Genomic DNA, 69,327 nt, shown 5'->3' with positions numbered 1-69,327 from the left:
AGCACATCACTGCACTCAGAAATATTTCTGAGGTTAGAAATCAGATGAACAGCTCTGTCTAGTGGCGCTTGCAATAACTACATGAGAAGGTAGTTATTTCTAACAGAATTCAGTCCATGTGCTGAATCAAGTGAGTCTAAAAATAGCTGACTGCCTTGCTTTTCCACACGGCAAATGCTCAGAGTACTTCTGGAGACATGGGATAAACATGTGAGGCCACACTCTGCCACCAGCTTTCAATTCTTTTAAGAGCTTTACTGCCTTTATTCCGTTTGCACCAAAAGCAAGACAAATCCCGGCTTTGCCTTTCCTAAAGCTGTGGTTGTGATTTGAGGAGCCTGTGCTTCCCTGCCCCTGAGGTGTTTGGTGCTGGTGTCCCAAATCTCAGCTCAGCAGCCTGTTGCATGGCACAGGCACTTTGGTTTGGGTTTTGGGCAAGTTCCATGGTAGTGCTCTGTATAGTTCTTAACAAAACCGTGCAAGTGGGGAAATGGTTCTGGGGGATCCCTCACTTGACCAGTTTATTGGTTATTCCTTACAACAGCCCTGTGGGCAGCTTGCTGCAGTCTGAAGTGTTCTAAAATACTATAAAAATTCTAAATTGCTTCAAATTTTCTGAAAAAACACCCAAAAAGTCACAAAAGGATAGGAATTTTTTCCCCTGAACTATCATAATTATAGAAATGTTCTTAAAAAAATTCCTTTATTCTCATGATTTTGGTACAGCAAATGCATTTTGTGGTGTATGAAAGGGGAGGAGCAGCACACAGCAGCTGCTGGCTATTCTGTAGCAGCTTTGTGGTTCCTGTCCCCACGGATGCCCTGGGCGTGCACCTCTGGGTGTGCTCAGCCCGGTGAGCTGGTGTTCCCCTGGGGACAGCAAGTGCTTGCTGTGCTTGCAGGTGTCCTGGTAGCCAGGGCCGTGGATGCCAGCACTGCCAGCCTGCGCCCTGAGGTTCAGGCAAATGTGGCACTGATGCCCGCGTGTGGCAGAGCTCTTTGTCCTCAGCACTCCTGGGCGTCAGGGCCTTGTCTCTGACAGGTCTGAGCAGCCTGGCACCCACCCACCGCGCCTGCCTCTTCTTCCCTGCCACATGGAGCTGTGTGACAGCAAGCTTTGGGAGCCCAGAGCGCCCACCTGCCTCCTCCACACCCACCCGCTCCTCCCTGCCCCTGCTGCTGCTCAGAGAGCGATGGAAGTGCACTTGTGGGTAAGATGTTGATGGGAAAACAACACCTTTGCACCAAATGGGAAAATGGGGAGGGAGAAGGTGGCGAAGCTGCTGGGGTTAGAAGTGAGTGGCTGCTGTTGGATGTGTGAGTGCGCCTCCGTGTGCAGGCGCTGCTGGGTCTGACTACAGCCCCCTGTGTTACCCGTGCACTCAAAATTACTGAGCACCAATAAGAGATTGCACTACTTATTTCAGGGTAGGGATTCAGCATGTATCCTTGTCCAGTGACTTCAGGTTCTGGGGCACCAGAGGTCAGAGCCTAAAGAGGGAAGGTGAGGTCACTGGAACTTGCTCGGGATTTCGGGTGAGCCAAAGCACAGAGCGCCCATGTGATGCCCCTGTGTCCAGGTCACAGCTGAAGACAGATACTGCAGAGATTGCAAAGCAAGTGGCACATTCTTTTAATTTAAATCTGTCTTGAAACGAGGACTCTGCCATTTCTTAGCAGGCAAGGCTCTGTTCCTTAACCCTGGCAAGCAGGTAGAGACAGAAATAAAGCTGTGACTGGCTGGGAGCCGTGTCCAGCACAACTTTCATAAGGAGTCTAAACCTGCAGGTTTTTCTGAAATCTCCAATGAAGCCAACAGAACTTCCAAATGAATGCATTCCTGTTAAATCTGCTCCTCCCTCCCTCCTGCAGCATCCTGCAGCCTGGCCTCCCTTTGCATAGCAGAGCTGGAGATAAGGAGAGGTGGTCACAGACTGAGCCTCCCCTGCCCACGAGGGATCCGGGTCCCACCCCGGCCCACGAGGGATCCGGGTCCCACCCCTACCCACGAGGGATCCGGGTCCCACCCCGGCCCACGAGGGATCTGGGTCTCACCCCGGCCAACGAGGGATCCGGGTCCCACGAGGGATCCCGGTCCCACCCCTGCCCACGAGGGATCCCGGTCCCACCCCTGCCCACAAGAGATCCGGGTCCCACGAGGGATCCGGCTCCCAGCCCGGTCCTTCTCGGGGCTCTGCTGTATCCCGGCGCCTGCAGCTGCTGCTCTCCGTGTGCCCCATCAGGCCGGGCTGCTTCTCTGCCACAGCCCTGCATCTGGGGCTCTTCAGTTCTCTCTGTCCAAAATGTGAAGCTGCGAGTCCTGGATCGTGTTTCCTTTCCCTCCTTCTCCCTTGTGCTGAGTTTTCTTCTCACATCTCCTTCTCTAGGCTCTGATTCATTTCACTCTTTGTCAGCTCTCGTTTGGCATCTCCCATGCTGTCTGCCTGCCAATTCCTTGCAATCCCCACTGTCTCTCCACTGTGTTACTTGGATGTCTGCCAGTTCTCAGCCTTTAAACTTCAGTATTTCTAGGATCTGCTCTCCTGAGATTTTTTTATCTTTTTTTTTTTTTTTATTTCCTCTCCCTTTTTAATATGTCTAACCATTTCTCCTTTGGCCCTGTGCTGAACTCTCTCTAGGCACAAGGAAAATAGGAAGGTTCTTTTGTGACCTGACTTGGAACAGATTGAATTCTGAAGGGTGGTGTAGAGATTTGTTGCAATGTGCTCCTGGAGGTTTTATTCAAAATGCAGGGGCTCTCAGCTCTTCTTTAAAGGGATAGTGTGTAGATAAACCAAAATTCACAGTTTTAATATGCTCCAGTGATCTATATATGCTAAACACTTTCATTTTTGACAGCCTTGGGAAAGGCAAGAGTTGACAGTGTTATTCTGGTAATTTTATGCACTGTTCTTCCTATTTGCTATAAAGGGCATTTCCCACAAACAATCAAGTACTACTGAATGAGGGAAGCTACAGGGGAGAAAAAATTCTGGGATGTTTTTCCACGCCAACCCTTTGATCAGCACTGCAAATTTGGGAAAAGTCTATCAGTTCCAGTGTGTGCGTCCATGCCTCCCTAGGGAAGGCAGCTCCTCTGTTCTCCTTACAAACACATCTCGGAGCCTTGCTTCAGGCTCACAGCTGCTCTGAGATTCTGCTGCTGCTGAGCTGTGGGCCCAGCTCCTCCCACAGGGCTGGACTGGTGCTTGGTGATGGGACAGTGCTGTGCCAGCTGTGGGTGGTGTCCTTCACCCGCTGAGCCTGACCAGGAGCTCAGCTCCTGCTGGGCCCCAGCACCAGCCCACGGCTCCCCAGCAGCTCTCCAGACAAACCCCCAGCCACCAGCCAGGAGCTTTATTTATCTTTGCCTGTGGCTTCATACAAACTCCAAGTGCAGTAATAAAGTGTGCAGCTTTCTCTGTCACAGGCTCCTGAATTCTCTCCTTATGATTTAGTGTTTCTACAAATAACTGTTTTTATTTACTCTCCTGAGCTGCACTGACAGCAGCGGGACTCTTGTTACAGTCTGTTGTGTTTCTTATTAGTGCCACATGTGTTCATCGAGCTGAAATACTGCAGCGAATGCCAGAGGAATATGCCCTAAGTGGAGGCTGAAATGTAGATCTCAGCATACTGCTCTCCAGTGGTTCATCCACGCTGCCTTTCACTGCTTGGCTTCTCAGCTCTTGTACGAGGACAGGCTGGTCTGTGAGAGCTGTCCCTGACCCGTCCCTGAGCATTGCCCCTGTGCCAGCCCCTGCCGAGGCTCTGCAGCAGCCCGGAGCACGGGGCAGGAGGCTCCCGGGGCAGCCCCGGGGCTCTGCCGAGGAGGAATCCGGGGCACGGCTGGGCACGGCTTTCCTGGGGCACGGCTGGGCACGGCTTTCCTGGGGCACGGCTGGGCACGGCTTTCCTGGGGCACAGCTGAGCACGGCTTTCCTGGGTCACAGCTTTCCTGGGGCACAGCTGGGCACGGCTTTCCTGGGGCACGGCTTTCCTGGGGCACATCTGGGCACGGCTTTCCTGGCACCAGAGCCACCGGGGATGGGGGCTGACTGCCGGGGAGCAGAGGGGAGCTCAGGAAAAGCCCGTCCTGCCCTGCCTGTGCAGCGCACCGGCCTAGGGACAGCAGGAATGCGGCGTGGAAGGCTGGAGCAGGTGAGGATGCTGTGCTGAGGATGCTGTGTGGGAACGTGGCCTGGAAGGCTGGAGCAGGTGAGGATGCTGTGAAGGAACGTGGCCTGGAAGGCTGGAGCAGGTGAGGATGCTGTGTGGGAACGTGGCCTGGAAGGCTGGAGCAGGTGAGGATGCTGTGCTGAGGATGCTGTGCAGGAACGCGGCTGGAGCAGCTGAGGATGCTGCACACGAGGCATCTCAGGAGCCAAAACCAACGTGAGAAAAACTGTTCTGAGCTCAGGGCCTGTGACATCTTTGCCAATCATGCACGTGGTGCTCGGAGGATCTGTTTAAATCCATTTATCTCTTACAAACTGGGGGTTTGCAAGTGATTTAATTGCTGGTTGGGTGAACGCTTGTCCCTGCAAAGCACTGCAAAATGAAAACAGCTAATAATTAATACCCAATAGCAATTATCACACTGGGTGTCTTTGCTGCAGCTCTACTTCACATGGGCAGAACTGAAATGGGACTGGGTCAACAATAATTTACCCTGCTTAGGAATGTGGGGTTTGGGCTCTGATGGACTTTTATTTATCATCTGTCTCCAGGTGAGATCAGTCAGATGTGGACAACCCTCAGTGAGTTCAGCTTAGGTCATTTTTGAAGGCAGATGAACAAAGCTGTCAGGAATGAGTCTTAAGTTTCCAGGGAGGCTGGGAGAAAGCTTATCCATTTATTATCCAGTGCTTTAAGCAGGGTCACTTTGGCTTTGCTGGATTCTATCTCCTCAAGGACAGGGAAATCAAACTTTCTCCATTTGCATTTTCACATTTCTCCTGCTGCAAGGCTCTTATTGTAAAATAAGGTGAAAAAATATTGAATGCAATTCTTCAGTTTCTACCAGGGGAAGAAATGACCAAGGTCAAATACTTTCACACTTTTTCCACCTTGAAGTTTTAGTCACGCTTCATCTGGAGACTTGTAAAGGTTGGTTTAAAACAAGCTTATCAGTCTAGGAATGTAAGTCATGAACAACTTCAGCTCTTTATCTTCCACAGAATTGAACTGCAGAGGAAACCAAGGATTAATAGGCCTTGGATTCTGATGTCTCAGATACCACAGTGCTGAGGGGGGGATGGACAGTGCTGGGGGGGATGGACAGAGCTCAGGAGGGATGGACAGAGCTCAGGAGGGGATGGACAGGGCTCAGAAGGGATGGACAGAGCTCAGGAGGGATGGACAGAGCTCAGGAGGGATGGACAGTGCCCAGGGGGGGATGGACAGTGCTGGGAGGGATGGACAGAGCTCAGGAGGGGATGGACAGGGCTCAGAAGGGATGGACAGTGTCAGGAGGGGATGGACAGTGCCCAGGGGGGGATGGACAGAGCTCAGGAGGGATGGACAGTGTCAGGAGGGGATGGACAGTGCCCAGGGGGGGATGGACAGGGCTGGTGCCCTGCAGCTGCTGCTGCAGCTCTTCCTGCTGCCCTGCAGAGCCCAGTACTGCAGCACCCAGGGCAGAGGGTAGGGCAAGGAGCCTGACAGGAACATGCTCTCAAACTGGGGACATCCAAACAGAGCCTTATTTACTAAAATGATTAAGTCATCTGTTCATTTTCACTGACTGGGGCTTGGCCTGTGAATACAGAAGTTGGAACTGCCTGTTCTTCACTTGTTTTTCCATGTCTTGGATAATTCTCTCTCCAGTCATGTTTTGTTCTATCTCATCCGTTGCCCTGTAAGACACAGTGTCTGTTTAGCAGCGACCGAGGAAATAAATGAATCTCCAAGGCAGGACACTTCTGCTCTCTGTCTTACCCTTAATAGGTATTGAAACGGATGAAATAATTCCTAAGTTGTTTAAGAATCATAGTAATTATTCCTACTTTACATGTGATTAATTTTTTTAAATGACTGGTTTTTATAGTTTGCTCTTTTTTTAAGTGAACAGTCTTTACCATTGTTTATCACAAAGGCACATTTAAATCTATTCTGTTCCATTTTGGTTTCTCAGAACAGTCTTTTCACTTCTCCATGGAAAATGGGAATGGACAAAATGTGAAGTATGTGTGAGTGAAATGATGGTGCGTGGCCTGGTGGAGAAATGGATCTTTTAAAAATAGTATCTTGCAACCTTTCTCCTAATGGATTCGGGACTGGCCTGTTCTGAGCTCGTTAATGTGGGGCTGGTGTGGCTGCCAGCTCAGCTGCCTGTGTTTAGCTTTGTGAAGAGCTTTCCCTACTGTATTTTTTAAATACAGAACTAAAACCATGCTGAGCTTTTCTTTTGCCCTGACAGGAGCTCTTATGTGTGAGCAGTGGCTGCTTTCCATGTGCTGTCCTGTGCAGAGCCTGGTGCTTTGGGAGCAGCCAGCCTGGCATCGCCTCTGGGAGCTCTGTAGGAACAGCCCATTTTGGGATTCATTCTTTGCCTGGCCTCCCTTGCAGAAGTGAGGGAAATAAATATCTGTCCCCTTTGGGAGGGAGCAGGACCATGGAGAACAGGCCCGGGGTAACGTCCTGGCTGTGCTGGCACAATTAGGATGGGGAATTGTCCTGTCCTGGCTCTGCTGGCACAGTCAGGATGGGAATTGTCCTCTCCTGGCTCTGCTGGGGGAATTGTCCTGTCCTGGCTCTGCTGGCACAGTCAGGATGGGAATTGTCCTGTCCTGACTCTGCTGGCACAGTCAGGATGGGAATTGTCCTCTCCTGGCTCTGCTGGGGGAATTGTCCTGTCCTGGCTCTGCTGGCACAGTCAGGATGGGAATTGTCCTGTCCTGGCTCTGCTGGCACAGTCAGGATGGGAATTGTCCTCTCCTGGCTCTGCTGGGGGAATTGTCCTGTCCTGGCTCTGCTGGCACAGTCAGGATGGGAATTGTCCTCTCCTGGCTCTGCTGGCATAGTCAGCATGGGGAATTGTCCTGTCCTGGCTCTGCTGGCACAGTCAGGATGGGAATTGTCCTGTCCTGGCTCTGCTGGCACAGTCAGGATGGGAATTGTCCTGTCCTGGCTCTGCTGGCACAGTCAGGATGGGGAATTGTCCTTTCCTGGCTCTGCTGGCACAGTCAGCATGGGGAATTGTCCTGTCCTGGCTCTGCTGGCACAGTCAGGATGGGAATTGTCCTCTCCTGGCTCTGCTGGCATAGTCAGCATGGGGAATTGTCCTGTCCTGGCTCTGCTGGCACAGTCAGGATGGGGAATTGTCCTGTCCTGGCTCTGCTGGCACAGTCAGGATGGGGAATTGTCCTGTCCTGGCTCTGCTGGCACAGTCAGGATGGGAATTGTCCTTTCCTGGCTCTGCTGGCACAGTCAGCATGGGGAATTGTCCTGTCCTGGCTCTGCTGGCACAGTCAGGATGGGGAATTGTCCTGTCCTGGCTCTGCTGGCACAATCAGGATGGGAATTGTCCTGTCCTGGCTCTGCTGGCACAGTCAGGATGGGAATTGTCCTGTCCTTGGCTCCACTGGCCTGTCCTGAGCAGGATGAGGGCTGCCACCAAGGCCTGTGCTGGCACATCACAGAGATTGCCATGGCAGGGATGGAGCCAAGGACTCACCAGCTCCAAATGTGATTTAATGTTTTTAATGGATTAAGGCCATGCTTCTATTGAGCTTTCTGCCAAGGAAGGAAAGAACTACAACTGTGCTTTATGAAAACAAGGTGAGTGAGCAGATGTGGGACAGTCCAGGCTGATCTTATTAAACAGACACGACCTGTGCAAGAGCAGAGGGGCTGCCAGCTGATACTCTAATTTATTCAAAACTATGCAATTAATTGAAGCATGGTGGGAAGAAATTATTTGTATGGGGTTTATAAAGGTAAGGTCCTGCAGGACTGAGATGTGTGAGACTAGAGAAAAGGGTTTTTCTTATCATTACCTTCTTCCTTTCCATATCAGTTTCCTTGGGTATAGAACTCCACGTAAAATCTGCAGATATTTAAACTGAAGACTTATTTCCTTGCTGTGTTTGACCTGTGTATGCGGTGACATAACAGACAGGAGAACTGAGAAACACTTCTTTTTCTTTGGTTTCTTTTCCTCCACAAACCTGTTTGGTTCCAAATAGAAGCAGTGTAAATAATGCCAAATATATTGGTACCTAAATCCCTCCAGGTGCAATAATGCAAGGAATTTATGAAACCAGGTATGGACTGTTGTTAAAACACACTTTTCTTTCTGAAAACAGAACCGTGTATTAAATCAATTTGGAAATTAAGAATTGGAATTTGACTGTGCAAAGGACAAAGAAAGGTTTCTAATTATATTATATTAATGTCATGTATTCTCTGTGAGAAAGACTACTTTGGACTGAAATTTTAGAGCAGACCTCTTTGCTATCATACTTCTAGTAAACCTCCTGTGTTTCAAAGATCAGCTTTCCAATCTTTGTGTCCCAGGAGCTTGTTCTTTATGGGTATATTCCCCCTACTGGAAGTGTCTCAGTTTTTGCAGCTTTAGTTTTGGATAGACAGTTACAGTGAGGGAGTTTAGTCCAAGAATATCAGTGTGGTTTTTATCATTGTGATTAGGCTGCTCTGTTAATGGTTTACTTAAAACAAAGAGATCTTTGCTGTGGTGTTTGCTGCCCAGCCATAATATCTGGAGTATTTCAAGTATTCCTAGCTTTCCACGCACAGGGATAAGAGCATCTGCAGCTGGCTGTCCTTTTGTATGTATCTTGCTTCTGCCTGAAATATTTCCCTTGGAATTCTCAGGAGCTTTGGGAATGGTTTTTTAAACACCCAGTCTCTGGCTAGCTGCAGTTGGACACCCAGCAGGCTGTTGTATCCTGTGCTACAGGCAAAACATTTAAAATAACTGAGAAGCCTCCCTCAGAGCAGCTGGATTCTGTTCCTGGACAGGCTGGGCTCTGTCCTTAGGCTGGGCTCTGTCCTTAGGCTGGGCTCTCCTTGGGCTGGGCTCTGTCCTTAGGCTGGGCTCTGTCCTTGGGCTGGGCTCTGTCCTTGGGCTGGGCTCTGCCCTTGGGCTGGGCTCTGTCCTTAGGCTGGGCTCTGTCCTTAGGCTGGGCTCTGTCCCTGGACAGGCTGGGCTCTGTCCTTAGGCTGGGCTCTGTCCTTAGGCTGGGCTCTCCTTGGGCTGGGCTCTGTCCTTAGGCTGGGCTCTCCTTGGGCTGGGCTCTGCCCTTGGGCTGGGCTCTGTCCTTGGGCTGGGCTCTGCCCTTGGGCTGGGCTCTGTCCTTGGGCTGGGCTCTGTCCTTTGGCTGGGTTCTCCTTAGGCTGGGCTCTGTCCTTAGGCTGGGCTCTGTCCTTAGGCTGGGCTCTCCTTAGGCTGGGCTCTGTCCTTGGCTGGGTTCTGTCCCTGGACAGGCTGGGCTCTCCTTAGGCTGGGCTCTGTCCTTAGGCTGGGCTCTGCCCTTGGAGGGAGCTGGGTGCTGTGCTGGGCCCTGCAGCACTGGGGACACTGGGCAGTGGTTAGAATGCCCAGCAGGGACTGGTTTTGTCACTGGTCAGTGTTTTTGCCTTGTCTTCTGAGCGAAGCTGAGCATTTCCAGCTCTTGTGGTGTCCGGGGCTCAGGGCTTTCAGCAGTGCAGAGACATGGCTGCTCCAGCCTCAGTTTCCTCCTGCCCTGCGGTGCTGCAGTGAACGTTACTGTGGATAGAAATCGAGTTAAACATCAACGGCAAAGTAAAGAGTCAGGGTACAAGTTGAACTGTGGTCTGCTCGTTTCACTGAGGCATATGCATGGTTTTACGGTCTGAAGGCACCCCGTTTAATTAGTGTTTTGTTCTTCAGACTGTTAGCTCCTCTAAGAAATTATTTCTTTTTATCCCACTAAGAAAATGAAGCCATGAAGAAAAGCTGTTTCACGGTTTCTAGTGGGTGACAGTTTGCATTTGCCGTTTCCCTCCATGGCCCAAGGTCAGCGCTGAAGCTGCTGAAGGACTCCCCTCACATCCCAGCTGCCCACAAGGAACTTCACTTTCATTGTATACTGATTTAAACCCGTAGCTGGCATTGGGGTAGAAACTGATTCTAAGTCGGCAAGCTCGCTGAGGAGCGTTCCCAGAGGAGCTGGGACACCGGAATCCTTCGTGGCACGGCTGGAGAGGCGTGGGCTGTGCCGGCCGGCTGCACTTCAGACCAAATTCCTTTCCCTGGAGCTTTCTTGTGCAGTCCCTGCCACGTCACGGGAGTCCACAAGGTACAGGCAAAACTGCACCCAGGGAAATCCACGGAAATACAGCTGGAAAAAATCGCGTTTGATAAAAATGAGCATTCTATCCCCTCAGTGCACAACAGTTCACCTCATCTTGTTCACCTTCTATCTTGTTTTTAACACATCTGAGCTTAAAAATGGGTCTGCTCAACGAGCCCATCTAACTCCCAGTGAGATGACTAAATCATGGACTTTGGTTATTTTGCTACTTGAAGAATTGATTAATTATGACACAGAGCAAGTAGGTATTGAGCAGACCAAACTGGCTGGTAACTCATGTTCTCTTCTGTCTTAGAGGGAAAAACGTGTTCTCTATTTCCTTCTAGTGTCTGGCTTTTATCCCTGAAAATCACGGGATATAAAGTGCATCCCAGCATTCCCAGGGAATGTTACCCGTGGCTGCACTGACCCTGCGTGGGGAGGTGCTGAGCAGGGCTGGGCAGTGCCAGCCGAATTCAGCACCCCGGGGCACAGCGTGCCAGGGCCGAGTGCCCCTCTTCTTATTCCTCTGAATTCTTGAGAGAGAAAGAACATGCAGAAACAAGAACAGGAAGCTCTGAGTCTCACAGCAAACTGCTCCTTGCAGTTCTCTTTTCAGGGTTTCCAAGCAATGAAACAAAAGGTTTCTCTTGCTTTCAGATTGCATTTGAAAACATTTTCAGTCACTTTATTTCCCTTTCATCTCCTGAGAAACTGAGTAAAACTGTAAACGAAACGAAAGCACTTTGACACCACAGATGAATCCAGAGGTATTGAACAGCACAGAACTTGCTAGGAAGAAGCCAGGCAACATTTTCTGGGAAATGTTCTTGCTGTATGCTTGGTATCTTAATCCACTCCTACCTTTTGTATTGTATACCCCATAGGAGCATAATTCAACATTAAAAAACCCTCCTTACAAAATATACAATAGCAGCCTGTAAAAATGAAATGCAAAGCACAGAAAGGCCATGTACAAATACGAGCAGTGCTGAAACAGGGATCCCAATCCACAGGCTCCTTCTCATCACTCAGAAAGCCACAGAGCACTGTCCTTGTGCTGCGGGGGCACTGGGGGGGTTCAGTCCCTGCAGATGCTTTTCTCAGCTCCCCAGAGAGCACAGCCAGCACTGCTGGGGACTGCACAAACAGAGGTGCTGTCCCCAGGGAGCACTGCCCAGCTGGACCCTGGGCACAGGGAGCACTGCCCAGCTGGACCCTGGGCACAGGGAGCAGTGCCCAGCTGGACCCTGGGCACAGGGAGGTATTGGTGTTACCAATATTGAGAATGGGATGTGCCCTGGCTTGTTTGGCCCTGCTGCTGAACCAAATGGTGGCCACGGTGGTGTTGCACCCCAGAGCCACCTTTGGCCAGCTGGATGGTGCAGCTGGGCACTGCAGACAAGCTCAGGTATGCCAAAGCTCAGGTGGCAATGGATGGAGCTTCCCTGGCAGGGGTCACTCCTCAGGTTTCCCACTGCCAGAGGGGCTTTTAGGGCTATGGTGAAGGAAAGGAGTCGGTTCTGATGGAGGGTTTTAATCCAGAGCTCTTATTCTGGCCCACAGGCCTCCCAGTCTAGCAACACTTCCCAGCAGAACTGTGAATCCTGTCACTGCCCCTCAGAACTCTGAATCCTGTCACTGCCCCAGCAGAACTCTGAATCCTGTCACTGCTCCAGCAGAACTCTGAATCCTGTCACTGCCCCTCAGAACTCTGAATCCTGTCACTGCCCCTCAGAACTATGAATCCTGTCACTGCCCCTCAGAACTCTGAATCCTGTCACTGCCCCATCAGGACTGTGAATCCTGTCACTGCCCCATCAGGACTGTGAATCCTGTCACTGCCCCATCAGAACTCTGAATCCTGTCACTGCCCCAGCAGGACTCCAGGACCGCGTGGTTCCCCTCTCTTTTACCTGGAGGAGGGACAGGAGAAGGGACTATGGCAGAGGAGGTCTCAGGGGACAAAGGACACCTGGATGGCTCAGTGCCCCTGGGGATGGAGGACATCCTTTGAACGTGCCCAATCGCTTCTGGAAGGCCAGGAGTGACAGCCAGTGCTGGCAGGGGTCAGGCTGGGGAAAGGAGGAGCGATGGACACACCGGGGAGGGAATCTTCAGGGCAGGAGCCGGGGTTCTGGGGGAAGCCGTGGAATCGCACCAACAGGGAGGTGCTGCCCGGTCCCGCTTTGCCACGGCCACGGCGGGATGCCGGGGCCCTCCGGGGCCGGTACCTGCGCGGTGCTCGCGGAGCCGCCGGGGCCCGGAGCGGTGTCCTCGTGCCCCGAGAGCCTCCTGCCTGCTCCAGCCCTTCCCAACTAGGAAAAGTATGTGGAGGGATCCTGCCCAGCCTCCGCTCCCTGCCGAGCCACGCTGACCTGCTGGAAGAAATCACTGTGCGTGGCTCTCGTGCCAAGTTTTGTCAGAGTAACGTGAAAAGCATTTAAACTCTTTGCTAACATTTATAAACCAGTTTATTCTCCGTGGCAGTGATGTTGGGCAAGGCTTCTGCTTATTTTGGGTCCAACCCTGCCTCTCTGGAAGAAAGCCTTTTGCAAGGTCTTGATCACCTTCAGTTTGATTTAAGGAATGAAATCAGTCTGTGACTGATTTTGAAACCAACCAAAAAGCAATGAAATTGTTTTGTCTGTGGGGACTTGTTTCACTGATAAACGAGCGGTCTCAGCCAGATTTGCTGCACAGGCAGAGTGCACTGGCCCTGCTGCTGCATCGGAGGCCTTGGCAAAGCAGGACCTGCTCTATCCACTCCTTTTTCCCTTCCTTTTAACACCAGAGCTCCTTTCTTTTGGGAATCTGTTTTTGGCTCAGGGAGTGTCTCTAGCCCCTCGTCTCTCTCTTGTTAGAAGTGCTGTATGAATTCCCAGATTCTCACTGCTCCTGAGCTGCTGCTGCTCCAGCTGAAGGGCTTTTCTCTCCTGCAATATCCTCATTTACACACCCACTCTCCTTGTGTCCTCCTCAGGACTGCACCTATCAAGTCTAGAATTTCAACTCTGTTCTGTGTGGTCACAGGCCAGGAAATAAGTCACAGTAAGGGGAATGATGAAAAATGGACTTAGATAATATGACAGAAATTATTTCCAAATGAGAAGAACACTGAAGTGACTGCTAGAAAATTAGAACTTGGATCTGACTGCAAAAGAGATACTCAAGAAACTGAGCTCAGAGAAACCTTAGAATTGAATTTTGGCACGTCCAACAGCAGAATAAATCCCACTAATTAAAATGTATTTGAGCTAATTAGTAGGATCAGAGTTGAATTAGGAACATTTTTAATAGCTTGGAGAGGAAAGATAATAAGAGAAGTGCCAATTTTTCAAAATGTTTAGGAAAGGCGCAGGGGGATGGGAGGGTGGGAGAGGCCTCTGTCAGCAATCAGGAATTGGGTCAGGCTGGGGTTATCTGGGTGCAATGAGGCCTGAGCAGCCCGAGGCTGGCCTTGCTGACGGGGGATGCAGGTCCTGAGGCTGCAGCCCAGCCAGCACCCATGGGAACGGGGATGCAAGGGGGAGAGGCACGCTTCAGAGCTTCAGAGCTCATTAGAGAAAACAGACACAGCCGCCCTGCCTCCCCTCCACATTTCCTCACTTGCTGATGCTGTTGCTATGGCATTCACAAAATTCCAGCATTTCAATGCAGCAAAGGGGAAATCTGGCACATAACTGCAGCTTAATCAGTTGTTTGAAACGAAATCAGGTTCAGCATTTCTCAAATCACCCCAATTACAGAATCACAAGACCAGCTAGGTTGGAAAAGACCCTGAGATGATGGGAGTCCAACATTTGGGCGGCCTGAACTGAGGTGAGCCTGCAGCCAGGGTGAGGCGTTCCTGGGGCTCAGCTTCTCACCTGAGAGTCAGGCCTGGAAATGCCAGCCCATGGGCACAGCAGCTGCCCTGGCTGCAGAGCCAGAGGGGCTGTGGAGCCCCAGCTCAGCTGTGCAACCTCCTGGAGGGCAGGCTGGCCAAGCCCAGGGCTGCACAGGGCTGGGATCACAGCCCCAGAGATGCTGAGAGCAGCTGCCTCCTGCTCCCACTGCACAGGGATGCATCACACCCAGAAACTGCCAGCCATCAACAAGGAAACAAAGAAAAAAAACATTTTGTTTGTTTGTTTTGTTTTATTTTTAATTTCTGTATGGGCAGAATGTTCATTCCTTAAAAATAAATAAAAACCACACCAAAAAATCCAGCGGCAACCAAACTTAGGGAACAAGCAGCAGCTCTTTGGAGACCTGCCCCGATGCCCCTGCCACATTTGTGTGCAGGGCTGACAAAGGGAGAGCAAAGCAGAGCCAGCAATCCAGCCCTGAGCTGCACAGGCTGCCCCTGCAGGCTCCCAGCCTGCCTGAGTCTCTAATGGCAACCACAAAACTCTCCAGCTATGGCAAGCAGTGCCTCCATCCCTTTGTTAGGTCATGTTTGAGATCCTGCAAACTCTTTAAATAGCAACATCTTCTGAAATACAGTCATCGGATTAAACAGCTTCTATCTACATTTTCTAGGACTTTCTCTTAACTATTCTCCTATGGAAAGAATGGTCTTTGAATTACTGAGGGGAAATTCACTGTCAGAATTTTAAAATGGAATTGTAAAACTGGAAAAAAGAATGTATATAACTAAACTGGAGGTGAAGGGACACACTTCCCAGTTTCGCAATTCTCCTTTAATACTCAGATTAATTTCATAATCACTGAATAAAAATTAGAAATAAGTGTAACTTTTGGGACGTTTGGTAATCTCTGACAGAAATTACCTACTTTAATATTAGACTGACCTAGTCTTACTGGGCATGATTATCTACCTGGAAGCCTGTGGGAGTTTTACTAGTGAAAGTATTGAGAGGTATAAACTGTGTTGGGAAATTAAAAGCAAAACCAAAGAAGAACATATAATTCAAGCAAGGTGGGAAATGTTTTGCACATCAAAACATGAAATATGCACACACAAAATATGAAATACATTGAAATATATTGAAATCTCAAATACTTCCAGTTGGAAAATTCCCAGGCAGCTCTATAAATGATGGAGCTGCCAGGTGCCCTCCTCTCACAGAGGAGACAATCTCTGCACCCACCTCTGAGGCAGCAAAGGAAGAGACGTGACCAGGAACTAGTGCTGGTAAACTGGCTGGGAAACAAGGAATATCAGTCTAGATATTAGCAAAGGCAAAGTTCATTTCCCAGTCATAGAGAAGAATTTGTAACCTCCATGACAAGAGTAGCAGAGGCAGCAGCACCTCAGTCCTCAGTGTGTTTCTTGGGTACACATTCTCTCTTACGCTTTTTCTTTTCATCCCAGTTGAGCAGCAAAGCAGCATCTTGTTTCAACTTTGATGCTCCATGGGTATTACCAGGTCCTTTATTCCTGCAGTACAATGAGATGTGATTTTCCCCTAAAGCTTTTAATGAATGCTGCAAAGCTTTCTATTATTGCTGAAAAAAAATCAATTAAGAGGAAAATAGGAATAATGAAATGTGTTCTGCCATCTTGGATTGATTTACAGTTAAAATTTGGCTGAGCAGTGTTCAGGGTAAAGTCTCTCACAGCCTATGTGCAGTTGTAGAGAAAAGAAGGAGGGGCAGGAGGTCAGAAGGCTGGACCCTCCTGAGTTCTGGCAGTGCTGTGGGATTGCCTGCGTTGCTGCAGTAACCGTGTCCTCCTCGGGAAAATCCTGCTCCTGGCATTGGGAAGGGGCTGCACTCCCTGTTTGTGTCCCTGGAGAAGCAGTGAAAGCAGTGACAGAGGTGTCCCAGTGCCCAGCTGCCACACCAACACCTCCTCTCAGCTCATGGTGCCCCTTCACCCTGGGCTTGGCAAGGGCTTGTGTGGCACAGAGGGAGCCTCACCCCCTGCGTGCCAGTTCTGGGACAGAGAGCTGCTGTGAGCAGAGCACGGCTGGCCCTTCTTCAGCTGCCTGTCAGCAGCCCCAGGAAACAGAGAGTCTCAGAGAGTGCCATTTATACTGCAGCTCCCAGCTGGCAGCTCCCACAGATGGCACATGCAGCCGATTCCTCTGGGGCTTCACAGCAGCTGGGCACTGCTGGGTGCTGGTCCTGCAGCCACTCCAGGACCCCCTCTCTGGGGCACAGAGGGGACAGTGTGCTGGGAATGGCCCTGGGGAGGCCAGAGGCAGCAGGGACTGGGCTCCAGCGCCCAGCCAGGCTCACCTGCACAGCTCTGAAGCTGCAGGGCATGGCCAGGACCATCCTACGGGCCAGCAGCAGCGAGCACTGCTTGAGACATGAAGCACTGGGGCCATAAACAGAGCCAGGCCTCACTGCTGGCTTTGCTCTTTGCACAGAGAGGCAAAGTGGTTTAGATGGGGATGTAGGGAGCAGAAGAATAATCCTCCATTTTCCTTGGTAGGTTTTCAGGCAATAAAAATGTTCCCCGCTGAACATATCTGTGCACACCTGCCTCATGCTGGTTATGATAAATGTGGGCTTCTGGATATCCCAGAGTGTGTGCTGCGGGCAGGGATGGAACTGCTGCTGGTTTGTGCAACTCCTGACACCAGCCTGGAGGTCTTGTGCCTGGGAGATGGGAGGCTCACTTCAAACTGTCCCTGTCCTGACACCAGACTTGAGGTCTTGGGGCAGGGAAATGGGAGGCTCACTTCAAAGTGTCCCTGGAAGTGCTCAAGGTCCGTATGGGTGACCCGGAGTGCTGTGGAGATGGAGGAAAGCTGCCCTGCAGGTTCTGCCCCCGTGCCCAGGGTGCTGCGGGCTCTGTGCCGGGCAGGACTCGCTGGGCACTGCCCTGAGCAGCTCACACTGGGCACTGCTACACAACAGCCTCGGGATTATTTTAATAACCATGCTTACATTTCTTTCTTCTCTTAGATTACAGAGTTGGTTTTACTTTCCTGATGATGGCAATTTTATTGTAAGGTTTTATTTCTCTTTTACTGTGCATGAAATGGAACACTGAGGTGGCTGCTCAGGAATCAAAATTACTCCTGTAATTGTAGCACAGTGAATAAGTATGTGCAAGAGAATAATCTTGTAAAAGCTGATTACCTCGGTCATTAATAATTAGGATTTATGAGTTAAGTAATATGCTGCAACTATATCCAATAGCTTGGCAATTTCATGTGGAAAGTTAAAAGAGATAATTTTAGAAATAATCCTTTGGGAAATCCCAAGCGACAACTAAACCAGCATCTTAGGTTCTGCCTGTGGCTTTTCCCTTCGGCTCTGGCTGTTTGAAACTGGAGTGGCAATTTGCAGTCTTGTCTTATTTGTGGACATACGCATTTGTTCATTTTAATTTCTTTGTGCATTGCTTAATGTGATTCTTAGCAAGATTTTTTGTTTTACTGGGTTCTCCTGGCAGAAGAATTAATAGTACATCTGAAGTTTAAGTGCATGTACACAGAGTTGTCTGGTCCTTACAGGATCCCCGGCAGGACACGATCCCCGGCGGGACAGGAGCCCTGTTCAGACAGGAGCCCCGTTGGGACAGGATCCCCACTGGAAGGATCCCCGTTGGGACAGGAGCCCTGTTCAGACAGGATCCCCGCTGGGACAGGATCCCCGGCGGGACAGGAGCCCCGTTGGGACAGGAGCCCTGTTCAGACAGGATCCCCGGCGGGACAGGAGCCCCGTTGGGACAGGATCCCTGTTAGGACGGGATCCCCGGCGGGACAGGAGCCCTGTTCAGACAGGATCCCCGCTGGGACAGGAGCTCTGTTCAGACAGGATCCCCGGCGGGACAGGAGCCCCGTTGGGACAGGAGCCCCGCTGGGACAGGATCCCCGGCACACCCCGCCGGGCGCTGGCGCCGCAGCGAACGGCGGGGCCGGGCAGCTGGTCCTGCCCGCGGCTCTCCTCACCCGCCCGCGGTAACGCGGCCCGGCTCCTGCCGGAGCTCACCGCGCGGCCCCGGGCGCCGCTACCTGCGCGGACAGGGGCCCGGGGCAGCCCGGCCGGGCGGGGCAGGGGCCGTGCCCCGGCGGAGGCGCCGCTCCGCCCGCCCCCAGCCGGGCCGCAGGTGGGGCGGGCGCGGCACCGGCGGCGGGCGCGGCTCCGCCCGGCCCGGCCCCGCTGGCCCCGCGCCCGGCGGGGCTGTGGCGGCGCTCGGGCCGCGCTCCGCGCCCGCCTCCCTCGCGGGCGGCGCCGGGCGGGCGGCGATGGACGGGCGGCCCCCGGCGGGCCCCGCCGCGCCGCGCTGCGGGCGGCCGGCGACCCCCCGCCCGCAGCCCCTCGCCTGGAGCAAGCCGCGGCCGCGGTCGTACCAGAGCCCCAGCGGACTGCTCGTCACCGACTTCCCCGTGGAGGACAGGTGCGCCCTCTCCGCGACTCGGCCCGCCGGCACCCGCGCCCCCTCGCCCGGCAGCCCCGCCATGGGATCGGTGTCCAACGGGACCGTGCGGCCGCCGCGCTCGCCCGCGCTGTCCCCGGGGCGTTCCCGGCTGCTCGCCCTGGCTCCGGACAGCCCCGTCGGTTCGACCGCCAACGGCACCATCTCCCCGCCGGGCAGCGGGCCGGGCCGCCGGCCGCGGCCGCCCCGGACCGCGGGGCTGGCCCCGCAGCAGCAGCGGATCGTGTTCGGAGCCAGCGCCCAGCTCGCACCGTGCCCCCGGGCTGCCGGGGCTCCGGAGGAGCCGGGAGGGTTCCCCAGGAGCGGCCGGGCTGCGGAGGAGCCGGGAGGGTTCCCCAGGAGCGGCCGGGGTGCGGAGGAGCCGGGATCACCCCCCAGGAGCGGCCGGGGTGCCGGGGTCCCGGAGGGACCGGGACCATCCCCCAGGAGCGGCCGGGGTGCCGAGCTCCCGGAGGGACTGGGACCATCCCCCAGGAGCGGCCGGGGTGCGGAGGAGCCGGAACCATCCCCCAGGAGCGGCCGGGGTGCCGAGCCCCCGGAGGGACCGGGACCATCCCCCAGGAGCGGCCGGGGTGCCGGGGTCCCGGAGGAGCCGTGGCCGTGCCCCGGGCGCGTCCCGGCGGGGCCGGGCGCGGAGCCCCCCGCGCTGCCCGGCTCCCGGAGCCCCGCGGCGCGCAGGGCGGGCTCGCAGCAGCTGATCCCCCGCAGCCTGGCCGAGAGCCGGCCCGCGGGCCCCGAGCGCGGCCCCAGGGTGCGCAGCCTGCTGGAGACCCCCCGGCCGGCCCCGGGCAGCGACCCCGAGGACGAGCCCGAGGGCGGCCCGGGCGCGCTGCGGCGCGGGCTGCGCTCCACGTCCTACCGCCGGGCCGTGGTCAGCGGCGTGGACCTGGACGGCTCCGCAGACTGCAAGAAGAAAAACAGAATGTCCCAGCCCATCCTGAAAGCGGTGGTTGAAGATAAGGAGAAGTTCTCGAGCCTGGGGAGGATAAAGGTGAGTGCGCTGATAGGTGAAGGGGCTGGCTCCGTGGGAGCGTGGCCTGCTGATCCTGCCTTTGCCATAAACGCTGGGAACTTTCAGTTTGGTTTTGTCCCAGTGCAAAACTTTTCATAGTAACTGTGAGCTTTGAAAGTGCTGTTTTCCAAGTGAGGTGTTGGAGATGGCGGGCTCTGTTGAAATCCAGGCGGCTCAGAGCCTTTGCTGGCTGCCTCCTGCTCGCTGTTCCTGCTGGATTCTCCAGCTTTCACAACCGAACCAGGGGCTTAAAACCTGTGTCCCAGAAAGCAGTAAACAGGAAAAACATAAGGGACATTGTCTTGATAAAGTCTGCGTGCTAGAATAGAGACAGAAAAATGAACTTCCTCTCTCACTTCTCTGAGACAGTATTTTTAAAAATCACTGAGTACTTTTTAAATTGATAGAAATTACTTCAGGTATTTAAATGCCTGAAAGCAATTTTAATTTTTAATGCTTGAAAGTAAAAGCAGCATGCCTATTTATAAATCTTGGTTGTAATCCCTTAGAATCCTATAGTAGAGTTACATTGAATGTTAATGTATTCAATTATAGAGATATACTGATAGTGTTCTTTTACTTATCATACTGTAGTATTGGATTTCCTTATTTTAGATATAACTTGTTACTGTATGAAATGTGTTTGTAGATTTATGTGTAATAAAGTACATCAGGCCAAGAGTTGATGCTGTAGCTTTTAAAATAATTATCAGCTTTATGGCAGTTTTCAGCCAGTTTGAAATTATGGTAGTGGGTACTTCTGTGAAAACACTGCAAGGGTGAAATAGAAATTGATGAAATTGTGAACAGCTGCAGAGTGTGGTTTGGTTTGGTAGTAGACTTAAAGCAGTGTGTTGTGTTTAAGGTAGGAGGACATGAAACTGTGCTGTCCTTACGGAGTTCTCTGCAAGTAGTGTTTTATTAAATAGACTCTTGGGCCCTGGGACGTGTCGCACCAGAACAGCTGTTTGATCTCAGAGGTCTGTTGTGCTCTCAGAAGGCTCCTTGGCAAAGTGCTCGCAGTGGTTTTGTTTGCAGAGTGGAAGGGCAGCCTCCCAGAGCTGTGCCTCCACAGACAGCCCTGGCACAGAGGGATGAGCTGTAGGTTCCCTGAACCCCTCTCAAGCCAGTGTAATGTGTTTTTGAAACACGTGGAAATACATCTAAACAAGGTATGAGAGAAATTAAACTAGGGTAGCTTTTCATTTTCTCTGATGACACAGTTGTTTTTAATGAACTCGTGTCCAACATACGAAGTTTACAGATTAGGGCCTGTTGGTTTGGTGCCCAAGTCTTGAGTAAAACAGACATTCTTGTTACTGTGATTATTGTTCATTCTCCTCCTTCTAACATAGCTCTCTTTTCTGTTAAAATTATCTGCAGAAGATGCTGAAAGGACAAGGGACGTTCGATGGAGAAGGTGAGCCCTGTTCTGTCCAGAGCTGTTAATAACTCCCAAGGGAAATGAACTTCAGGATCGTTTGGCACACTTCCTTTGTATGGACTCTCAGACTCAGTACCTTGTTTTTCAGTAATGCATCTGAGATGTGGGGCTATAATTTTGGCACTAGGCCTATTTTAGGGCTATTTTAAAGACTATGCAGTGGCAGGCTAAAAAGTGTGTCAAGGGCTTCTTTTCCACTTCAGCTGCTGTCCCTCCCAGCACGTGGGCTGTTGGCTGTGTTTGCCTCAGCCCTGACAGTTCCAAGGAGGTTTGCCTGCCTTCCTGCCTGTGTCTGGGGCTCTGCCCAGTGCAGGACATTTGCCCTCAGGGGTTTGTGCCATCCCTGCAGCACACACCAAATGGTTACCCTAGGCTGGGGTTCACAGAGCTGTTTCTGCCTTCTCATCAGCTCAGGGTGCTGGGCTGAACCCTTGGGCTCTGCAAGCATTTTCTTTTCTTGCTACCTAGGCTTCAAATATAAGTGTCAGAAAAACACTGTCTGTGGAGTTGTATTTTTTGTATGTGGAGTTTTTATTTTTGTGTTACTCGTTAATTCTGGGTTTTGCCAAGTTTGCTGCTTTTCCTGATACTTCAACAAGAAAACAGAACTTCTGTAGACCCATCATAGATGTTATAATAACTGCTACTCTTGGCTTTTCTCTGCTTAATGCCTGTTTGAGGTCATCTCAGCTGCTGTTATCTTCCTCTGTGTTTTCAGAGCTTCCCACTGTGTTCTCTTTGCATCATCCCTTGCCCTACTCTTTATTTTTATCTCTTCTCACACTATCTCCTCATGATGTTTTCTGGATTCCCTTCCAATGGTCCTGTCTGTCTTGGATGATCCCAGCTAATAACCTTCTCTGGAATGCCTCCCACAGTTCAGTTGCTGTGACAGTTTGCTCTGTTAAAAGTGTGGAACTTGACAGCCCTTCCCCAGGAGCTGCCCCAAAGGCACCCCAGGTCTGGGCAGGTGGGACAGACCCACCCAGCCAGGCGAGCTGGGGCCCTGCCTGGAGCAGCCAAACCTCCACCTCAGTTCCCCTTTCTCTTGTAGGGCAAGATTGGATCTTATCCAAAGCCTGGCCCATCTAAAAGTGCCCTTCAGAGCCTGCCTGCTTAGTGGCTTCGTTGCTCTGTGGGTTTTGTGGTGCTGAATTTCTGCCCTTGCTCACTGCTGGTGCCAGGGCTGTGTGGCCAGGGAGGTGGGGAGAGCAGGAGTGCTCCACGCCCGTGTTCCTTTGCCACTGACAGTGCCAGCAGTGTGTTTGGTCTTGGTTCACAGGGCTCGTGCTTCCTCAGGCTTTGAACTTTCTCTGTGCAATAGTTCTGATCTCAGGTCTCTGGAACTGGAAACAGTGGCATGTGAAGACAGCGTTCAGAGTTGACAGGAGAAGGGTTGCTGTGGGCAGCATGCTTTTCCTGGACATGAAAATAGTGAGACGTGCAGATCAGTGACTGCTCCACTGACACACAGCCCTGTTTTCTAATTGCTGGTTAATTACGGAACTGGGTACAGCAAACCAAGGAAGAAAAAATTGTTTGCTATTTTTTTTCTTGACAAAGGCCACATCTGTTCTTTAATTCGGTCTGGGAGGATCTTTGGGTACAGTGATCCATTGTCACTGTGCTGCACCATTGTCCAGCCCAAATCAGTTGCTATCTTTGTCTCGTGGAGCGTGAGCAGCACAGTGACACTTTGGTTTCTTTCATTGTTTAAATGTTACTTTAAATTTTTATGAGAGCGATGAGACTAACTTTCTAGCAATGACTGACATACCGTTGTTATTTGACAGAAAATGCTGTATTATATCAGAACTATAAGGAAAAAGCTCTGGACATAGATTCTGATGAAGAGTCAGAGCCCCAAGAGCAGAAGCTGGATGACAAGGTTGTTTTTCACTATAAGCCCCTGAGGTCGACGTGGAGCCAGCTCTCCGTGGTGAGTTGTGATCCTTGTATGGCCAGAGACAGCATCTCAGGGGGGTGAAGCACAGCTTCCCTTACTCGCTGCTGGAGTTTTTGGCTGAAGTTTGTCATCATCTTTTTCATCTCATAAGAATGACATGGGGGTCCCAGTCAGTTACTGGTCTTTGTTTCACATAAAAAACAATGAAACCAAGTTCATTTTAGTGTCCTGTATTTGGCAACAACACAACTTTACTGATTCATTATAAAGGGTTGTGTGAGTTCACTAAAAGGGTGAATTACACTAAAGAAAGGCTTCAGTTAGTTACAAACAAGTTGCTGCTCAATTGTTCTGAATCACTGCACACCAGCTCTTAGGCTGACTCGAGTGCAGATGTTTAATGGAAAGCATTTTGAGAAGTGCAGAGCAGAGCTGGTGGTGCTGTGCTGTCCCTTGCAGAGGCTGGGGGGTGTCTGCAGGGCTTTTCAGAGCAGCATCCTTAAAGTAAATTCAGCTGTTCTGGCCAGGGCTGCAGCCTCACTGCCTCCCCTGCTCATAACCTGACAAAATACTGATAACAGCTGCTACTGCCACAGCTCTTTCTCCTATGTGTGATTTTGGGACTGAAGGAACCATTGAAATTCTGTGTTTACATGGTTATTCCTGTGGCTTCTGGAGGGATATCCCTGTCATGAAGGGTTTGGGGTTGTTTTTTGTTAATGTAACTTGTAGAATGTTGTAGATGCTCATCTTGGGCATTAGAGAGATTCTGCCTGACAAGATCACCTGGAGTATTTGACCATCAGCTCTGTATATCCCAATAAATGAGGGATTGAGCCTCAGGGAGATCCCCAAAATATCCCAGTAAATGAGGGATTGAGCCCCAGGGAGATCCCCAAAGGCTGGTTGGATTGGTCTGATTAGCAGGGCTGTCTTACAGATGCTGATGACCCTTTGCAGTTTAAAGTATTGAAAGATGAATCTCTCTGATTCAGCAAGTATAAAGATGGCAAGAAAATGTGATTTTGTAAAGATGTGCTTTAATTTTCTTTTTCCAACAATCAAATACTTAAAATGCAGTTCATTGGCTTCATGTTGCAAAAAAAAAAAAAAAAAAAAAAGTGTTTATAATGGAGTCAAATTGTTTTTTCTGCCTTCTGGGCAAACTAGCAGTTAAGTGTTCAACAGCTGAGGTATTTTGGAAGGAATGCTATTTAGTAATAATAATGATAATTTCAAAACACTAATTTGCTTTGAGACAAAAATAGCATGAAGACCATCTCGGGAGGAGAACTGTTCTGTGCTGTGCCTTGCTTGCAGAAACCAACTTGTTCTGTACTGCTCCTCACACAGAAACTTTTGCACTGTCTGTATTTGATTTGCAAAATTGGAAGTGGGGAGTATATGGGAGAAGGTGCATGGAGAAACCAAAATCTGGGAATGTGAGACTCACAGTGACTGTGTTTATAACTCTGGAAGAATTACATGCTGTCAATGTGTATTAAGAAGTTAAAAAGCGAGTCTGGAGTTGTTGCAGGAAGTCGGCTGGAAAATGTCGGTGCTGGGTTTCACAGATGCTGGGGAAGGAGGAGGATGTGTGTGGTGTTCCTGCAGAGCCTGTGCTGGGGAAGGGGCAGAGGGTCCCTGGCCCTGCAGGACCTTCCCCAGCAGCTGCTGCAGCTCTGAGCTCTGGCCATGCTGTGCTGTGCTGCCCCTGGCTCTGGAGTGCCAAAGTCTTCGTGAGAGCAGTGATGAAAAGGCTGTTTCTGCCTTCCTGAAGGGGACTCACATGTTGGTTGTGACTGGTTTCTCATTCGTGGAAAAGTCAGCTGCTGTGAGTGGCTTTTGGGGCCACTCACGAGGTCCCTGTCCAGGGTCACTCGGGGTCCCTGTCCGGGGTCACTCGGGGTCCCTGTCCAGGGCTGCCTCCCCTCCAGACCAGCCCAGGTCCCTGGTGTCTGTCTGGGCCCTCCAGGGCTGATGTCTGCACTGGCTCCCCTTTCTCTCTCTGTATCAGTGGGCTTGTGGTCACTTGGGTTTGTGGTCACTTTGGCTGTGGTGCAGCCACTTAGGAGGTTCCTGGGGAGTTCCCCCCTTCAGCACCTCCTTGTTTTGGAGGAACTTTTTGTCCCTGGTCACCTGTCCTCCTTTCATCCTTGCTTCTCACTCCGTGGTTGAATTGGTCATTGCTGGGGAGAAGCCAGTCTAGTGTGAGTAGCAGTGATGTTGGGCCTCTTCCATTCCTTTGGGCACATTCTTAGCTTAAATGAAGTTTTTGTTTGCTTAGTATCACACATGTGACATTTTCTTATATTATTTCAGCTTAAACATTTTGGACGTGTCAAAACTAGGTATTGCATTTTCTTTGGCAGAAATGGCCAGAGCAGTCTCCATAGCTGGGCCTGTGTCTTTTGGGAGTGTTGCTGGTGCTGGGGAGTGCAAGGCTGGGCCCTTGGCCTTGGGTTCACGTGCCATGAACTCATGTGTGCTCTGTGGGACACCCCCGTGTGTGACAGCTCAGGCTGGAGCATGGATTAGCAGCTGCCCCTGGACCTGGCTGCACTCCAGCAGGGTCTGTGCTAGCAGGGAGCACTGAAATCTGGGGGTCTGTTTGTACCTATTTCCTGCATTGGCTTATTTTTAGAAAACACTTCTGCTGCATCCAGAAAAAAGTTACATTGCACCTTTCAGGCCATTGCACTTCCTCAGGAATGCTCTGAAGCTTTCAGGCTCCTGATTAAAGTGTACTTTGTTTAATAAAATGACATCTAATTAGATCTTGCTCAGCATCCAGAAGTGTCAGCTTGGGGTGCTGTGGGAATCTGGGCGTTGTGTTCCAAAGGTTAGTGGCTCCCACACTGGAATGCTGAAGTGACTTCCACAGGCATTTACCTGGGAGTCTGTCCTTTGGTGTGGCACCTCTTCATTCCTGCTGTCCAGCACTGTGGGGCCTGCTGTGCAGGAATAAAATGAGGAATAATACAGCCTTTAAAATTCCAGGGAGCAGGTGGAGCAAAAGAGAGAGCTGTTGGTGATAACAAGTCAGGAGCTTTTGGAGGAGGCTGGCAGAAATGGGTGGGAGCTCTTGTGTGTCTGATGTGCCTCTGCTGCACGTGTGTGGTGCTGTGGCCCTTTCCCTTCCCTTGCCCGGCGTCCCTCCTCACCTGGGTTCTGTGTTTAGAACAACACTGGCTCTCCTTGGTGCTTTGCTTTCCAGGTGTTCTAGTCCTGTCTCTCTTTTAATCACATTTCCCCACAAAAGGTATTAAAAATATCTCTGCTTTGTCTTTGCAGGTGAAGAAGAATGGCCTGTCAGAAGGCATCAGCCAGGAGGAAAGGAAGAGACAGGAGGTACTCCGTGCCCTGACTGCTCAGGGCTGCAGCCTGGCTCTGTGCTCTGCTTTTGATAAGGAGATGCTGATAAGAGTTCAGTGCCTGGTTTCCTGCCCTCCATGAAGTGTCCTCTCTGCCCATGGAGAGAGAACGACTCCAGTTGGTGCTGAGGTGCCTGTGTCCATGCCAGGGGCTCCAGCCTGGCAGCAGCAGGGTCGTGCTGTGCCAGGGAAGAGGTGCCATGAGCTCCAGCTCACGGAGGGGGACTGGCACAGGGTTTTTATAGCAGGGAGGAGCCAGGAGCAGCTGTCACGGCTCCCTGGGCTGTCCCAGGTGCTGGTGCTGTGCCTGCTGGAGCCCAGCTGGCCCCGGGGCAGGGCAGGGCAGAGCCTCCCTGCTGCCAGCAGCTCCCTCAAGGGCTGCCTGGCTGCTCTGTGCCTTTGCCTCTGCTCCTCGCGTCCTGTTCCTCCTCTCTCCTCCTCCCCGTCCATCTGCTGTGCCCTCCTGGCTGCGGGGCAGTGCCAGGGGCTGGGAGCTGGCCAGGGCAGCTGGGTCCTGCAGCTCCTCCCGGCTGTGCCCTTCCCTCCACAGCAGGCAGGACCTGCCCAGGAGCCCTGCAGCCTTACTGCCGTGCCACTCTGCCCAGTGTCTTCCTTCCTCCTCGGGGCTCCCTCAGCTCCTCCTGCTGGGAAGCAGGATTTGAGTCCAGGCATAGATTTCAGTGATGTCCTGTAGGAGCCATTAGTCTGTGTTTCCTGGAGCCATACTTGCATCCTTTCAAAAGGAACAAGTTCTTTGGATTCATTTTAAATGTAAAGTCTTCAATGTTACCAAAAATTTTTTCATGCCTGAGGGTTTTTAATTTGAGTTTTAGAGGCCAATTCTTTCAGTGGGAACCTAAATAAATGTTTTTAGGCTGCAGTTACATTACTAATTCATGCTTTTGCAGTATTTCCTTTAAACTACTTTTTATTGTTTATTCTTTATATGTTCTTTAAATTGCTTTTTAGAGCCTATTAGATTATTTTATAGTTACATACATTGTCATTGCAGAAAATTATGTTTGTTTGTCTTCTGCCTTTATTAATGCCCATGTCCTATCTTCATACACATCCCATCTTTCAGAATCTGTTAGTGAAATGGATCTCTGTGCATATTTTGGCTAAAGAGAACGGGTCACAGGCTGGTTTGAGCTAAAATTATTTTCAGAAGGTCTTTCTTTGCAAGCCTGAGCTGCCTGTGTGTGTGTGTGTGTGCCCTGGGAGTGAGCTGTCCCTGGGCTCACAGCCCTGGCCCTGCTCCTGTGCAGGTGAACCCAACCCAGCCCAGGAGTGCCCAGCAGGCACCAGGGAGCTGCCCCAGCCCCGGGTGTGCCAGGAGCCTCCTGTGCTTTGTGTTCCCCAGAGTTTGGGTCATGGGGGGGTGATTCTCCCTGCCTTGCACATCAGAAGCAAAGTGCCTGCCCCTTCCTGCCTGTGCTGAGGATTTGTTCCCAATTTTCCCTGCCTTGCACATCAGAAGCAAAGTGCCTGCCCCTTCCTGCCTGTGCTGAGGATTTGTTCCCAGGCTGGGCAGAGCTGCAGCAGGGCTCAGCCTGCTCCCTCCAGCCTCACTCTGTGCTCTTGGGCTCACACCTGCTGCTGAATTCTCTTCAGTCTCCTGCCTTGCAATTGCATTGAAAACTCTGAATATGGACTTCTCAAAAAAGACTTTTTTTCTAGTATTAGATCACTTATTTCTAATTAATGATGCAACTATTATAGAGATGAATATTTAAGTCATAATCTCTAGCTTACATCCAAAACTTTGCTTTGCACCCGGCTCAACATTTTCTTTTTTTTAAGGAAAAAAGCCCAATCACTAGTAAGTCTCTTCTTTTTCCCCTTCAATTTGCAGGCAATATTTGAGGTGATATCTTCTGAGCACTCCTATTTGCTGAGCTTGGAGATTCTGATCCGGATGTTTAAAAATTCCAGGGAGCTGAGCCTCACAATGACCAAAACAGAGAGCCACCACCTCTTCTCCAACATCACGGATGTTTATGAAGCAAGCAAAAAGTGAGTGTGGCATTTCTGCATTGAACAAACCTGTGCATCCTTAAACACAGCAGCAGGTTTCTTTTTGGAACTGAGCTCACCATTTTAGTGATGAGCATTTCTTCCAAAACTCTGCTGCTGTGGAGGTGGGAGGTGCGAGTGGCAGAGATGTGCACAGGAGGGAGGGGGGCTGGCCTGGCACTTGTGTCTCTGAGAATGGAGAGGGAAGGAAAGCACAGAGTGAGTCGCAGTGGAAATCAGCATCCCCCAAATCAAAACAGTTCTGGGCTAAACGCAGACCAGGCAGGCAGACCTGGTCCTTGCAGGGCGTCAGGTGAAGTTCAGCCTGCCCTGCTGAGCTCTGAGATTGGAGCTGGAGCTCCACACTTGCCCTGGAGAGCTCCCTGGTGCCAGCTGCTGCAGAGGTGCTGTCCTGGGGCTGCCACCCCTGTGTGAGCACAGGGCCTGGCTCTGCTGCCACGGGGATCAGCTCTGCCCTGCTGCTGCCTTTGGGCACATTCCTCCAGTCTGCAGCGGGAGCAAATGAAACCAGACACGTACAGAGAGTGCCTGAAGAGGAGGAAATGGCAGATCTTGCATGATACAAGTGCAGAACAGTCTGGTTCCTGGCAGTAATTACTGCCAGTGTTATTTAATCCAGGGCATGCATATGTATGTGTTCTCTGAGTACTTCACACTCCTCAAAAAGTTCCAGGATGTGGCTTTGCTTCCTTGCAGTTTTGTTCTGCAGCAGGTGGATTATGTGTTCCACATTACTGAAGCACCGAAGTGTCTGGGTTGCTTTTCTTGTCCCTGATCTGCTCTCTGCAGTGAGCACAGGGCTGCAGGGGGCTGTGCTGGTGAAGGTGCTGGGTGGCCACAGCTGCAGCTCTGTACAGCTTTACATGGATCTCTTTACCTGTGGAACAGAGAAATTTCAGAAGGAGAGCTGGAGGTTTAACAAGGATTCTGAATGTTTTTTTTATTTTGTTCCCCCTTTTGTCCCCTTTGTAGAAATTGCAAACTTGTGAATTCTTTAGCATGAAACCCTCATTTACCTTTGGTGGAACTTGTGAAGGTCCATGTTCCAAGTCACAGTAAAGTCATTTATTTTTTTTTTTCTCTGAGACACCACAAAGTCTGTGGAATTTGACATCTGTTGTGGAGCAGTTTGACTTTTGTCTTCTGAAGTTCATGCAGCAGCAAGATCTTGGTTTTTGGAGGCTGATGTGCTGTGTTGAGTGCAAACCCAGCTGAGGAGCTGCAGAGCAGGAGAAGGTTTGGGTTTGGCTGGGTCCCTTCCTTTCTCCCTCTTTGTCCTGTGCTTCTGCCAGGGTTGGGAGTTGTGTGGCCCAGGACCCCCCAGTCTGGTGGCACTGGTGTCAGGGAGTAAGCAGCTCATCAAAGGCTTTATTTTCAAAGAAAAGTTCCTTTTTCAGGTGCTCCTTATACAAAGTGTGAGGAGTAAAGGTAAAGGACAATGGGGATGGGAAGAGCAGTGCTCTTAGGGGAACTCTAACTTCTCTTTTGATTAATAGTCTTCAAAGGAAGTGGGAGGGAGAGGAAAAAAGAAGAATGGAAAAATACCACACTAGCCTAGAATTAGTCTTATTCTTTCTTATCTGTGAAGTCTCATGGTTTAAGAACTTGGTTTTTTATGACTTGGGGTAAAATCAGAAGTCATAACTCCTTTTTAATCTTAAATGAAAACAATTTATTTCCCAAGTTTTGCAATACTGTCAAACTAAACCAAAGCTTTGTGCTGGCTTTGAGCAATGTCATTTGTGTGAACAATGGAAACAATTTTAAACCAGATACCAGCTTGGTATCTCCAAGCTGTTGCTTTCTGTTTTCAAGGTGTTTCAAAGCAGCAAAATCCACCCTTTTGTTATAAAGGGGAGCATCTGTCCCATTCTGCTGGTTTTTAAGCAGCCTTTGCTTAGTGCAAAACCTGAGTGTGAGTGTAGTTGCCAGTGGTTTTGGTTGCTTGGACAAAGGTTTGGTGAGCTGAAGAACCAGAGCTGACAAAAATATTTCATACAAACCTTCAGTCAAAACTGCTTTAGCCTCTGTCTAGGAACTTGGACTTGGCACGTGTTTAATGGAAAGTCTCCAGTAACACCAGGATGGGCCTGCAGTGGCTGACAGGGCCGTGCCTGGGGGAACAAAGCTGCCTTTGTTGCAGGCAGAATGCAGAGAGCAGAGACTGTCTCTGCTTCTGGGAGCTCCTGGAATGTCTGGCACAGGGCAGGGGAGAGGAATGACCTGTGCAGCACATGCTGCCTTGACCTGGGAACCTCCTGGCAGTGCCTGCAGGGAGCTGCAGCTCCCTGGCCCCTGTGTGCTGTGCAGGGCACAGGTGCTGGGACCAAGCCCTCCCTGCGACACCAGAGCAGCATTATCAGGAAAAGATCCTGACAGAACCACTTTGACAGATTCTGTCTGGTTTAAACACTGTGTTAGTCACAGAATCACAGGGTATGAGCACTCTGCTTGTGGTGGGTTCATGACTTGTCAAAACCATTCCCATGTCCCTGTCCCAGTGATTCCCGTGTCCCTGTCCCAGTGATTCCCGTGTCCCTGTCCCGGTGATTCCCGTGTCCCTGTCCCAGTGATTCCCGTGTCCCTGTCCCGGTGGTTCCCGTGTCCCTGTCCCAGTGATTCCCGTGTCCCTGTCCCAGTGATTCCCGTGTCTCTGTCCCGGTGGTTCCCGTGTCCCTGTCCCGGTGATTCCCGTGTCTCTGTCCCGGTGGTTCCCGTGTCCCTGTCCCAGTGATTCCCGTGTCTCTGTCCCGGTGGTTCCCGTGTCCCTGTCCCGGTGGTTCCCGTGTCCCTGTCCCGGTGATTCCCGTGTTCCCGTGTCCCTGTCCCGGTGGTTCCCGTGTCCCTGTCCCGGTGATTCCCGTGTCCCTGTCCCGGTGGTTTCCCTGTCCCGGTGATTCCCGTGTCCCTGTCCCGGTGGTTTCCCTGTCCCGGTGGTTCCCGTGTCCCTGTCCCGGTGATTCCCGTGTCCCTGTCCCGGTGGTTCCCGTGTCCCTGTCCCATGTCCCTGCTCCCCCTCCCTCCTATGGGCTGGGAGCCTGCAGGGTTGGGTGGTACATTTGTGTGTGGAGCTGTGTGTTGGTTTCCATTATTGAGATGGGAATTCACCAAACAAACTGATTTCAGTTCTGCACTTTAATCACCCTCTCTCAGCCTTTTAAAATTTTTTTTGTAAAAACTAATTTTGATTCAGCATAAAAGTGCTGTGGAAATAAGACTATTTTTCCTATTTTTGCTGTTTTAAATCCCCCTCCCCTTCCCTAAATAACAATAATGTTGCAGATATTCAACTTCTGTTGCTGATGAGAAGGTTCAGATTTGGAAAGGTTAATCAGAAATCTTTGTTACTTCTGGCTGAAGTTATCTCAGGGTGGCAGATGTTCCTTCAGTGCCCCTGTGTCCAGGGGCAAGAGGCTGAATTCTGCTTGCTGCCCCTCCAGCGCTTTCTGTCCCTGGTGCTGCCAGCAGCACCCTGAGCTAAACCTGCATTTCTGAGTTTGGCCCTCAGGAGTGTTGCAGAGTGGATGGTTCTTTCAAACAGTGTAAGGGCAAGATGAGAGAAGTCAAATTCTGTCCTACAATGCTGTTTGACTTTCTCTGAATTGGATCAAACTTTAACCGGAAAAGTCCTGAATTTAACAAAGAGATGTTTGAAGTAAATCCTTCTGACATTCAGCAAAAATAGCTGCACACATCACAGCAAATTCCTTGTTGGTTAAATTGAATGGAATCGTTCCATCCCTCAGTCCTGAGCTTTATGGCAGAATCTGTCCTAAAATTGCAAGGGTTTATGATGTGTCTGGTTCACTGATTTATCTAATAATTAGCAGATTAGATATGGAAAACTACAGCTTTTGATTCAAACTTTGATGCAGGATTTTTTTATGGGACATATTGGGAGATGGGACTTTGACATACTACTCCTCTTTGTCCCTCTTTTCCCTTTTTTCTTTTCTTTTTTTCTGTCTTCTGCTCTCTGAGATTTTACCAGTCTTACAGTGAGTGTCTCTGGTGATGTCACTGATGAAGCACCAGATAAATTGTAAAGGTGGAAGTTGTGGCCCAGCAGGGTCCAACACCTTGTCAGTGTGCCATAGCACAGCAGGAAACGTTGGATTTCCTCATTTCCTGAGCAGAGGGAATTGGCAGCAGTGGGAGGTTCTCCCAGCCATAAACTGGTCTGAGCAGAGAGAAACAAGCCCCAGTGTGGGATGGGGCTCTGCTGTGCCTCCTGGGACACTGCAGAGCCCACACTTGCAGGCTCTTTTCTCTGTGATTGTATTGTTTGTGTGTGCCTTGGGGCTGGCACCAGACCCGAATGAGAGCACAGGGGCAGTGCTGGCAGCTCAGGGTGTGCTGTGCCCTGGAGGAGGCTCGTGGGGACAGGAGCTGCTGGGCTCTGCCTGCAGCACTGGCAGGGCTCTAACAAATCCTGCTCAGCACTTGCAGGCAGAGCTGCTCACCAGCCAGGGCCTCTGCAGTTACTGGGTCAGAGCTTCACAAAAAGCCCAAATCCAGACCAGAATCCCCCTGACTGAGCCAGTGAGAGCCTGGCAGCCACTCGGAGCAGCAGCTGCTGCAAGCACACCTGGAGAGTGCCCGAGTTGAGTTCAGCCCTGCTGCTGCACCATCAGCTGCTGCTCGTCCTCTTCTGCTCCTCTCACGTGCTTGAGGTGTGTTCCTAAAGCAAACTTGAGAGCGTCACTTGGAAAAGGTGGCAGATTTGAAGAGCCACTGTTAGTGATATAAAAATTGAATAAAGGGCTGAGATTAAATAAAGCAGATTTCAAAATATTAGAGCTTTATGTGAGCTCATGTGTTCTAAGTGTTTCCTTAATGTTTTCTGTGCTGTATGAGAATTTTTTATGAACTTGTTGACTCCAGGGAGTTGAGGATTCTTGCAGTAAAGGCTGATATACAAAGGCTTCAGCCAGGACAGCTTTTCCTGTGTGGGGGGTGAGCTGCAGAACTGATCTGTGAGCTGTTCCACCCCAGGCCGTGGGGGATTTCCAGTGAGCACCATGGAAATCAAGGCTTGTGCAGAAAGCAGTGGGAGGCTCCCAGTGCCAGGGACTCACACGTGGGGCAGGGACAGACAGCGGGGAAGTTGTCAGGATGGTCAGGGGGAGAGCCAGCTCAGGGGTTTGGGTTCTGTGCCCGTTTGCAGTGTTTCCAGAGGGCTGCAGGATGTGGAGTGCCCTGTCCTGCTCCACCGGCACGAGGCTTTGTCCTTGGCCCAGCAGCCACACACAGCTGAACTCCATGGAGCACTTCTGCTGCCGTGCTGCCTTAATTGCAAGAGGAAATGTGTTAATGCGTGTATGGAGTAGTTTCATTTCTTCCCCAGCCCCGTTTCTGGAAATTCTGGTCTGACCAGCTCAGTGATGCTGTGTGGTCGTGGCAGTGGGAGAGTGGGAAGTGCCTGGGAGGTGGCAGGGGCCAGGAGCAGCCCTGGGCCCGTGTCCTGCCAGCTGTGCCCTCGCTGCCCTGCCAGAGGAGGGGTGGCCTCGCCTGCCAGCACCAGCCCAGCTGGCCTGGGTTGGTGGCCGGGTTGTGTCAGGGGAGCGTTGTGAGAGGAAGGTGCTGTTTGCACATAGAAATCAGCAATTGATTTTCATTTTTAACCCCCCAGGTTCTTTGAAGAGCTCGAGGCGAGGCACCAGAACAACATTTTCATCGACGACATCAGCGACATCGTGGCGAGGCACGCGGGCTGCACCTTCGACCCCTACGTGAAGTACTGCAGCAACGAGGTGTACCAGCAACGCACCCTGCAGAGGCTGCTGTGAGCAGGGCAGGGCTGGGCTGGGCTGGGCTGGGCTGAGCTGAGCTGGGCTGGGCTGGGCTGGGCTGGGCTGAGCTGGGCTGGGCTGGGCTGGGCTCTGAGCTGTGCCCCCAAACAGCCTGGGCTGGGCAGGGCAGGGCAGGGCTGGGCTGGGCTGGGCTGGGCTGGGCTCTGAGCTGTGCCCCCAAACAGCCTGGGCTGGGCTGGGCTGGGCTGGGCTGGGCTCTGAGCTGTGCCCCCAAACAGCCTGGGCTGGGCTGGGCTGGGCTGGGCTGGGCTGGGCTGGGCTCTGAGCTGTGCCCCCAAACAGCCTGGACTGGGCTGGGCTGGGCAGGGCTGGGCTGTGCCCCCACCAGCCTGGGCTGGGCTGGGCTGGGCTGGGCTGGACTGGGCTGGACTGGGCTGTGCCCCCACCAGCCTGGGCTGCCCTGCTGGGCACCTTCCTCTGCCTGCCAGCGGCACATTCCCCTCCTGCCAGCTCAGGCTCACCTTCCCCCTCCTGCAGCAGCTCGGTGTCACACGCTGTGACAGTGGCCCTGTGTGGCACACCTGGGTCTGCCCTCGCAGTCAGGGGTGGCAGCTCCTGAGGTTTAATGTCTCTGCTGGGGCTGATGGATCTGAGGGAATAAAGCTGAAGGCTGGGGTGGTCTGACTCCTGCAATCACACTTCCTTTTTAGAAAGTAATGGTTTATTTAGAATGTAAAATATCCACTGAATCCTTGCATCCTCTCTCTCCCCAGAGCCACAAACCCAGCGTTTAAGGAGGTCTTGTCCCGGATCGAGTCCCATGAGGATTGCCGGAACTTGCCCATGATCTCCTTCCTCATCCTCCCCATGCAGAGGGTCACTCGCCTCCCCTTACTGATGGATGTGAGAGCTCCTGCTTCCCCCTCTCCCTGCTGCTTGTCCTCGCAGTGTTGGCATTCTCTCAGTCCTGGTTCTCTCCAGTCTCTTTGTGCCTTCTCCCTTACCACTCCTGTGGATTGTGGGCTCCTGCTGCACTTGTTTCTTGGCTGGGACTGGGCCCTCCTGCTCCCCAGTCACAAGATAAATACTTGGATGTTCTGGTAGGAAAATTGTAATTAAGGATCAGAATGATTCTGAAACTCAGGAGGAACCAGCATGTGAATGGTATGTAGTGCTAGGACTGAAATGAGCCCTGCTGCTGAAAAACAAGCCCTGCTGTCCTGGAGAGCCTTGGGCAGGGAGTGCTCCTGGGAAGCTGAAGGATGGGCTCCGTTCCCAAGGCAGCTGTGTGAGTGGCACTGAGCTGTCCCTCCCTGTGCAGTGCCAGCAGCTCAGAGGGAGTGGTGGCAGTGCAGGGAGTGCTTGTCAGGCAGAGCTCACACCAGGAGTTGGGGTGTTTCAGTTCAGGTGCCAGGACTAAGTGAGGAGCTGGAGCACCAGCAGGAGTGCAGATTGTGTTCAGGCTCAGATTCCAGCACTGGTAGGAGCCAGAAACAGAACTGATAATTTTTTCTGTATATTTTTAAATTGAGCACTGATGAATTTGATCACCTGGATTGTTAGTTCATTCACAGACATTGAGTTCTCTCTTCTCTGCAGTACATTTCTAGGTAAAAAATGGAATAATAATCCAGTATTCCTGCAGTGTCACTGGGGGTGCCGTCTCCTTCTTGGTTTTTTTTCCCCTATACTTCCTTCCCCTCTTTGGCTGAAATTAGAATCTAAACAATCAAATCAAGCATTTTATTTCCCACTCTTGTAATTCTGGGGTCTTTTTTGTTTGTTTGGAGATGGCTGCATGAACCTCATCCTGAGAGGTGCAAAGCATCACTTTGTTCCCAGACCTTTCCAGGGAGGCATTCCTTAGTGTGGCCAAGTGACCAGTGCTCCCTCTTGATCTCAGTGCAGCTGTGATTCAGCTCCTGGATTCCAGTTAAGATGTGAAATCTCTGGGGGTTGCAGTCTGTGCTGCTTGGTGCTCTGAAGTGACTGCTGTTTTCTTTCAGACTATTTGCCAGAAAACCCCCAAGGATTCAGCAAAATACGAGAACTGCAAGCAGGCTCTGAAAGAAGTCAGCAAGGTACGTTCTCAGTTAATTCCTGTGTACTTCCAGTGAAAAGTGGATGTTCCCCATGCACAAGTAGCAGGCAGGAGGAGCACTGAAGCATAAGGGCTCTGCATTGTTGCATTTAAGGAAGGGCACTGGGGATTGGGTTTGTGCAGAATGACTGGCTCCTGCTTGGGAAAAGATCCCGAGCTGGATGATGCTGTGGTGATTCTGGCTTTGTGTGGGGAGCAGTGTGGGAAGTCAGTCCAGTGGGAGCAGGGTGTGTGTGGAGCTGATCAGCAGCCTGGGCAGAGCAGGGGCCCTGCTCAGCCAGGGCTTGGGCTGAGCCTTTGTTCCCCCTGGAAGCACAGACTGTGGGATCAGGGCTGAGGGGGAGCAGGGATAAGGGGGATCAGGGCTGAGGGGATCTGGGAGCGGTGCAGCTGTGGGGCCAGCCCTGGTCACTGTGCCCTGCAAACACCTTGTGCCCCTGCTGGGCTGAGCCCCAGAAGTGCCTCTGAGCCCCAGAAGTGCCTTGCCAAGGGCGCAGCAGCAGTGCTGCAGCTCCAGGCCCTGCTCAGCCCCTCTCCCTTGCAGCTCGTGCGTCTGTGCAACGAGGGCGCCCGCAAGATGGAGAGGACGGAGATGATGTACACGATCAACTCCCAGCTGGAATTCAAAATCAAGGTAGGATGAGGATCATGTTCCTGCCCAGCCAGGACAGTGAACAGTGGAACTTCATCTGCGTGTCATACCCAGCGGTGATTCTTGCAAGGCGATCTTTGTGGCACAACAGAAATTAAAACTTTTGGTCGAGTCTTTTAGTTTTAGTAGAAGGTGATGCTACAGCACAAGGGACTTTGAATAAATACTGAGTGTAGAGTATTCTTTACTGTAAAGATAAAGCTGCTGTGAAGATTGTGGCATTAGGAGAGCGGCCAAAGGCTGCTGCTCACTGCTCAGATTTGCTTAGGTACCTGTTGGGAAAGGTGTGCCTGGGAAAACACTTGCAGGCCACGGAAGGATCCAGGGGGAGTTTGTCCTTCCCCTCAAGGGTGGGTATCACAGGTTTCTATTAAGAACTTCCTGCACAGTCTTTTGTAGGAAACAACAGCAGATCCAGTCATAGGTAGAGAAGGTTTATTGGATTTTCTTCAAGTACATTTATTGCTTCTATTCAATGTTTGCTACAATCCCATTTCTGTAATTGATGTCTGCTTCCATTACACAGTGAGGATTCTTCTGGGAGAAGATTTTTTCATTATCTGGCATGTAATGAGTGGAGGTTGCTTCATGGTTTTAAAAGCACAGCTCTTGAAAGGCTCTGGGTCAGGCTGGGGGCAAATGCTGCCTCCAAAAAAACATTTTCAATTTGCCTAAAGTATTTTTATTCTCAAATTTTGTCTAAAAATTCATAGTGATAATATTTGCTTATAGCAACAGCAACAACAAAGACTACACTTCTGGGCAAGTGACAGCAGAGCATTTCCTGACCAGTCTCAGCTGGGGCTGAGCTGCTCCCTGGGGATCTGCAGGGTCTGGAGTCCCTCTGGCCCTGCCCATCCCTCTCTGTCCCTCTTGTGGCTCCTGGGTGACCCCACCTGCCCCGGGGCTTTGTCTTTTGTGCTTTTGTGTGAGATTTCCCTTGGTGCATCCAAGCCCCAGTCCTGCAGCCCCTCAGCCCCAGGGCAGGGAAGTCCCCCTCTGGTTAAATGCATTTTTCCCTTCCGAGAGCCTCTTTTCTGCAGCAGGGACATGGTGCACGTGATTTGCTCCTTTGGCAATTAAGGAAAAATTAAAGTAAAACCAAGCTGCCTCTGGAAGGGAGTCAATTAGGAAAATGAACTCATTTGGAGTACAGATTAGAGGAATTTTTTGTTCATCCTCAAATAGAACTTTTTAAAGTATTTTTTGTTTGTAAAGCAATCATCATGGGACTGTAATTGTGTTTTACAGCCCTTATAAATCAGTTAAAGTATTTCTGTTCTTGCCCAGCCTCACAGAGTTTTGGAGATTGTTTATTATTTTGTTGGTTGTAACTGTGGAGAGCTTCATGGGAGCCCAAGGGAAGTGACTCAAATCTCGTGTTGCCTGTGTGCATGGCTCAGCTGTGCAATTCAATGTTTAACTAAGTTTCAGCAGTTTTTGGTGCTGCATTTTACCTCTCTTGCAGGAGAGCAGTTGTGGGTGTTTGTTTTAGGGGGCCAGTGTGTGTTCTCCACAGTGAGGTCTCAGCCCCACGCTGGGTTTGGGTTTGGCCCAGCAGGTACAGGCAGGCTGCTGGGCCAGGGATTAAGGGATTCAAAAAGCCAACTCATGCAGAATGGGGAGGGCAGCTGCCAAACTGCGTCAAGGGATGCTGTTTGAAAGTGTGGGAAAGGTGCTTACATGAGGGGAAACAGGCAGCCGTGTTCATTAGTGCAGACTTGGTCTGCCTGGGGCATCTGTGTCACCAGGAGAGTCCCACATCCCCTCCATCCTCCCGGCCCAGAGGAGCAAAGGGCCTCCTGTGGGCTCTGTCTCCTGCAGCTGGGAATAATTTGCATTAATAAAGGCAACTCTTCCCATCAGGCAGCTCAGATCCTCTGGGGCTGTGGTGCAGCTGCTGCAGGGGTTGGTCTCACTGGGGAGAAGGGGAGCTGCTGCTCCCTCCAGGTGAGCTGTGGGATCCTCCAGCCATTTCAGTAAAGCCTGGCAGGGAGCTGGGAGCCCCAGGAGCCCCAGGAGAGCAGCCAGGCCCTGGAAAGCTTCCTGTGCTGCTGCCGAGGGGGAGCACCTGGGCGCTGGGGAGGGAAGGTGGCTGTGCCTGCACCTCCTGGGTGACACGGCTCAGGGAATGTCACCCCTGCTCCAAGGGCACAGGGAATGTCACCTCTGCTCCAGGAGGGGCACAGGGAATGTCACCTCTGCTCCAAGGGCACAGGGAATGTCACCTCTGCTTCTGGAGGGGCACAGGGAATGTCACCCTGCTCCAAGGGCACAGGGAATGTCACCCCTGCTCCAAGAGGGGCACAGGGAATGTCACCCCTGCTCCAGGAGGGGCACAGGGACTGTCACCCCTGCTCCAAGGGCACAGGGAATGTCACCTCTGCTCCAACGGCACAGGGAATGTCACCCCTGCTCCAGGAGGGGCACAGGGAATGTCACCTCTGCACCAAGAGGGGCACAGGGAATGTCACCCTGCTCCAAGGGCACAGGGAATGTCACCTCTGCTCCAAGGGCACAGGGAATGTCACCTCTGCTCCAATGGCACAGGGAATGTCACCCCTGCTCCAAGGGCACAGGGAATGTCACCCTGCTCCAAGGGCACAGGGACTGTCACCTCTGCTCCAAGGGCACAGGGAATGTCACCTCTGCTCCAATGGCACAGGGAATGTCACCCCTGCTCCAAGGGCACAGGGAATGTCACCTCTGCTCCAGGAGGGGCTGTGTGGTCCCGAGGACACTCAATCCCATGTCCCCAGTGCTGTGGGAGCTGCTCTCACCCTGCAGACACATTCCTGAAGTCAGGCTTTGCCCTGTGCCTCAGGAGGTCTCAGTTCCAGCCCCAGTGGGATCAGTCAGGTCTGTTCATTTCTCTTTTCAGTGAGCACTGATGACAGGAGCCCGAGTGATTCCCAGGTATTTGCAGCTGTTACCTGTGTGTTGTAGCAATGATGCAGTCCCTTAAACTTTGGTAACCTCTTTGTGTTTGTAGTCTCTGAGCTTTGAGTTTATTCAAATTTATTTTTCCCAAATGGATTGTACTCTGTTCTCTGATTTTCAAAAATTCTCTAATTTGGAAGGATTAAATGTGATTTTCTTGCCCTGCAGCCATTTCCATTGGTTTCCTCTTCACGGTGGTTGGTGAAAAGGGGTGAATTAACAGCTTATGTAGAAGACACTGGACTTTTTTCCAAAAGAACCTCTAAGCAGCAGGTGTACTTCTTCCTCTTCAATGATGTCCTCATCATCACCAAGAAGAAGAGGTAAGAGCTTCACCAGTATAAAACTACTTTTGTGTTCAGTCTTTGAATCACAGTGACTTTTAACATGATCCTGGCTGTGGAATGAGTTCAGGAGTTATTTGAGCCTTTATCATGGGTTACAAATAACAAGTAACTGCTTGTTAAACAGGATTTACTTTTAGCAAACACAGTTAAGATTCCACGTTGTCAGACGAATTAAAAAGATGATTCTTTATGCCATAGCAGAGATGAGTTTGGGAAGGGTAAAGTGTTGGGAATGTCCTTTCCCTGCACGCTTGCCAGGACTGCAGGAGCACGAGGCTCCCTGTGCCCGGGTGCCAGGGCAGCACAGCAGCAAACAGAAATGCTTGTTGCTAGCTGGGGTCGAATGCTGGTGCTTGTCTTTGAGCAGCTGAATCTCAGGAGAGTCTTAGCATTGCACTAAGACATCTCTCCTCACTCTGTGCAAAAATGGCCCTTTCTGAGGCTCTGCCCAGAGTTCATCTGCAGCCCAGGCTCAGCAGCCTCTGCCCCCTCCGTGTGCTGGAGCTGCTGGGGCAGAGCAGCTCTGAGCTGCTGGAGATGCTCCAGAGCAGGAGCCAGAGGGGCTCAGCCACAGGGCTGCTCCCCAGCACGGGCCAGGAGGGGACACAGGGATTTGGAATGGGGATAAAAGTCCACTTTTCCCACTGTCCAGCTTTTAGTTTATCTGGAATGTTTCTTCTGACACTTGTCCTTGTAGCCCCTGCTGTGGGTAGACACGATCTGATTTTTTTAATGTTAAAAATGACATAATACTTGCCAAGCAGTGTCCTGAGAGGAGCAGGGTGGGGATGCTGGGTCCTGCCCAAGGCCGGCCGAGCCACGGCTGCTGCTTGGGAAGGTCAGCCCAGTCTTGCAGCTGTGTGTGGGATGGAAGTGGGGAGTAGGAAGGATTTGTAGAGCTTTATCTGTTAGTTAGTAAGAAGTGGTGTTATGATTAGCTGTGCACATGTACAGACTAGTTGATTAATTCATAAGAAATGCATTTATTATTCATTGCACAAATGCATAGACACATTTCTTTTTCAGACACAAGATTCCCATGTAGTGATGGGATCCCAGCTGGGATTGCCAGTTCTTCCCTTGGCTAAGGAGTTATTTTGACTGAAATACTGAACTGACTTCTTTAAAAAAAATACACCCTCAAAATCCCCAAACTTACCCAAGAAAACCAAGCCCCAACCAGCCCTTTTGTGGCTCAGAGATCCGAGCAGCATTGGTTCCATTGGAAGCCATCATTTGGGAGTGCACAAAGTCATTCTGCAGAAAGCAGCCAAAGCCATCTCAGTGTTTATTTCCCAGAGCAGAGGTGGAAATGTCCTGGGAGCTGCACCTGGGCTTTGTGTCACACCAGAGCTCTGGCAGACGTGGTCACCCCGTGTGGAGCTGGAAGAGCTGTCCCTGCCGCGGTGTGGGACGGGGCTGGGGCTGCTTCCAGGCAGGCAGAATGGGAATGCAAGCCCTGAGTGCGTTTTGTGCCTGCAGTGAGGAGAGTTACAACGTCACCGAGTACTCGCTGCGGGAGCAGCTGCTGGTGCTGCCCTGCGAGGAGGAGCCCGGCTCCTCTCCCGCCAGGAGCGCGGCCGGGATGCTCCAGCGCAGCTCTGCCTCGCACCTCTTCAGGCTCCTGCTGCTCTGCAACCACGCCGGGGACCGGGGGGAGATGCTCCTGGGAGCAGAGACTCAGTGAGTACAGCTCCTGAAGGGAGCCCAAAGCACTAAACATTTCTTTATTCATTTGTTACTAACTCTGGTTTATTAATCGAAACTGCTGGGCAAGGCTGGATGACCCTGCCTGCAGAGATCAGTGGCTGTGCCCGGGAGGTGCCCGTGTGGGGCCAGCCCTGTGCGGGGTCCGTGCTGCCAGCTGGGTGCCACCGAGCAGGGCACTGGGACGCTGGCGTGGTGCTGGTGGCTGCATGGCACAGCAGGGGCAGCAGGGCAGGGTTAGAGCAGGAGCAGCTCTGCCTCTCACGGGCACCCTGAGGAGTCCTGCCTGAGAAAGCAGCAGCAGCCAGCGCCTGCTCTGGGATGCACATTGCCACCACCTTCCACACAGCCCCCCAGCACTGAAAGAGTTCATTTGTTCTGGGGGAAGCTGGAGCGGGACAGAGACATGAAAGGGAGTGCTCCAGACATGTCCCTGCCTGGAAAAATCGATCATTTTAGGTTGGCTTTCAAAGTTTGGAATAGCCATGAAAGGAACTGAAGATCATCAGTGCTTTCTATTAAAGATCTCATTATGAAAGCAGGAGATGATTCAGACTTGTTTGGAAATGCAATTTTATTGGGGAAAAAATGTGGGACATTTTTAGTTGTCTGGGCTTTGTATGAAGAGACATTTTGTTCTGCAGACTTATTATTGATTTGTTCTGTGCTGTTTGCAGTATAAATAGCAGTCCAGCTGATCACCACTCAGAGCAAGAGTCTGAAAAAAATTCCTGTATTTTAAGTTAACTATTTTTATAGTCTTATCTTTTGAGAAGGATGGGAAGGAAATTTCCAAGGCCAAACAGTTCAGAGAGTTGAGTGTGCCTTCGGAATAGTTTTGTGCAGGTAAAACTGAAAGGTTTTCTCTGACCCAAAGATTACCAGCATGGTTTGATTGTGTTTCACCACCTCCTGTGGCATGTGGGTCCCAAGGAGAAAAGTACCAGTGTTAGGTGAGAACTTTGTATGGCCCTGTGAAGAAGGCAGAGAATACTCAGTGGTGGTGATACACAGGGGTTACTCATAGGTGCCAAAGGGAGAGATGCTGGCACTGGAAGAACTGGGGGCAGTCTCAGAGCTGAGCAGGACATGAGCTGGGACACAGGTTCTGCTTTGCAGGAGTGACAGAGCCCGCTGGATCACGGCGCTGGGCCAGGACGGCGACGGGCACCACACGGACAGGACCAGTAAGTCCCAAGTGCTGGGGCTCGTGAGTGCCCTGCAGCAGGGCCGGGCTGGGCTGGGCTGCCCTAAGCCCTGGGGGAAAGGAAAGTGGAAATTTTTAAATAAATGGTGATGTGCCCCTGCCCTGTGACTGGTTCAGCTGAGCCTGCCTCACTCCTTCCCCAGCACTGGCTCAGGTGGAGATCATCAGAACGTACACAGCCAAGCAGGCCGATGAGCTGTCTCTCCAAGTCGCTGATGTCGTTTTGGTTTATCAGAAAGTGAATGATGGTGAGTGAGGATTTTGCTGTCAGTAACCATTTGTCACGTCTGCAGGGGGATCCAGCTACAAAAACTTGTTTGCTATTACACAGGGCTGCAGTGAGTAAAAGTTCAGCTTCCAAGGAAAACGTGAGCATTTGGGTTCGGGTTTCTAAAGGAAGCAGCAGATGCAACCAGCTGTAGAACATGGCTGCTGGCCAGTTTTGGCATGGGAGGTGTACACAAATAGGAAATTGAATTTGTCTAAAACCAGGGAGCTCAGACATTCTAGCGAGTGCCAGGGTTGTCCAAGAAAAACAGCGCCAGCGTGCCGTGCCGTGGCCTGGGCTTTCCTGCCACAGCTCTGGCACAGGGTGGTTGCCACAGGATCAAGTATCCCAAGATCAGTGTCATTCTTGCCCAGACCTGCCCACAACTGCACTGATAGCACCAAGTGCTGGCTCAGGGATGCAGGAGGGACTAAATTCTAACTTGCTGTTGCTCAATAACCTGTGAAATCAGAGATCCTGTCCCTTGTGCTGCATTGCTGTACTACAGCATTACTTCAAACTATATCTGAATGACAGAAAGGACAGCAAAACTGTGCCATCCTTTGCACTGGTTTTTACCTAGTCTGGCTGGACTGATTCCCAGCCAAGGCAAATGCAGAACGTACCCCGGTGCCCGCAGCCCGGGCTGGGTGAGCTGCAGAGGAGTCACTGCTGTCCCTCCCCTGCAGGCTGGTACGAGGGGGAGCGGCTGCGGGACGGCCAGAGGGGCTGGTTCCCCTCGGAGTGCGCCAGGGAGATCACCTGCAGGGCCACGCTGGACAAGAACATGGAGCGCATGGGGCGCCTGCTGGGGCTGGAGACCAACGTGTGACCGTGTCCTCACCCTGCTGGGGCTGGAGACCACCCCTGGGGCTGGAGACCAACGTGTAACCCTGTCCTCCTCCTGCTGGGGCTGGAGACCACCCCTGGGGCTGGAGACCAACGTGTAACCGTGTCCTCACCACCCTCTGGGGCTGGAGACCAACGTGTAACCGTGTCCTCACCCTGCTGGGGCTGGAGACCAACGTGTGACCATGTCCTCACCCTGCTGGGGCTGGAGACCACCCCTGGGGCTGGAGACCAACGTGTAACCGTGTCCTCACCACCCTCTGGGGCTGGAGACCAACGTGTGACCGTGTCCTCACCCTGCTGGGGCTGGAGACCAACGTGTGACCGTGTCCTCCTCCTGCTGGGGCTGGAGACCAGCATGTAGCCATGTCCTCCTCCCCGGGACGGGGGCAGCACAGCCAGGCCCAGCAGCAGCACTGCAGGCTGGTGCTCCCTGCTCCGGCAGCGCCCCGAGGCCTGGCCCCAGAGCAGCAGCACCTCGGGCACTCCTCTGCAGCTCCCTCCTCGCTGCCTCCTGCTCTGGGGCACCTGCAGTGGTTTGCACAGCAGAACTCTGTCGGGCCTGGCCCCTGGCCCCGGTGCTGGGCAGCAGTGCTGGGTACCCTGCTCCTGAGCAGCTGCAGCCCAGACCCGGGGACGTTTCCCTCGTGCGAGTGGCGCCTGAACTCCAGTGACAGCTCTGGGCTCCGTCAAGGCTGACCTACCTCTCCATCCAGGGATGGCCCCGGCACGGGCAGAGCTGGCACCACCAGAGCTGCCAGGACTGCAGCTGCACCTCCACAGGAAAAGGCAGCAGCCTCTGCAGTGGTGCTGCTGCCCATCTCAGCACAGGTGTTTTACTGCAGAGCAACTGCTGGAGTGGGGCAGTTGTTTCTGCTGAGGCCTTGCACTTCACCTCTGTGTGCTCCAGAGCAGCGGCGAGGAGGTGACACCGAGGAGAAGGTGACACCGAGGAGAAGGTGACACACACTCAGGGCTGAGCAGGGCCCCGGGCAGGGGTCAGAGAGGTGTGAGTGTGTTTGATAAACCCCCCTGTAAGGACCAGCTGCTGCCTCAGCAGTAGCAATGAGGGGACAACTTGCAGTTCCAAGGTTTTCTTCCTGTGCCTTCCCAGCCTCCGCTGGTTTTTATCCCGTGAGATGCTGATTCGAGTGCTGTGTGAATTGGGTGCTTGTACAGATGTGTGGCTCTAATAATTTAAACTACACTAGGAAGGCAGTAATTTTGTACAAAAATACTTACCTGGACAGTGTGACAGTGGTTATACAGCCTTGCTAATTAATTTATAAGTGGACTGATAATATAGTAATGAGAGAAACTGTAAATGGAACAAAGACTTATTTAACATAGTAAAAACATTGCTACTGTTTTAACAAATTTTACTGTATACATGTGGATGTTTAACACAAAATTGAATGTATAAATCCAGGCATTAATTTTATTCAGATTTTTTTAATACACTGTATATATTTTTCATACCTAGTTTTTCCAAAAATGCTGTAATGTTTTGTAAAGACATTTTTCATTTTTCCTATTGTTGGACACAGTTCTTCAGGAATTAAAAGACTTCTATGATTTTATAGGACAACAATCAATAAAGTACTTTTAAATCCTTACTAAAAAAAGTTTTGATTTTGTTTTAAATGCCATGAAGCTCGTGTCCATACCAAACTCAGCTGTAACTGTTCACTCCCAGCCTCCTGTCCCTGGAGCCCAGGGCAGGGAGCTCAGCCACTCCACACACTGATTAGCAAAAAAAAAAAGCAATTTTTAACACTGACCTCTCTATTAGCACTGCTATTGCAAAGCAAATAATCTGAAAACTCAAGCCCTTCATCAGGCCTTGTGCACTTTGAACACACCCAGGCACACACTCTCATTTTTCACTGGAGGTGGGCTTTACACCAATACCTCCTTTTCCCAGATGTATTTTGTTTCTAAAATAACACACATAGCCCAATCAAGTGGACAGAACACAAGTGTTGGAAATAAACAGTAAATTTTGGCACCAAGGTTGAGGAGATCCAAGGCTTTGTCTGCTGTGATCTGCAAATGATTTTCAACAGCTGTATCAAAAGTTCATCATTCAGGCAAACTAAGATAGCATCAAAGTCAGGCAGAATTTACTGCATCACTGAATTGCTACAGTCCATAACCCAGAGTTCTGGAAGGTGCTGGAAACTAAGACAGCAGCAGACCTCATTAAGTACAACAGGGCTTTGACCACTCTTTGTCTCGGGCTGGCCATTTAAAAACCAAGTTACAAACATCACATTACCTCTTCAAGATCTGAATAACCTGATGCCGTGGTTTAAGCCTGGCTTGCAGCTCATCCCCACGTGGGATGGAGGAGAGGTGAAGGGGCAAAGTGAGAGAAGTCCTGGGTTGAAAACAAAGCTGACCCTGTGCCTCACAATGGGGGTTTGAGGGAACTCCTCTTCAACCAGGACTGCCATTCTCACCTTTGTTTTGCATTAATTAGTTAAAAATTAGCCATAATTCCTTCAAAGACCATGAAAAAGGAGAATGCTGCAGGTACCATGTGCCAGCCTGTACTTTCTTCATTCCATTTAATCCAGCCAGGCCAATGCCAGCACCAGGGCCAGCTTTTTCTCTGTTAATAAAGCACAGATCTGTGACCAGAGCAGCCACTCTGCCCATGCAGCCCCTCACGGCTGGCCCCCACTTTGTTCCCTGCTGCCCCAGTGATACCTTTTGTTTCCAGCACAGAAACTCCTCACTACAAATTATTTCCTTCCCATTTCCACAGAGTTATCAGTTATTTAGACCCCTTTTATTTCCCCTTTGAGTCTGGGGCCGCCGGCTCTCTCACAGCCACCCCCTCCCTCCCTGCAGTCTCTGTTTCATCTGTTTTCCCCTTGCTCAGGGATTTCCTCCTCATTTAGAACACCTGAAGGTGAAATAGTCAGCTGGTGGTGGGGAGGGAGGTTAAACGATGCATTTTGTGCAGCTGGCAGTGCCAGTGAGGAGCTTGGCACCCTCCCTCCCTTGTTAACCCAATGGAAAGCACAGTCTAGCCAGTACTTGGGCTTGTTGCACCTGAGCTCTTCTGCTTTCCTCAGAGTAAAGCATAAATCCTCCTGAACCTGATGATTAAGGTCATTTTTGCAAAGGAAAAAAAACAACAAAACACCACAGAAGGGAGAAAAGTTGTATTTCCAGGCTTTTTTTTCTCAAGGATAAACCTCAAAATTCTTAACAAACTTTGTCATTCAAATAATCTTCCACAGCTTGAGATCATTCACAACAGAACTTTCAAAACATTGAAAACAGTTGAAATAAGACTTGCAAAAAAAGACTCTTAATGGAATACTATAACTCATACATGAACTTCTTAAAAAAAAAAAACACAACAAAAAAAACCCCCTCGAACGCAATGAAACCCTAACACATAATCCAACATGAATTTTATCTAACCATGCTTTCTGCAGTCTACAATTTCAGTCTGTAGTGATGATGGATGCGGACAGAAAGCAAAGGAAGATTAATTGAATGGGATGAAATGCAGAAAAGGAGAAGAATTTCTGAAGATTGTTTCCTCCCACCATAAAAATTCACCAAGTGTTTTCAAGTTTAGTTAAATTAAGCTGTAATTACCTTCTGTGAAAGTGCTGGTGAGCAGACTGCTGCACAGCTGGAATAACACAGCAAGTATAATTACTCACCACACCTCATTAAAAAGAAAAAAAATTAAACAGTTTAGGTATTACTAAGCAGTATTTTAGCAGGTTTTTTTAAAATATCTGTTACCTGATGGGTAAAAAACCCAAAGAAAAGAGCTACAGCAGGACAAGAACCTGACACCAGCCAAGAACTGCCTTTCTGTCCCTCACAAGGCTACAGCGAGCACAGAACACATGCACACACACACTGCCAGCTAGCTCCGAGTGCTCCCCAGGGGGAGGAGAGCCCAGCTTACCCTCCAGAAGTGGTTCCTCAGCTAAAGAAAGGCTGTGAAGGGCAGGGAGGGGCTGCTGAAGGCGTCAGCTGTAGCGCTCGCCCTGGAAGCGCGGCGCGAAGTTCCTGACGCCCTCGTTCTCCTGCGTGGTGATCAAGTCTATGATGGCTGTCAGCACTGCCGTGTCCCTGCTTTTAATGTCATTCCAGTCCACCGGATGGGGCTTCTCTATCTTCTCTTGTAGAAGATCATCAAGTTCTTTTCTCAGTTTCTGGGAAGCGTTGGAATAAAGGAAAAGAAGGAAAAAGCAAAGAGATGGGTAGTTAGAGCTACACAGAGCATCAACAGAGGGATTCCAGTGCCTCGGGCCCTCTGTTCTCCCAACCTTTACCCCTGCTCTTCTCCCCCCAGTTCAGTTCCACATTGCTGTTTTCAGGATCAAACCCTGTCCCTCAAAACCCAGTCTCTTTGATGAGAGATGACCATCTCTGGATGTGATGCCTCTAACAGCCCACCCAGCACTCGGCTAACTACCTCAGGATTAAAAACACCAGTTTAAAATAAAAATGAAATTTTAAAAAGAGGTATGATTTCTGGGATCTAGTATTAAACAGTGTGGGTGTGGGAATGGAACCCATTCCTGTTCACTGAGGAGCCCTGCTCTCATGTTTCCATATCCATGTGGGTATCTCCTGTACTGACCAAGTCATCCCACAGCATCTGTGCAAAATTAGATCTCTTTTGCTTACTTTGTGTGCTAGAACTGCTTGCTGGGAGTGCATTTCAAGCAGCATCTCCCTGAGCAATAAATCAATCCACAGCAATATCAAATCCAGAAATCCCTAAGCAAAACCAGTGTTACACTGATCCTTCCAGCTATCTTATTTTGAACCAGTTACCTTGACCAAGTTTGCTATTTTTTCTGGAGACTGGAAAACAATCCACTCATCCACAGCGATGGTGTCCTGGTCCTTATCCTTCTGAATGGATATATCCCCTCCAAAGAACAAGAGGCAGTATGGAGACACCTCTGTACAATCATACAGGTAAATCTGCACAACAGAGAATTGTCTGATCACCCTCAAAATATCTCAGGTGCCATCAGCAACCTTAATGAGACTCCTACAGAATTCCAGATCCTTACTCAGTAACTCACAAATTCTGAATAAATGCATGAACAACTCAGTTCAACAAAAGTCACATGAAATCAGATTGCACAAGGGCAAAAATGGTCCCAAGTCTTTCAGTCTTTCACACCACACAGTGGTGAAATCAAACCAGATGCTCCATAACAATGAGAGGAAATGTCAGCATATTAAGAAGTGTTAAAACTGGATTGAAATGAAAAAAAATTAAACTAAAAGAATTTACACCTGTTACTGCCAGACATTAAAGAAACCCAAATCCTCAAAAAAAACCCCAAGAACTAAACCACAGAAGTTTCTTATTTGTGGTACAATACCCCAGTATCACAAAGGATTTAATCTGATGGTGTGTACAAGGAATGGCCTAGGACAGGAAGGCCCCAGAACAAAGGCTGAACCCCTCTGAACCCTGATCCAGCCTCTTTCAAGAGGGGATAATAAAACAAATCCACAAGCACAGCTCCAACTCACACTGCTGGTCCTCATCTTCAAATGGTACACGAGCCAGTTATAATGGAACTCTGTTTCCTCCACATTCACAGATTTGGGGTGGATATTAACTGATCCATCTGTCTTGGTGCAAACTTTCACCCTTCAAAGAAAAAAAACAAAACAAAACAAAAAAAAAAAGAGTCTGATAATACAAGAAGTGATAAAACAGACCAGGATCCTCAGGGTCTCTTTCCCCAAATAACCAAAAATGACAGTGTTTGAACTGCTGCTGTAGAACCCCTTTAGAGCAGTGTTACTGAGCTGTTGTAACATTATCCATGGCATGGTAAGGTCACACAAGTTATTTCAGGTGTCAGCAGGAATCCAGATGTTAAGGAATCAACAATCCCACCCTTCTCAGAGGAAGTAACACACAAGCACAACTCAACTCTACAGTGAGATTCATGCATGCACTCAAGCCACTGCATCACTTTGCCAAATTATGCCATGTAGAAAACCCCTTGAATACAAACCAACATTAAACCAAACCCTCACATTTTTCTCTTTTTGCTGAAGCTGGGCCGGATCTTTGCCACTTTGGGATAGAGGCCAGCACAGATGACAGCTTTGAGCAGCTTCTCATTACCTGCAGGAGACAGCAAAGTAAGGGAGGCAGCTCTGCAAGCCGAGATTTCAGCTGGGATAAAGTCTCCCTTTCCCTCCACAATTACCTGAGTTGGTGTTAGATTTGGGATCCTTGGGGTTTCTACTATTCACAAATCCAGCAGCAAGGAGATGCTCAGCAAACTGCCCTTTCATGTTGTGCAGCATCTAGGAAACAAGGAAAATTGCCCCGGAGTGATGCTGTGCCAAAGGCTCCCCCTCTTCTGCACACGGGATCCTGCCTGAGCCTGGCAGGACGCTGTTACCTGCATGGTGTTTGAGGACAGGAAATATTCCCAGCAATAGTCCTTCTCATTCCAGAGACCACAACCCCGAGCCTCTTCCCAGCCCTAGGAATGAAAACTGGAGCTGCAAGCGTTTGCAAGGGAACACTGCAAACAGGGACAGCCAAAACTGGAGGTCCCAAACAGTCCCACCTTCCCTACCAGGGAGAAAGCAAATCCTTTCATCTCTCTGTACATGTGCACACACCCCAGTGCAGAAAAGCACAACCTCACAATGTGCTGAAACACAAGCTTCCTTTTTCCCTGGCGGGCAGTGATACCTGGCTGTGTTTGCCAGAGCAACCACCTTTTGTTGTAATTAACGAAGTTCTGGGCAGTAATTGCATTTTCCAGGCCGTTTAATTCCTCCTCTCCTCACCACAACACAACACAGCACAACATCCAACACTTCTGAAGTTGGCTTCAGCCTCTTGTAGAGGCCAGAAGGACAAGAATGAACAACTTCAGCAAGGTAACTATAATACTACGTTTCCTTTGTCTTCTTCAGACTTGTCCACCAGAAATGAGGATACTGAGCCTGGGGACCAGATTATGCAACACTAGAAGGGTGAAAATCAGTTTGGTTTTACGTTTCTGTAGAAGCCAAAGAAGAAAGCCTACAGAACATGAACTGATTAGCTTTTTCCTGAGGATCATCTATATTACTCAAAATTCTAGAAGAAAAAAAAAAAACATGAAACCATGCTTACAGTAAAAGCATTCACCACAGTCAGATGATCGCTTTTCGTGTTCCTTGACAGCTCCTTTCTTCTTGCATCTGCGATTTTCTCTTTGCCCTAAAAATTAGAACCTACATAATACCTAGACTGACATGACAGTTCTCTTCTCCAAATTCAGGTACATCTGTACAGCAGTACTTTGCACGTAACACACAAAAATTATAATTATTTTAAATATTCCACAAGAAAAATGATAATTCATAGTATGTGAAGGCAATCACACTAGTAAAAATGTAATCACCATGACATTTATGAAAGTGCTCTTAGACTATAACACCTCACTGAGTCCCAGCATGCTCCTGAGATTCTTGAATTCCCACATGTCATTGTCATCTGTGAGAGTTTACCAGAGGGATGACAAAAGGGTCCTTGAAGCTGAGGCTGGCTGCAATGGTCAGCACGGGGTCCAGGCAGCAGAACAGGGCTCCAAACAGGATCATCTTCCCGATGTGTGGCTCCACGGGCAGCCGGGCCAGGTGCACCCCCAGGGGCGTCAGCTCCTCCTGCCTGTCCAGAGCGTTCTGCCGGGGCAGGGCACAAAGGAAAGAACACACACGGCATGTGAAATGGGGAGGATTTCCTTGGAAAAGCCACTGTACACAGACACCACCCCCCAATACCCAAACCAGAAGTTTCTATTTATGGGTACAACTCATTTATGTGAATATCACCAGAGCAAAGATCAGCAGAACCAACGTGCCATGAGCCCCTCCTTCCCCAGCACCCAAGGGAACAATGGTACCAGTTCCACGTGCCCCATTTGTGTCCAACTCCTCACTGACCCACTGCAACAGGCAGCAGGGGTACAGAGGAGGGAGTTAAATCAACACCCACAGGGAACTTAAGTGCAGGGTCACTTGTCTGTCTGTTTGGAGTCATTGACCAAGTCCCTCAGAAGCACCCTGCAGAGCCCACAAGCACCAAGGATTGTGTGGGGTGTCCCTCTGTGCAGTGAGGGTCCATCAAGGCTCTGCACAAAGGGTAAGGGGCTGCAAAGCCCAGAGCTGTGCAGTCACACCTGCCCGGTGACACCCCCAGCACCACAGCTCTGAACAGATGCAGCAACACTTTACCAGCTCCATGAGGTGATTTATGGCCAACATCACAGCATCACGAGATGGAGGGTCCATCAGTTTGCTCAGAAAATAGGCAATTCCACCAAGCCTCAGGATCTGAAAGAAAAACCACAACAAAAGCCTGCAGCAACTGGAGAAAGAGGGTTGTCTAAAACTGGTTAGCAGTAACCACACTCATGGACACAGTGTGAGTAATTCACAACCCGACTTTCAAGTTCACTTTTTATTGATACCAGACAATTCTGTTTCCCCTGGGTTTGATGCACCCAAGATACAAGTGTGCATTTACAAAAGTTGCTGCAATTACTGGCTAAATACACTGCATTTCTGGTGTAACAGAATTTTGGTTTAACAACCCTAGGCTCAGAGTTGCATTAACTTATTCTTTCAATCACTTATCCCAGTGGAAAATTAGATAATAAATATATATGAAGATTCCTCCATTTACCTTGATTTGTAAGCAGAGCTCTTCCAAGGGTGTCCTCAGGATCTCTGGTAACTGATAATCATCCAGGAGGCTGGCACGCAGTCCGTTGTACAGATGGTAACAGTGGCCTGGCTGAACTCTGCAATGATTTCAAGAAACTACTCTTTTGGGTTTGGCCATTTGTTGTTTTTTTTTTTTTTTCCCCAATGAAACTGTGACATTATAGCTCTGTTTCTTAAAAAGAGCTGCCCAAAACTCCTCAAGGAATTAGAACTGAAGTGCATTCAATTGTAGAAGCCACTTCAGTCTTCTGAAGACCCATCAGCAGGAAAGAGGCAGAGAGAACACAGAAACTAATTTTTACAGTTTCCACTTTACTGTATCATCCTCATAAATCAGGTGTGAGGGCAGTGACAAAAATGACAACAAAATGCAGGACATTTTTCTATAGGAGGGAAACTCTGGAGTTAAACACAGCACAAGTCAATTCATCTTCCTGGGAAGGCAAGGAGATCATTCTCTGCCCAGGAACAGGAGCCAGCAATAATAAAGAACCTTCAGCACTGCTGGAAACTCAGCATTCCCAAACTTCCCTGAGCACCCCACTGCTCCTACCTTCCTGCTCGACCCTTCCTCTGCTTGGCATTGGCTTTGCTGACCCACTCTGCTGCCATGGTGCTGATGTTGTTCTGGGTGTCAAAGTGAGTCTCCTTTATTTTCCCCCCATCTATAACGAACACGACGTCATCAATTGTGATGCTGTTGAAAAAAAGAGGAAGAAAAAGCAACTTTTCATCTTTGCAAGTATGACCTGGGATTGGGTTTGGCCCCTCTTTATTCCCTCCCAGAGTCAGCAATTCAAAAGATCTGTCTTTGGAATTTCATTAAGAACTGTGCTAGTGAACAGTTCAAGAAAGCTGATTTATTCTCCTTGGTAGGCAGAAGTCCCCACTTGGATTCTGAACAGAGGACAGGCAGCTCAGATTATCCTGTACAAATCATTCTAGCAATTGTTTAGTATTCCTGTAGTTTAACGGTTCAAAACAATGTAGCTGGTGGAATTGTTTAAAACAATTCTAGGAAAACACTGTTTAGTCTGTAAGTATTTCTAAAGATAAAGTGTTATAAACTAATGGCACAAACACAGAAACATATTTTTGGGAACGTCAAATGGGTTTATACTTTAAATTATCAGTTCCATTTATTTGTTAAACACATAGCTTTCCTGGGCAGCCAGGCACTTACCTGGTTTCTGCAATGTTGGTTGCAATCACAATTTTCCTCACTCCTGGCGGGGTCTTCTTGAACACCTGTAATTATCCAGGGCCTGTTTATGTCTTTGCCAAGACCAAACAAGTGCTTCATTCTTTTTTTTTTTTGTAGTTGTGAAATGTTGCAATAAAAGAGAAGCATACCTGAGTCTGGTTAACCGTAGGCATCAGTGAATGCAAAGGTATGATAATAAACCTATCTGAAAGTTAAAAATCAGTAAAAGATATGGTGTAAGCACAGAAACTTCCAATTTTACAGGAAAATTTGTTAGATCAACTATGCAGAACAGAGAAAATAGGCTGCAAGTCAGGCTACTGCTTCTTGCTCTGAGATCACAGAGATTTGTATCATAACAGCAAATTCTAAAGTAAAAACGTATAAATGTCTTTTTTATGATGCTATAACATGATGAGTTAAGACAATATATAAAGTTATGTATAGTAATTCAGAATTGCTTTTTAAATTCTGAAGTTATTAAATAATTGCTCAAGTTTAATACACAAACTGACACTCAGTCTTTCAGTGAACTGGAATTCTGCATCTATGGAATGTACACAACCATACTGCAAGTCACTATCTGAACAGCCAATGCCCAGCTAAGACAGGTGAGATGGAAATTTCAGAGATGCAAAAGCACAAGTTAAAGTGTGTCAGACAGGCACAGGGTACTTGAGAGTCTAAGCCTCAAATCAACAGGATTTAAGGGAACTATCAGCAAAGCAGGGGAAGCTGCTCAAGGATGAAGTGCACACAGAATGGAGTTTAGTTTTGGTGGGAGTTCTCCCAGCTGCAGGAAAGGACAAGAGGAAGAAGATGCAGGTCAGGTTGTTTTTCAGATTGTCACTCCCACACTGAGAAAAATTAGTTGTTGTTAGCAGAGGAAAGATATCACAGACACACAGACACTGCTGAACACTTTGGAAAGGAGACAAGGGAAAAAATGAACCCAGCACAACTGCAGCAACCCCATGCAACAGGAGTCTGTCCCCAACAGCACTGCCACAAGTCCCACAGAGAGTTTGGGTTTTACCTGACTTAAACATGACTTGAGACATCAAGAGCTCATGCAAAGTGCTGATGTTATCCCAGCCTGGCAGAAACACCAGAATGGCACCATCCTACAGGGAAAAGAGGCATCAGAACCGAAAAGAGAGATCAGAACTCATCACACACTGCACAGAGCCAGCTCCTTGCACACTGATATATGGTGAGATCTGAGACCTCAGTGACCCAGCCTGGTACAGTCTGTCAAGGGCTTTTTTTCCCCATAAAAAGCTACCTCCATGTACTTATCTGAACATAAGAGTAATTCAAAACTGTTCAATTACTTAGAAGAGCAAACAATTTCTCTTCTTTCTGTGTGACAGCCAAAGTCACTGCCAGCTCTGGCACTGCCCCCAGCCCAGTCCCACTGTACCTCCTCTTCCAGCACAATGTGTCTGATCAGTGCTGCTATAAGGTCCAGGTCCACCTTGTCATCATCCATCATTTCCAGGGCACTGATTGTACTTGCTGAATACCTGCAGCAGGGAAAGCACAGACATGCCAAGCCAGGGCTCCTGCCACCCAGCCATGAACCCACCTGCAACCAGCTCAGTTCTTGGAGCAATTCCTGCACCTCCAGAGCAGGTTTAGCTCAGTGTGATTATTGTCAGTTCAGAACAGCTAAAGAATTACCATGTCACAACTGAACTGTTCTGAAGCACTTGCACGACCTCCCTCCTTCTCATCAATGAGCCAGGGACTCACAATTTGTATTTAGGTAATGAACTGAAATTTAACTTGAACAACTCAGAGGTTTCAAAGGGAGCTAATCCTGCTGTCTCTAAAGCACTTCACTAGCTGCCAGCCAACTGTACAGGCAATTCCATCACCATTTTCCACAGTAGCCACTACCCCACTGTTACTAAAACCCAGCAACACAATACAGCACTAATTTATGGTGGTCACTTCAGAGCTGCCTGAAAACTGAAAGCAGAAGAGAAAGTTGGGCCCAACCTGTCCTGCAGCTGCCTTAGGTAGCCTGGCCACTGCTGCCTGTAGATCTCCTCCTTCTCCTCCTTCTCTGGCCTGCTCATGTGGCCCTGCATGAAGCCCTTCCTCCAGTGCTGCCGGCGGTCTGTCTTTTCTGGGGTGTACCTTTACACAGGAGGGGCAAACACAATTCCATTTGAAACTGAGGGACTCTAGAGCAGCTGCACAGTTTTCCAAAGCATGGACAATATGCTGTGCTTTAGTGAGATCATCTGGAAGAATCTTCACTTTCTCTTCCGACAGAAATCTTACAAAAGCACGGACCAACCAAGCATGAGAACATGTAGGAAATAAAAAAGTGAAGAGCAAGAAACACTCGATTGATTTAGAGACCTGAAAATTCACCACAGCAGCAGAGAAACTGTTCTTCTCCTCAAGCCAACATCCCCAGGTAACTGTGAATACAGCCATCTGTAATTACTGTACAAGGCCCCCCTTAGGAGGTTTTCTGTTGAAAAATACAGGCAATTCTTCTTTATGCCAAGTTGAGCATACACTAAGCTAAGGCCCCCCCAAATAGTCTCTGAAATGATGTCCAGAAAAAACACTTGCCTCAACTTCTCAATGACATCTTCGAGCAGATATTCCACCACTGGGAAAGTGAAGCCAGGGATGTGAATCATTGGGCAGTGGTCTGTGGAGGGAGGCAGAACTTGGTTTTAAAACTACTGATGAAATGCCACACTGAAAGAATAGAATCAATAAACATTCCTCACTAGTTCTGCAATATAGCTGCTGTGTCTACAGGACATTTCCAATTGTCAGGGAAGATGTCAAATTCACACCCAAATAAGGCTGCTGAATAAAAAAAGGACAGGCAGCAGGCAGTATTCTGCACACCAATTCAACTGCTTCCAGCCACTGGAAGAAGCTGGGAGACTGAACAACTCAAAGCTCAATCTGCCTGCCCCCTCACAGCAAGAATGCTAAAACATGGTAAATATTTACTAGGAAAACACTCTGTGGATTCTGTTTCCATAATATGTCTGAAAAGCAAAACCAGAAGCAATATCAGGTCGCAATAATGAAATAAAACTGAGAGAAACTGCATCTCCAGCAGCTGGCAGATATTTGTAAAACTGAAGTAATTTCTTCTTTTGATACAAATCAATTCTATAATTCGAGAACTGCACTATACAGTAGAAGCCTAAATTACTTAAGAGGAACATTTCTAGGAAGCACTTCACCTACCAAAGTACTCAGAAAACTTCTCTGCATTTAAAGTAGCACTCATCAGTATGACTTTCAGATCCAGCCGAACATTCAGGAGATCTTTAATAATGCTCATTAAAACATCTGATTGCAGATTTCTTTCATGGATTTCATCAAGAACTACATGACTGATGCTGGACAAGTGTCTAAAATAGAAGGGAAAGAAGTTAAACTTTTGCTTTTAGAAAAAATAAAAAGTAGAGCCATGACTGTTTGGAACAGCTCTTACTCATTTAATAATTGCATTCAGAGTCTCATTAAACAGGAGCTCTTACTTATCTGACTGGAGCCACTGCAGGACAATTCCCGTGGTACAGTACAAAATTGAACCTTGCTTCCTTGGCAAGCGACTGAAAGAGACACAGGAAGAACTCCTCAGATTTCCTCTGTACTTAACAAAATGCCCCAGCTGCAGGTGCCACTGCAGACATGGCGCAGATGTGCCTCACTCTGCCTCCCCCACTCACAGCACAAGGGCAGGAACAAGGAATTAGGCCACTGCTGCACCACTTTTGTGGCTGGGGAATGGATATGGGAGAGACCCTGACTTCCCAGGCACCCTCTGCATCTCCTGCACACTGAGATGCTGCAGGTCTCCAGCTCAGCACACAGGGCACTCACATGCACAGCACTGGGAGCAAAGAGAAACAGCAGAGACTGTATGAACCCCAATTGAAATGCTGGGAGGGCTCAGCTCTCCTCTCTCACCAGCAGCTCTGCTCCAACAAAAGGGTTCCCTTATGTGCTGCGACTTCAGATTTTTAAATTATAGCCAACTACAAATGTAAAAGCTTTTGCTCTGCAAGCCCCTGTCACTGCATAGTCCCAGGGAATTAATCCATAAATATGTGTAGCAAATGCACAGCTTTCCACAGAAATACGGTTTGGAGGATTCTCCTCTTTAGCATTTTCACTTTTCCTTGAAATTCATTGATTAGGGACATCAGTTTCAATTCTGCCCACAGCAGAATCTTTTACAAAAGCTGAAAACGGGACATACTAGACAAAGCCTAACTTAGACTAGCCATTGTCACATGGGGCATAAAACACAGTAAATGCACTCAAACCTTCTCCTAAAATTAAAAAAAAACTCATTCCTTCCTTGCAGGAATTCCTTCAGAGGAAAGTATCAGCAGGAAATTGTTTCTTTCTTTTAAGAACTACTTTTCAAATTGTCTCCTTTGGATAAGAACAGGCCCTTGCCACGAGCCGCTCACCTCTGCAGGCGGATCTGGTACCCCGTGCTCCTGCCATTGCCACAGCTCTCTGCCCTCTCAGCAGCCACTCTCTCAGCCACCTGAGGGGGACAAAGAAGATCAGGCTGATCTGTGACTGAGCTGCTCAGCAGTAGGAACACTTGGTACTGAGATGGTTTGTAAGTAACAAAGAAACGCCCTGAAAAGCACCTTTTCTCCTCCCCTGAGAGCAGCAACCCAGGGACAAGACTCTAGAGGAACACAGCCACTCGGGCATGAGCAGCTCACTCCCCTTTCAGCAGGGTGAGCTTGGCCATCTGACACCGAACTATCAAGGAGAGTAGCTACTGAGCATTTGAAAGTCAGATTCTTTCCTGCTCATTAACACACTCTAGAGGGCCTGCCACAACATTAGTTTTTGTCTTAATGGGCATTCGCATTGCCCAAATCCGTGAAAATCACAGATACAACCCGTGACTAAGGCAGAGCAGAAGGAGGCTGCAGTGCCAGTACTCCAGGGATGGCTGAGCTGAGAATACCCGGTCAGTGCACGCTAGAACAGCAATCCCCAGCAGCCTGGGGCACAGGCAGTGCCCGGGGGGCAGCAGCAGGGGCACTCACAGAGATGGCACTGATCCTGTGCGGCTGCATGCACACGATGTGGCACTGCCCAGATCCAGGAAAATCACAGATACAACCCGTGACTAAGCCAGAGCAGAAGGAGGCTGCAGTGCCAGTACTCCAGGGATGGCTGAGCTGAGAATACCCGGTCAGTGCACGCCAGAACAGCAATCCCCAGCAGCCTGGGCAGGGGCACTCACGGAGATGGCGCTGATCCTGCGCGGCTGCGTGCACACGATGCGGCACGTGGAGCCCAGCCCGCGCTCGATGTGGTCGTCCAGGATGAACTGCGTCACCTGCGTGGTCTTCCCGCAGCCCGTCTCGCCGCTGATCACCGTCACGCGGCTGCTGTTGATCAGCTTCACCAGCTCCTGCCCACACAAAGACACGACAGCTACTGCACTGCTGCTGCACGCACACTGCACAGGACGTGCAGGACTCTCTGCTCCTCTGGGATGAACTCTGAGCAAAGTACCGACAGCTGAAGAAGTGCTCGGCTGCCTCTCATGAAGCTACCAAAAACGTTTAGCTTAAACCTCACAGAAGCCATTTCTGCACATTTGCACTTCCCATGTGCACGGTTTAAAGCGTACCCAACCTCAACACTAGCTTTAAATACGTCAGGTCCTGTATGAAAACAACATAAAAGAACTAATATGAAAGCCTGAAATACATTTCTAACCAAGCTTGCTGCTTGGCTCCTGTAGATTGGAGGCTGAACACAAGAGTTTGTCCTGTTGGACTCCAAGCAAGCACAAACTAAAGGTTTTCAGCACAATATTTTAACATTCCTTGTCCCAACAGGCACAGTTTCCCAGCCTCATCCTCCCAGCCCAAGGACTGTTGAGGGGAGTATGACTAATTTAAGAAACAAATGCTAACAGAAAGGACATTATGGTAAATAGAGGGACTGCAGGGAGGAGCTCACTAATCACCCACTGAGCCTGCAAAAGCAAACATATCACAATGCTCCATTTCTACTGCATACAGGGGATATCAGCCTAAGAATTAACAACAATTAGTAACAGCCCCTACTGTCACTGACTTTATCCTGTGACTGGAAAACTAATGGCACTGAGGTCTAGCACACTCACCTCTCTCATCCCATATGAGGGGAGCTTCTCTCGGAATCTCTGGAGAAAAGAAAAAATGTTTCTCTTTAAACAGCTTTTCAGCACTGAAGCAATAGAATAGATTTCACCTCTAATCTGGGCTAAACTGCAAAATAACGACAAACTGCTCAAACTTGTATAAACACAGGCCTGTGGGAAGTAACTTCAATTCCATATGTTGTTTCAGTTTTGTTCAATTAGAAAAACTACTCCAGCCCAGCAATTCAGTACATGATGGGGTAGGTATATACAGGTACAAGAGCGGGGCCTGGTATGGAAAAGAGAGCTGGTGTCCAGGGTCAGACAATTTCCTATATGTGGCTGAAACAAAACCTGTTTTCAAGAGGCCATTCCTTCAGAGCCCAGTGTGTGCTTTCATTTCATACACAACTGCAGGGACAAAATCCAAAAAAAGAAAGAGAAACCTACCCAATAAAACGTGTCAGCTTCAAATTTCAGATTATAACTCTTTCTGAAATTTGTCACTTCCAATTTTTAATCACTGTTCTATCAATAGTATGAATTTTATGAATTCTAAAGATAATTTTTAGCAAAACTTACATCATGACAACTTTCTCATAATTTACAAGATATTACATTTTGAGGTTATCTTAATTTTTTAAAAATTTCAATGAAAAGTTTTCAGCTTAACAGAGGGGAAAGTACCTGCATTTCAATATATCTGGGATCAGATCTCTTCTTCATTAAGTCTTCTTTAAGTTGCTCATCTAAATCAGCATCTTGCTCGGTTTTTTCACAGAGGAATTCCACATCCAAATCCAGGGATGTTTTCTTCCAGGCTGGTGTCTGTCTGACAGGAGCTTTCTCAGCATCTGGTTTCACTTTGGCAGGCTGTTCTGGAGCAGGGCTGGAACCACAGAACACGAACTTCAGATTCCCCAGCTGTGCCTGGCCACATGCAGAGTGCAGCTAACTACAGCCAGCAGTTAATGAGCCAACAGTCCAGGGGAACAGAACCAGGGAATGGTTTGGGTTGGAAGGACCTTAAAGCCCATCCAGTGCCAGCCCTGCCATGGCAGAGACACCTCTTGCCATCCCAGGCTGCTCCAAATCCCAGTGTCCAGCCTGGCCTTGGGCACTGCCAGGGATCCAGGGGCAGCCGCAGCTGCTCTGAGTCTGTCACTGCAGTGAAAATCATTAAAGCAAATAGAGTCTCAAACTACCAACCACCAAAAACGCGACCTCAGGATCTAAAAAACAACACGTTCTTTTGTAACATGTTATTTTGTACCAAATGAAGCCACAGAGCAACAAAACATCAGCAGAGAATGACTGCTTGATCCACCGTCCCATAACTGGATCCCTCAGCCAAAAGGAGCACAAGTCCCCTCATTTCAGCACACCAGCCTATTCCAGCTATTCCTGCAAATCCTGAACGACTCCAGAACTGACCCTGCGAAAATGTTCCAAGACTGCACAGCAACTGAAAACAGAAGACAAAAGCCACCTCTGCAGGAGTAATTCCAGAGGCCAAGGGGGCTGAAAATCCCATATATCTACTGCAGTAAGCCTAGAGATGAGTTAGAATTTTAATGAGTTTAAGGTGAAATTTAACACCCCAAACTCAGCAATAATGAAAGAGTTTTACAGCAATTATTACAACCATTTCAGTGTGACAACACATGTGGAGAAACTGGAGGGTGTGTGTTGAGCCAGTGCACTCAGTAAAGGTAAATCACTTCCGATACATCTTCCTGACAGCTTATGGAAAGGAAATTCAAAATCAATAAAAGAACCGGTGATTCTGTCTCTTTACCCCTCCTCATCGCCGGACCACCAGGACATGGCTTCCTGCTCTTTGTCGTTCTTCGCCTGGACGGAGTTCAGCAGCTGCACGATCTGCTCTTCCCGGCGCTCGTCCATGCGCACCACGGCTCTCTGGGCAGAGGAAGCACAGCCCCGTCAGCCGGGCGGCACGGAGCGCGGCAGCCCGCTCGCCTTCGCTCGGCCACCCCCTCACCTGCTGCCGGTCGGCGTCCCGGTTCTTCTGGCCCTGCCGGCGGGCGTACCACATCCCGATCTCGCGGCCCTTCAGGTGCCCGGGGTGCCGCTCCCGCCCGCCGGGCCCGCCGGCCGCGGAGGAGGCGGCGGAGGCGGCGCCGCCATCGCCGCCGCGGCCCCGGCCCCGGCCGCGCCCGCGGCCCCGCTCGCGGCGCTGCTCGTAGCTCATGGCCGCGGCTCGGCCCGGCTCGGCCCGGCCCGGCACGGCGCGGCGCGGCCCCGCCTCTTCCGCCGGCACCGCCCGCCTCATCCGCCGCGCACTTCCTCCCGCCCGCAGCGCTGGGGTCCGGGGTTCGAGTCCCGGTCGGACCCGAGCCACCCGCGGGAGCGGGGTTCGAGTCCCGGCCCGACCGAACCCACCCGAGCGGCCCCAGTTCCAGTCCCGGCCCGACCGAACCCACCCGAGCGGCTCCGGTTCCAGTCCCGGCCGGACCGAACCCACCCCTGGGACCGGTTCGAGTCCCGGCCCGACCGAACCCACTCGAGCGGCTCCGGTTCCAGTCCCGGCCGGACCGAACCCACCCGAGCGGCCCCGGTTCGAGTCCCGGCCCGACCGAACCCACCCGAGCGGCCCCGGTTCGAGTCCCGGCCCGACCGAACCCACCCGACCGGCCCCAGTTCCAGTCCCGGCCGGACCGAACCCACCCGAGCGGCCCCGGTTCGAGTCCCGGCCCGACCGAACCCACCCGAGCGGCCCCGGTTCCGGTCCCGGCCCGACCGAACCCACCCGAGCGGCCCCGGTTCGAGTCCCGGCCCGACCGAACCCACCCGAGCGGCCCCGGTTCGAGTCCCGGCCCGACCGAACCCACCCGAGCGGCCCCGGTTCCAGTCCCGGCCCGACCGAACCCACCCGAGCGGCCCCGGTTCGAGTCCCGGCCCGACCGAACCCACCCGAGCGGCCCCGGTTCGAGTCCCGGCCCGACCGAACCCACCCCCGGGACCGGTTCGAGTCCCGGCCGGACCGAACCCACCCGAGCGGCTCCGGTTCCAGTCCCGGCCCGACCGAACCCACCCCCGGGACCGGTTCGAGTCCCGGCCCGACCGAACCCACCCTATTGGCCCGAGTTCGCGTCCCCGACCGGCTGGTGTGTGGCAGAATGGGGAATTTGTATCGTTTTCTTAGTGTTTGATCTTCGTATACTTTCAGGCCTGACCAACAAGAAGGGAGATTTAATCCGTGAAACAAAGAGCGGCCAAAGGGCTTTACGTGATGTCCAGGTGTTAGAAAAGTATTTTTAATATTGTGTGGATTTACATGTGGACAGGGACCACAAGTGAATCAAAACTGCTGTAACTGCCCAGATGTGGAGCTGCTCCCTCATTTCCACAGGTTCCTGCACACACGCCACCCAGTGCCAACAAACACCAAAGCTGGGGTTTAAGATTTTATTCAGGATTCCCTTTAGACACACGTGTGCCTCAAATAAATAGGTATATAAATAAACAACTTAAAATCCACTATAGAAAGATGTAAAGCACTTGAGTATTTGTTATCCCCTTGATACAGCACTAACAGTTTGAACTGATTCAACAGCGCGCCTAAATAGAATCTGCACGGTAGGAAAAGAACGCTGATGCTGTATCCGCCGGGTCAGCGGGGCACGGGAGCAGGAGCAGCGTGCGGATCGAGCGCCTCTCTAGCTGCTGCCCGGCTCCTGCCGCTCTCGGTAGGCTTCGTTCAGCAGCTGTATGTCCTCCCGGTGCCCGGCCCCGGCCCGCTGCTGCTGGCTGCTGCGCCGGTGAGCCTCCACGGTGTCGGGGATGGAGATGCTGAGGCCGGGGCTGTGCGAGGGGACGCGCAGCGAGTACGAGGCGCTGTCGCCCAGCTCGCAGCACACGAAGCGCAGCGAGGGCGAGCGTGCCTGCGCCGAGGACTGGCTGATGCTGCTGACGATGGACACGGTGTCCAGGTTCTCCTCGCTGCTGCAGACCTCCAGCACCTCCAGGTGAATCTTCACGCTGGTGTCGGCGAGCGCGTCCCGAGGCTCGGCCGCGCTCGGCTCGTGCCCGACGCTTTTGGAGCGGTACACCTCGACCTTCCTGGCCGCGGGGGTCATCTTCTGCCCCTCGGAGCTCACCTCGTAGGTGGACAAGGAGAGCGTCTTGCCCGTGGGGGCCTGCAGGGACACGGTGCCCTGGAAGGCGCAGAGAGGCACGGCCAGGGCCCCAGCCGTGCGCTGCAGGGGAGCAGCACCGTTAGAGCTGAGATTGCCAAAATCCAGCACAAAGCGGCCAAAAACCAGCACAAATTGACCAAAAAACCAGCACAAATCAGCCAAAAAACCAGCACAAATCGGCCAAAAAACCAGCACAAATTGACCAAAAAACCAGCACAAATCAGCCAAAAAACCAGCACAAATCAGCCAAAAAACCAGCACAAACCAGCAAAAAAACCAGCACAGATTGGCCAAAAAACCAGCACAAAACAGCAAAAAAATCCAGCACAAATCAGCCAAAAAATCCAACGCAAATCGGCCAAAAAACCAGCACAAATCGGCCAAAAAACCAGCACAAATCAGCCAAAAAATCCAACACAAATCAGCCAAAAACCCAGCAAAAATGGGCCAGAAAACCCAGCACAAACCAGCAAAAAAACCAGCACAGATCAGCCAAAAAAATCCAGCACAAATCAGCCAAAAAACCAACACAAATCAGCCAGAAAACTCAGCACAAATCCACCAGGAAATCCAGCATAAATCAGCAAAAAAACCCAGCACAAATTGGCAAAAAAGCCCAGCACAAATCGGCCAAAAAACCCAGCACAAATCAGCAAAAAAACCCAGCACAATTCAGCCAGAAAACCCAGCACAAATCCACCAGAAAATCCAGCATAAATTGGCCAAAAAACCCAACCCAAATCAGAAAAAAAACCAGCATAAATCAGCCAAAAAACTCAGCAAATTGGCAAAAAAAACCCAGCACAAATCGATCAGAAAACCCAGCACAAATTGGCCAAAAAAACCCAACACAAATCAGACAAAAAATACAGCACAAATCGACCAGAAAACCAGCACAAATTGGTCAAAAACCCAGCACAAATTGGTCAAAAACCCAGCACAAATTGGTCAAAACCGCAGCACAAATCAGCCACGTATGCCCCGTTGCTAACTCCTCTTACTGCCTGCTCTTTGCAGAATTTCACACACCTGGTATTTATGACTTGAAAGAGTAGCAAGAAGTTTTTTGTGCTATTATACGCCTTAGTGTATGAAGTCCCAAGTGCCTGTGACTCACTATGAAATCTACAGAATGTGAAAACCAGAGTTTAAATAAAAACCAATTCCTTCAGTGCGAGGTTATGTCCGGTTTAATCAAAATCTTTGATTTGCCAGACTGAACGTGAGGCACCTGGAGGGAGGATGAGCAATCTCCACTGGCTGGAATGAGCACTCCAGGTCTGGAGAATGAGACTTTTCCCAATGACCTTCTGAAACTGCCTCTTTCTGAAAGTCTTCTCAAGTCTTCTCTTGAGAAATCAGTATTTATTGTTAAAGTGAAAAAGATCCATCAAGCCTCCTATGTCACTGCCCAGTCAGTAGCCAGGGAGACACTGAATGCTGCCATTTCCCACTTGAACAGTTCCAGTGGAAATGTTCAATTCCAGACACCTTTAGCTGTTTCTAAAGTACAGACTCCATTTGTCAGTGCAAACCACGATGCTCTGTGGAGCACTGTGGACACAAGTGTTGGGAATAAATCCATGGTTATGGGGCCCAAGGGAGGGATAAATGCATTTATGCTGGGTGTAGGTACAGCCAAGTAGCACTGATTATTACTGGAATTGCTTTCAGTATAAATTATTATTAATGAGAACAGAAAGTGACCTTTATCTTGTCCTTGATACCGTTATTAAATACCCATTTTTGCTTCTCATGACACACCCATGGCAATAAACAGGAATCCACCAGCAAAGCAGATTCCAGTGGTACATCCTGTGGAGTATTTTGCCTCCCACGGCTCCCTGCAGTTCAGTCCTTGCCTTCAGCTCCCGGCCCTCCTCGCCACCTTCCCCTGCTTGTGGGGAGGATTTCCCACGTCAGGGCATCCCCAAGCAGCCCCTGCCCACAGCGCCTGGAGAAAGTCCTGGCTCTTGGAATCTGGGACAGGGATTTCACTGAGAACTCCGTGTACCAGCACTGGCACTTTTTAAAAGCAAAGACCAAAACATCCCAGTGAAATAAATCACAAGTGTCCTTGTTCCTTACGGAATGCTGATGCGTCCTGAGCAGAGAAATCCCTGCAGAATCGACCATGATTTAATTGTCATTATTAAATCCCCCCATGATTTAATTGTACACCCACCTTGCAGAGCTCACAGAAAAGCAGCTGTGGTTGCCACCACCCAAACCTCCCCACCATCCCTGGGGTCAGGAGCAGTTCCCTGCCCTGCTCCGCTGCCTGAGCAGGCTCTGGCTGGACACCAAGGAGGAATTGGCCAGAGGGACACCAGGGAGGAATTGGCCAGAGGGACACCAGGGAGGAATTGGCCAGAGGGAACCTGGCTGTGTCTGAGCCACAGCAGCTGCAGCAGCTCTGCAGACCATTTCCCCGTGGGAATGGTCACAGCAGCAGTGGGGCTCAGTGGGACCCTGGGCTGCCAGCCCAGCTGGGTCTGCAGGCTCTGGGACAGCCTCCAGCACAAGGTCTTTGCAGGCTTTCCCTCCCAGTTTGTGTCCCAGGCCCTGGCACTGGCAGCCAGGTGTGCCAGCAGGGTCCCAGGGAAGCACAGGTGCCCTGGGCTCTGCTCCTCCTGCCTGGCACGGGGCGCAGGGCACGCACAGCTTGTGCCACGTGTGCCTTCCCAAACAGAAAACCAGCAATTTGAAACTGCTCTGAGGAGTTTGCATTCCTAATTACTTTGGTCAAACACGGCTTGAGATGAAAAGGTCTATTTTTAGAATGTTTCCAGTAAGGATCCCAGCTTTTTCTTTCCAGAGACAATGAGTTTCCTGTTTGTTTTAAAATAGAGGCTTAGTCTTCTACTTCCCTAAGAGTGCAAATTAGCTGCAGTGAAATTAATTACTGCAATGATTTGCCTTTTCTGTACACCAGCAGGGGTAGGTGGTGCAGATTCCCACCAGCTGGTGGGAAGCAATGGGGACCTTCAAGGCCATTCCTAATTAATCTTCTGTGCTGTGCCTGGTGCTCAAGGGGATGCTCACAACCTTCGTGCAGCGAGCGAGGTGCTGAGCAGTTCTCGTGTTAAATACTCCTGCCTGTGCTGGCTGTGCTCAGTCACCTGCACAGCCTCCCCCTCTCCTTCCTTGCAGGGCAGAAACAGAACCTGTGCAGTCTCTTCAAAGAGTTTCCTTGAGGCAGCCCACAGATGAGGTAGAGAAAAATAATCAGCAAGCCTGGAACAAACTGCCAGCCTGGGAGATTTCTGTTGCCTGCGGGCACTGAAGCATAGACAAAATAAGATATGGCATATTTACACTCAATCTCTTTAGGAAGGGAGGTACACGGGTATTTTATGAGATGTTAAAGGTATTTTTCAAAAATGCAGCTGAGCAGGAGTTAGAAATGACAAGTACAATTTTCTCTCTCCCTCTCGACTACAGCCATCCTATCATATATTCAATAAACCCTCCTGCCTCATTCTCTCATGCCTGTTTTGTTCCAGAGAAAACACTTTGATGGAGCAACTCTTTGCTCACAGAACAGACAGTGAAGAGACAACCAGCTCCAGAGTCATTACTGTGACCCCAAGGAAGTGCCACTCTCCAAGGCCTGTGCTTCCAGAGGGAACCAAGGGCATCCCGGGTCCTGTTCTTCAGACAGCTCCATCAGACTCGCTGGTCCCACATCCCTGGGGATGGCTGCTCCCCCTCCTGCTGGCAGCTCTTACAGCTTCTCCTCTTGGTGGCAAAATCAGCAGCACTCCAACAAGAACCCCTGTATTTATGGACTCCAGAAGAACCCCTGTATTTATGGACTCCCAGAAGAACCCCTGTATTTATGTATTCCCAGAAGAACCCCTGTATTTCCTGCAGAAGGATGTGGCCAGTCAATGCCTGGGGGAGTCTCCTTCTTTAACACACGTGGGAAATGCAGAGTGATGAGAACAGAGTGACTTTTCTCAGACTTTGGGACTTCCAGACAGGATGAATAAAGGAGATGCTTTCCAGCTTATTGATGTGTGGCCCAAATTGATCTTTCATCTCACGCAAACCTGAGCAATGCATTGAAGTTATTTTTACAAGGCTTGCAGGGGTTTCAGGCTCTGCCCTTTCCCAGCTGCAAAGCAAATGCCAGCTGTGAAGCTCTGGCAGCCCCTGCTGAATGCCAGCTCAGCTGTGACTGCAAAGCCTGGAACTTTTACCCACAGGAGCTTTAGTGCCTGGCACTGGGTTATGCCTGGGAAGGTGTCAGAAGTGGATGAGTGGTGATTCTTTGTGGTGCAAGAAGGGAAGAGTATGTCCAAAAGTGCCGTGCAAAGCCCCAGGGCACATAAAACACATAAAACATAAAGTCACTGCCAGCTGCTCACAAAGAGCTGCTCACTCCTACTGCAGTCCCAAGGCTGAAGCTGAACTGGCACCAGGGGATGTGGGGAAAGGAATTTTTTTTTTTTTTTTTAAACATCATCTGGAAACTCCTGCAAGGAGAGCCACAGGTATGAACCTGACACAGTGATTTTATTCACCAAGCTGTACATGGCACACGAGGTCTTGGCAAGAACTGGTAGATTAAAACCAGGCTGAGTCATCACTCCCTTTTGCCCCCAAAAGCAGGAATTCATCTCTGTACGATGCAACAGAGTGAGCATTGGTTTTTTATGAAAGGGATGGTCAGTCACATTTGAAGTATCAGCCAGTTCCTGCTGTGACTCAGATGATAAGCTGGTGTTTATCAGATGGAGAGAGAAGCGAGTATTTGAATACTCAATGCATCTGCTCCATCTCCTGTGTGTGTGCAGAGCTGAGCACGAGCTGCTCTGGCCCTGAGGTC

General features: G+C 50.2%; 2 protein-coding genes across 3 annotated transcripts; one reads left to right on the top strand and one right to left on the bottom strand.

Moving 5' to 3' along the window:
* Positions 1–18,428: 18,428 nt before the first annotated feature.
* On the top strand, positions 18,429–45,847 carry ARHGEF26 (Rho guanine nucleotide exchange factor 26). 2 transcript variants are annotated; one of them, XM_021540846.4, is made up of 14 exons: positions 18,429–19,615; positions 21,020–21,056; positions 22,874–23,019; positions 26,281–26,337; positions 28,216–28,376; positions 34,030–34,182; positions 34,924–35,053; positions 36,157–36,231; positions 36,796–36,885; positions 40,012–40,166; positions 41,673–41,873; positions 43,017–43,084; positions 43,248–43,352; positions 44,062–45,847. In XM_021540846.4, the coding sequence occupies exons 1-14, from the start codon at positions 18,434–18,436 to the stop codon at positions 44,202–44,204; spliced, it is 2,703 nt and encodes a 900-aa protein (XP_021396521.4). In that variant the 5' UTR covers positions 18,429–18,433; the 3' UTR covers positions 44,205–45,847. The 2 variants fall into 2 exon arrangements, with proteins under 2 accessions (XP_021396521.4, XP_085444210.1); XM_085588084.1 differs by lacking the exons at positions 41,673–41,873; positions 43,017–43,084; positions 43,248–43,352; positions 44,062–45,847 and adding an exon at positions 41,217–41,382.
* Positions 45,848–47,379: 1,532 nt separating this feature from the next.
* On the bottom strand, positions 47,380–62,641 carry DHX36 (DEAH-box helicase 36). The gene is made up of 25 exons (XM_021540829.3): positions 62,336–62,641; positions 62,132–62,253; positions 61,021–61,222; positions 60,337–60,375; positions 59,443–59,613; positions 58,643–58,722; positions 57,701–57,775; positions 57,405–57,571; positions 56,766–56,847; positions 56,178–56,318; positions 55,597–55,699; positions 55,210–55,297; positions 54,323–54,378; positions 54,153–54,217; positions 53,523–53,666; positions 52,929–53,046; positions 52,478–52,576; positions 51,752–51,925; positions 51,375–51,461; positions 50,647–50,730; positions 50,449–50,548; positions 50,273–50,363; positions 49,757–49,877; positions 49,040–49,192; positions 47,380–48,411 (listed from the first exon to the last, which is right to left on the bottom strand). Exons 1-25 carry the CDS (start codon positions 62,624–62,626, stop codon positions 48,226–48,228), a joined length of 3,039 nt encoding a protein of 1,012 aa, XP_021396504.2. The 5' UTR covers positions 62,627–62,641; the 3' UTR covers positions 47,380–48,225.
* Positions 62,642–69,327: the final 6,686 nt, after the last annotated feature.

This window comes from Lonchura striata, chromosome 9 (genome assembly GCF_050655825.1).
Source record: "Lonchura striata isolate lonStrDom1 chromosome 9, ASM5065582v1, whole genome shotgun sequence".
Lineage (NCBI taxonomy): Eukaryota > Metazoa > Chordata > Aves > Passeriformes > Estrildidae > Lonchura > Lonchura striata.
This window is presented reverse-complemented; position numbering and strand designations above follow the sequence as displayed.

Bases quoted from the DNA above. Each gene is read 5' to 3' on its own strand.
- ARHGEF26 (XM_021540846.4), top strand. From the start codon at position 18,434: ATGGACGGGCGGCCCCCGGCGGGCCCCGCCGCGCCGCGCTGCGGGCGG. The intron at 21,057-22,873 runs GTGAGCCCTGTT...GTTATTTGACAG, and splicing joins AGGGACGTTCGATGGAGAAG to AAAATGCTGTATTATATCAG. The intron at 34,183-34,923 runs GTGAGCAGGGCA...CTCTCTCCCCAG, and splicing joins CGCACCCTGCAGAGGCTGCT to AGCCACAAACCCAGCGTTTA.
- DHX36 (XM_021540829.3), bottom strand. From the start codon at position 62,626: ATGAGGCGGGCGGTGCCGGCGGAAGAGGCGGGGCCGCGCCGCGCCGTG. The intron at 62,254-62,335 runs GTGAGGGGGTGG...TCCTCTGCCCAG, and splicing joins GGGACGCCGACCGGCAGCAG to AGAGCCGTGGTGCGCATGGA. The intron at 60,376-61,020 runs GTACTTTCCCCT...TCTTTTCTCCAG, and splicing joins CCAGATATATTGAAATGCAG to AGATTCCGAGAGAAGCTCCC.